At 41.4% G+C, this 59,254-nt stretch overlaps 1 pseudogene; it reads left to right on the top strand.

The window, feature by feature from the left end:
• Nucleotides 1–11,327: 11,327 nt before the first annotated feature.
• On the top strand, nt 11,328–51,599 carry LOC103266622 (annotated as a pseudogene).
• The last annotated feature ends 7,655 nt before the right edge of the window (nt 51,600–59,254 follow it).

Below are 59,254 nucleotides of genomic sequence, written 5' to 3'. Positions count from 1 at the left end.
CCAGGCGGGTCTCGAACCTGTGGGCTCAGGCAATCCACTCACCTCAGCCTCCCAGAGGCGTGAGATTACAGGCTGAGCCACTGAGCCCGGCTACTGGATCTCTTATCTACAACCCTGGCCCTTTCATCTGAGTGCCACTGCCATCTCTCCAGCTGCTTATAGGCCACCTTGTTTAGGATGCTATACCAGAATCTCAAATTTAGCACTCAAAAATGAAATTAATTATCCTCCACTCCCTGCCAATGCTTAATTTGTGACCAGTATCAGCATTCTATATTTATAAGACTAAAAAAGTTACAATCACCTGTAACTCTATTTCCTTTATCCCCTGTGTCTGAAGTTCCTCAGCTTCTACTCTACCATTCTTCTGTGTTCCCCAACTGAGAAGGTCTGAGGAATGATTGATCTAGAGCAATGATTTTCAAATTCTACTCCACAGAAACAGGAGTTTCAAAGAGGTAAGTCAGGAGACTTAATAAGGTTGGAGAAGGAGAGGGGGTGGAAGGAAGGGCTATGGAGTGAGACACTGGGAACCTCTGTTATTCAAGCTACTGGCCAACTTCTGTTGCCTTTCAACCTTTGCCTCTTCCCTCTTCCTTCACAACAGATTCTGCAAGCTCAGCCTTCATGAAAACAAAAGCCAGAAAGGGAATTGTCTGCAAGAGCCTTCTGCTTTCAGACCTGACACATATACTTTTCCTGGGTAAGGGTGCATAAGGAGCCTGACTGTCATCACAGAACCAGGAAGGAGAAAAATGCTATGGGGAAAACAAAATTTTCCTAAAAATTGTTCTGTCATACAAAGGAAGAATGGTATCAGACAATAAGGATTTAAGAAATATTTTCATGGGGAAACAAGAGATTGATATTAATAAGCCTGGTTAATCTCAGTTTTTCTTCCAAATTTAGAACAGACTGCCATTATTCAACATCAGCAGTGAAACAGCAGGTTTCTCTGAGAGTACAGTTTGAGACTCATTAAATAACTTTTTCTTATGAAAATGTGGGTGGGGCTTTCACCTATACAGATTAAAAAGCATTAAATCTCCACTGTGGAAGTTAGTCTCCAAGGATGGGCCTCCAATGAACCATGTGTCCCTGGATTCACATCTTTGTACACCTTCTCTCTTTGGATCTTGGTTGGCTCAATGGCTCACTTGTAACCAGTATAATATGGCAGAAATGTGACACTGCATGCTATCTGAGACTAGATCAGACGAAGCCTTGCAACTTCAGCCTTGGTCTCTTGGAGAACTCTTTCTGAGAGTTCTGAACTGGCATATAAGATGACCAACAACCCTGAGAGCACCATACTAGAGAGGTCACATGTAAGCACTAGGCAATAGTCCCTAGTGATCAAGCTGTCCCCACTCAGGGACCAGACTTGTGAATGAAGGCACCTGAACCATCCAGACAAACACACCCACCAGGTGAATACCAGGGAGTAATCTCAACACTCTTGGAATAGAATACTGATCTGGCTGAGGTCTGCCCAAATTCCTGTCTCATAAAATCATGAGCTGTAATAAAATGGTTATTGTTTTAAGCTGCTCAGTTTTGAATAATATATTACATAGCAGTAGATCGCTGGAGCAGTAATCTAAAACTTCGTCTTAAAGTTTATCTCCTGGAAATTGTCTTGTAAAATGTCACTTATATATAATGAACATAAATTGGACTATATTTAAATACTTGGAGGAGGTCTAAGAATATAATCACCATTTGTAACATTATTACTATAAGAAAATTTTGTTTAGCCTGGCTCGGTGGCTCAGCCTGTAATCCCGCGCCTTTGGGAGGCTGAGGTGAGTGGATTGCCTGAGCCCGTGGGTTCGAGACCCGCCTGGGCAACTTGGCAAGACCTCATCTCTACAATAAATCAAAATGAGCCGGGTGTGGTAGTGCATGCCTGTAGTTCTGGTTATTTGGAAGGCTGAGGCGGAAGGGTCGCCAGAGCCCAGCAGGTCGAGGTTGCGGTGGCTGGGAGCGGCCACAGCACTCCAGTATGGGCGGCAGAGTGAGACTCTAACTCAAAAAAAAAAAAAAAAAAAGAAAAAGAAAATTTTGTTTTATGTTTATTTCATGTGAAATTGCTTTTTAAAAATGAACTTTTAGAATAGGAAATTATAGCATTTCTCTTTTTCAAATATGTATAAGACACACCTGTTCCTTTCCATCTCTACTATCCCCTCCTAGTTCAGAGCTTCACTACTTCAGACCTAGGTTATTACAATGGGTCTTAGCCTCTTTCCATTTGATCCTTCAGTAAATATGGGTTGAGTTCCCACTATGTGCCAGGTACTGAGTGCTGGGATACAATGGTGAAAAGACTAAACAATTCCTTCCATGTCCACTATTCTACTTGCAATTTTCAGACTATCTTTCCTGGAACATTGCTTTTATTACATCATTTAATTGCTCAAGAACCCACAACAACTTCCCTTTTTTCTACTCTAACAAGTTAAAATCCCTTTGCTTGGATTCAAAGGCCTTCTATCCCTGACTGAGTAAGGTTTTCCCACTTTTCCACAAGTTTCTTAACTCTTGGAGACTGGCCTTTTCACTATTTCCCCCTTATAATTTGCTCATCTCCAAGTCATGCTACTCTCACCGCATGTGACTCTCTCGTATGCTGGTTCAAATCCTATCCATTTTTCCTCAGGCCCCACCTTCTGCAAGTGTTTTCTTCAACATAGACTTATTTCTCGGGTCAGAAAGAACACCCCTACACTCTATTTAATACCATAGTTTAATTCTTTAGAACATTTTTAAAAATTGTCAAAGAAACACATGTAGATAGTTTAAAAAGTAAAAGTTACACTACAACACTGAAAAATTGGAGTTCTTACACCACACAATCCAATCTCCATTTTTACTCTCTGGGGCAACCACTTTAACTCTTATAGCAGTTTCTTTGAGTATTTATCTTCATGGTTCTAAATAATATTCTTTTACTGCTGATCCTTGATTTATTCATTATTATTAAATGAAGTGATAACTCCTTTACACTATCCCCCATCTGAATAAACACATTTTATTCTCTTTATCTTTCCAACGCATATTTCTATTGCCATTTTTAGCTAAATCAACATACGATGTTTGCATGCTAAGAAATTATTATTCCCAGCTTAGCCATACAATGCACTATGGCTACATGGCCTATCTTGTACAACTTTTCTTTTTCTGGAATTAAAAATTGCCTTTTTTTCCCACTTGTTTACTCCTAATGTTTTCGTCTAGTTTAACAAACTGGCTGCTATTCCATGTAATCTGTTAAAGATGAGAGGCAGAAACTGGGAAAGGGGGTCAAATTTCTGCAGCCAGGAGACAGGTCAGCATTATTACCAAAAACCCATTTAAAGCAACACAAATTTATGCAAGTATTTATAGCCAAAATTCATAGCCCTTTACCCACCCCAAGTTAAGATTAAGAAGCCTATGTGCAGTTTCAGCGTGACATGATTTATGTTAACATTTTCAGGTACTCATCAACACTGTCATAACTCAAAGTCTCCTGGTCATGCTGACAATTTTAGATAACGTTCTGGAATTTGCAACATGTTCTTTTACAGTTTTCCAGAGGACGGGACAGACAATTGCAACATTTGGAAGGAAGAGAAAGTCACAACATTTAAAGTAGTCTCCTGTTTCCAGAGCCCTGGCCTATAACAGTCCAATGCCATAACTCACAGATAGAGAGGAGATGGGCAATGCCCACACCAGGCTTTTAGACACACTTCTGCTGACCTTGGACTGTTTTCCATGTCTCCTAACTATCAGGTGGTCTGGTGTGACCAGCTGTTTCTTCTCCAGCATCAGCAATGGCTTACTAATAAGATTGGCCTTCCAGACGGGTCAGGCAAGGCTGGATCAAGAGAGAAGTGGGAGCAGTCACATTTTGAGGGCAGTGTGAGAGAAGGAAAAAATGTGCAAAACTTTTAAATTCAAGTGGCTTCTACGCTTAGCCCAACCCAGCTAAAAAAAAAAGAGTTTCTTAACATAAATCTCTAAGTCTTTTCAAAAGTACCGTTCTAATATATGTTCAGCCTATAACACTAACACACCCCAAATAACTGCCAGAAATATAAAGCTTCTCTTGATATTTTGAAAGTATTTCTCAACTGTCTTCTAGCTCCTTTTGTTATTGATGAGAAGTCCGATTTCTTCTAAGTTCAAATCATTTGTATTTGATCTATATTTTTTTTCCAGGCAGCTTTTAGTATCTTTATAACTATACTTTCCTATTTTTCATCTTTGTTTTCTTGTTTTCTTTTTTGGGAGATTCTCTCAACTTTATTTTCAACTCTTTTTTGTTGGATATATATACCTACATACGAGGGAAACCCCCAAAACATGGAATTTATTTATTAAAAATTGTGAATTTATTCTTACATGTTTAAACTTCAGTCACCTTCCAAGTACTCTCCGTATGATGTAATACATCTATCAAGATGCTTTTTCCACTGCTCAGGTCAATTTTGTGTGTGTGTGTGTGTGTGTGTGTGTGTGTGTGTGTGTGTGTGTGTTTGTGTGTTGGAGTCTCACTCTGTCGCCCAGACTGGAGTGCAGTGGTCGCTCCCGGCCACCGCAGACTCAACCTGCTGGGCTCTGAGGCTGATCCTTCCACCTCAGCCTTCCAAGTAGCCGGAATTACAGGCATGCGTTACCACACCCGGCTGATTTTTTGATTTATTGTAGAGATGAGGTCTCGCTGCCCAGGCGGGTCTCGAACCCGCAGGCTCAGGCAATCCACTCACCTCAGCCTCCCTTCAGGATTACAGGCTGAGCCACCAAGCCCGGCTCAGGACAATTTTTGAACTCATCAGTTTGGATACCTTTTAGTGTTTCTGCTGTTTTTTCTTTACCTCTTCCATGTTGACAAAACGTTCCTGTTTGAGAACTTTTTTCATCTAGGAAAACAAACAAACAAAAAAACTGCTCAGGCAAGATCAGGTGACTAGGGAGGGTGGGGCATGGGGTTCAAGCTGTTTTGGTCAAAAACTGAACAAACACAGCATGGGCAGGTGCATTGTCATGGTGGAAGAATCAGTCACCTGTTTTGTCACAACTTGGGATATTTCTTCCACAAATCATAATGCAACCTTTTCAACACTTCCAGATAAAAACTTTGGTTGACTGACTGATCTGGAGGAACAAATTCCAAGTGTACTACAAGGGGCTCACCCTCCAAAAAAGATAATTCCAATGTTTTTTGGGTCCCTTCTCATATTTTTTAGGAGAATTTAATTTCCTGGATTTGCTGACCTTGCCCTACCCCAGGTTTGTGTGTGTATGTATAAAATTATCTGAATGGATTTTGTTTTCAATCAGCTTTCTTAGGTTGAAGGAATGGATTTTGTTTGTTTTTATTTTTTGTAAAGACAGGGTCTTGCTATGTTTCCCAGGCTGTTCTCAAACTCCTGGCCTTAAGTAATCCTCCCACTTCAGTTTTCGAAAGTGTTGGGATTACAGACGTGAGCCACCATGCCTGGTCAGAGAATAAATGATTTTAATGAAATGTTTTTGTTTCACAGAGTGATAGATTCCTTACTCTAAGACTACATTTTGTTGTTTTTTCTTTTGTTTTACACATTTTCTCTGTGGTTTGTTTTGGAATCAATCATTCATGTTAGGGATTTCCTCAAATGTGTGATAGGTCTTGGTGTTCTAACATATTTGAGTGAGAAACTAAAACACTTATTGGAAACTCTATGACATTAGTAAGGTTTAGAGATGGATGGGTTTCACCACTGTGTGACTGAGCAAAGCCTAGTCATTTCATAAGGGAAGCTGCAACGTCATTTGCAAAAGATTAAAATTAGCATTTTAAATTGAGAGATACAATTATATGTATTTGTCATGTACAACATGATGTCTTGATGTATATACACATTACAAAGCAACTAAATCTAAAAGATAATGAGAACACTTTACAGTCACTCTTAGCATTTTTCAAGAATATAATATATAGTTAACTATAGTCATCAAGTTGTAATATTTTTGAACATTACTCCTATCTAAATGAAATTTTCTATTCTTTGACCAATATCTCTCCAACCCACACTCCATCCCACAACCACCCCAGCCCCTGGTAATCATCATTCTACTCTTTACTTTTATGAGATCAATTTTTTTTGGATTCCACATGAGTGAGATGATGCAGTATTTGTCTTTCTGTGCCTGGCTTATTTCCCTTAAGATAATGTCCTTCAGGTTCAACCATGTTGTCGCAAATGACAGGGTTTCCTCTTTATGGCTGAATAGTATTCCATTGTGGATATGTACCATATTTTCTTTATTGCGTATATATACCATATTTTCTGTATTATACATATAAGCATTTCTTTATTGCATGTGTGTGTGTGAGTGTGTGTGTGTATATATATATATACACACACATACACACACGTATATATATATATACACACACATACATATATTAACATATGTATATATATATACACACACATACATATATTTTCTTTATCCATTCATTCTTTGACAGACACTTAGGTTGATTCCATATCTTGGCTATTGCGAATAATGCTGCAATAAACATGGGGTGCAAATATTTCTTTGACATACTGATTTTGTTTTTGCATACATACCCAGTAGTGGAATTGCTAGATCATATGGTAGTTCTACTTTTACTTTTTGAGGAAACATCATACTGTTTTTAATATAGCTATACTAATTTACATTCCCACCAACAGTATGCAAGCGTTCCCTTTTCTCCACATCCTCACCAATGCTTGTTATTGTTTGTCTTTTTTATAATAGCCATTCTAACAGATATGAGGTGATATCTCATTGTGGTTTTAATTTGCATTTCCCTGATGATTAGTGATGCTGAGCATTTTTTCATACCTGTTGTAGGTTTTCTTTTGAGAAATGTCTATTCAAGTCCTTTGCTCATTTTTGCTTTCTTGATGTTGTTTCAGTTCTTTATATATTTTCAATATCAACCCCTTCTCATATGTATAGCTTACAAATATTTTCTCCCATTCTATACGTTGTTTCTTTACTCTGTTGTTTTCTTTGTTGTACAGAATATTTTTCGTTTGCTGTAATTCCATTTGTCTATTTTTGCTTTTATTAGCAGTGCTTTTGAGGTCATATAAAAAAAAAATTGACCTGACCAATGTCATGGAGCTTTCCCCTTACATTTTCTTCCAGTAGTTTTTAGTTTCAGATCTCACATTTAAGTCTTTAATACATTTTGTGTTGATTTTTGTATATGGTGTGAGATAAAGGTCTGATTTCATTCTTTGGCATGTGGGTATCTGATTTTCCCAACATGATTTATTAAAGAAATTGTCCTTTTCTCATGGTGTATTCCTGGCACTTTTGTCAAAAATCAGTCAGTTATAAATGTTTGGATTTATTTCTAGGTTCTCTACTTCATTTCATTGGTCTCTATGTTTATTTTTAATCTAGTACCATGCTGTTTTGGTTACTATAGCTTTGTAGTATATTTTGAAGTCAGGTAGCATGGTGTCTTTTTTCTTTTTGTCCAAGATTGCGTTGGTTATTCAGAGTCCTTTGGGGTTCCACATAAATTTTGTTTCTTTTTTTCTGTTTCTGTGAAGAATGTCATTCTTATTTTGATAGGGATTGCATTAAATCTGTAGATTACTTTGGATAGTATAGATCTAAATGGCATTTTATGGCATTTGTTTTGGTTTGGTTAGTTTCTCCAGAAAGGAATTTTCTAATATCTTGTCACATCAACATAATTCTGGCTACCAGTTTTCTATGAGGTGAGTGGGGTTGGGCAATTTGAGCATGTAGTTTGTAGACTTTATTCCTCTGTTTTCTTTTCTTTTCTTTTTTATTTTTTTTTGAGCTGGAGTATCACTTTCTCGCCCAAGCTGGAGTGCAGTGACACACTCACAGTCACCGCAGCCTCAACCTGCTGGGCTCAGGCGATCCTTCCACCTCAGCCTTTCAGGTAGCTGGAACTGCAAGTGTGCATTACCACTCTCAGCTAATTTTTTTATTTACTGTAGAGACAAGATCTCACCAAGTTGCCCAGGCTGGTCTCGAACCCTTGAGCTCAGGCAGTCCTCTTGCCTTGGCCTCCCAAAGTGCTGGGATTACGGGTTTGAGCCACCGTGCCTGGCTCACCCCTCTTCAGCTGTGTCTGGTGTCCCTGAATCCACAACTTCTCTAGTTCAACTTCTCTGGAGAGTGAGCTTCCTTCCTTCTGTTGTGCTACTGGAGGTGACAATCTTCCAGCACTTTTGGTGGGGAAAGGGGGGATCGCATTTCAATAGCTCTTCATATAAACTTTAAACCTTCCTATTTTCAGCTCTAAATTCACCTCCTGGTGTCTACATTTCCTGAGTTTTCTGGAATTCTATATAGAGAATTGACTTACTTCTCGATTTTCTGTCCTGCAAGCTTAGGTTTTAACATTCTCTAGACTATTTAGGCAGCTACACATTTCCAATATTTTGCTGAAATCCTGTTTGCTGATGTTTTTTTTTTCAAGGTTCCTTTACATTTGTGGCTTTAGGACTTGTGTATTTCTTTTTTTTTTTTTTTGAGTTGGAGTCTCACTTGGTTGCCCAGACTGGAGTGCAGTGGCCGCTCCTGGCCACCGCAGCCTCGCCTGCTGGGCTCCGGCAATCCTTCCACCTCAGCCTTCTGAGTAGCCGGAATTACAGGCATGCGCTACCATGCCCAGCTGATTTTTTGATTTATTGTAGAGATGAGGTCTTGCTGCCCAGGCGGGTCTCGAACCCGCGGGCTCAGGCAATCCACTCACTTTGGCCTATGTATTTCTTTACTGTTATTTTAGTGGTGTTTCAGTGGAGGAGCAAAGATAATTGTGAATACTATATATATGTGTGTGTGCGCACACACACACACACACATACTTTTTTTTTTTTTTGCATTGGAGTCTCACTCTATCATCCAGGTTGGAGTGCAATGGCACAATCACAGATCACTGTAGCCTCTAACTCCCAGGCTCAAGTGATTCTCCCACCTCAGCCTCCTGAGTAACTGGGGCTAAAGGTGCACACCACCACACCCGGCTAACTTTTTTATTTTTTGTAGCAATGAGATTTTGCTATGTTACATAGACTCAAACTCCTAGGCTTAAGCAATGCTCCCACCTTGGCCTCCCAAAGTGCTAGGTTTACAGGCGTGAGCCACTGTGCCTGGCTGACCTACCAAACTTAATTGGCCATAGTTTATGTCTTGATGTCTACCTAAGTACATCGTTACTTCAAGAGTATAAGTTCCTTGAGGGTAGTGACAGTGACTCATTTTCTCCAACAATGTTTACTCAGGATCTCATAAGTGCTAATAAATCCTCTATACTGATTGAAATTGGAATTCATTGAGTGCCTATTAGTTACCAGGCTCTACTTGAAAGCTGATAGGAAACAAATATGAACAGCTTCCCATTGAAGAAGACCAAAACTCTAATGATGAAGTTAGAACAAATATAAATCTTAGAGATGGGTTCTATAAAAGCAGTGCCATGATAGTGCAAAGAATGGATATTTTGGAAAAGCTTCCTAACAATTTGAAATTGATATCAGTGATAACTGTCAAGAACTTTTACAAAATCTGCTTCTCATATGCAGAATATTGGGCTGGATATACCATGGTTTGACAGGGTATAGCGTCTTCCTTCAATGACCAGGATTTCATTCTTATGCAGCTAATCACCCAAGATTAATAATTATATTATAAGGAGAATGGATATAATTGGAAAAGTAGAAACTGAAGAGTCTCTTCTATTTATTCAAATATTGACTGTGATTTGGCAAGCTTATTTCAATAAACAAAACTTACCGGCCTAGGCAACATAGTGAGACCTTGTCTCTACAGAAAAAATAAAAAAAATTAGCTGGGTGTGGTGGCATGCTCCTGTAGTCTCAGGTACTCAGGAGGCTAATGGAGAAAGATCCCCTGAGTCCAGGTGGTCAAGCCTGCAGTGATCCATGATGGTGCCACTGCACTCCAGCCTAGACAACAGAGTGAAACTCCACCTCAAAAACAAACAAACAAACAAAAAAACAAGCAACAATGACATAAAAATGGTTATCTTTAATTGTACCAAAGAATTTTGCCATGTGTCTTAGGCTGAATCTGATGGGGAAAAGTCTCTGAGGCAGAAATTTGCTTACAGGCAGTTAGCTTGGGGAAAGCTGTCAATTCACCTACAAGGGAACAAGGGAAGCATGATTAAACAGAGACATTGGACTGTGATGCAGTTGGAACAGAGGCCTCAGCTGACTTTATGGGAAAGTTGTGCAGCAAGGATGGCTCTCTAATTGAGACAAAGGACTAATTATAGGAGGCTGGCTGCTCCAGAGGAAGCAGGCAATTTTAGGTGAAGCAGCTCCCTTTTGTGGAAGGTCCAGAGAGGCTGTGAGCTACCATCAGCCTCAGTCAAGAGTGGGGGATTTGGGAGTCTGGGTGGCACATCACAGTACCCACTACACCAATGTTTCAGGACTGTTGGGAAGACTTTATAACGCCTATTTCTGTGAAATCTTGCTTTCTAATATAGTAAGAACTGTCAGTCTGTGTCCTTTTAACAACTGCTTTTCTTTATCAAAAACAAAACGAGGCTGGGCGCTGTGGCTCCCTCCTGTAATCCCAGCACTTTGGGAGGCTGAATTGGGAGGACTGCTTGAGCCCAGGAGTTCGAAACCTGACTGGGCAATATAGCAAGATCTTAACTCTACCAAAAAAAAAAAAAAAAAAAAAAAAAGCCAGGAATGGTGGCAACGCCTGTAGTCCCAGTTACTTAGGAGGCTGAGGTGGAAGGACTGCCTGAGCCCAGGAAGTCGAGGCTATGGTGAACCATGATCATGTCATTGCACTCTAGCCTGTGTGACAGAGTGACACTCTGACTCAAAAAGAGAAAACAACAACAAATGAAAGAAAACCAAAATCAAGCAGCTGAATAGCTTCAGTGAAAGGCAAACAACTTGAAGTTCATTTTCAGTTAACATCTTCCCAGAGTTCAGGTACTTCCAATATTTTAAACTGGTAGGCACAGTAAACTTTCTAGATGTGTTTCTTAATGTTGAACCTTTGGAATCTTGAACCTTGATGTATGATCACTGACCACCTCCCTTTCAGTTCTGTTCACTACTGTCACTCCACAAGATTAGAAGATTAGAAAGCCTGTTTAGAAACGTAATGACATTTTCTCTCTTATTTTGGAGGCCCTGGAGTGTGATGTAAAAGCATAGTCTGATATTTTGTCATAGACATCTTAGTTGTAGACTGGACTAAAATAGACCCTTTGCATCAGGATGGTGAAGTTTCTCTGCTCCTAATTGTGATCATGTTGTAGCATGTCTATTCCAGGTAAGCCTTTTGAAGAAGTGTACTACTACCTTAATCAAAACAGCTGCAGCCTCACCCTTGGTTTTCAGCTGTACAGATGCTCAAGGTAATTATTAAGTTATTTACTATACAAAGATATATATACACAATCTTTATAAGAGCTCTGGTTTTTGTTTCCGAGATCCGGAACTTTATATCATCTGTGGGTTATAATTGAATAGAGCTGACAGTAAAATTGTGTTATAATAGCTCGCTTGCTAGATGAAACCTATTAGGCGTCAGACCTTTTATTCACAACATTAAAATGGATGTGATTGTTCGATGTTTCTGAAAGTGATTTGTACTCAGTACATTTGCAGTTAGTAGTGCTGTTGCTCATGAATTAAAGAGTTGACTTTACTATTAGTGAATGAGGAAACCACTAAAAGAAAGACATGGTACACTTCATTCAGATCAACAACAACAACAACAACAAAAAGCGTTTAGGTGGGAATAATCTTTATTAGTAAGTATTTCTTGTTGGGTCACACTTCATCTTCTTTGACTTACTCTAAAAGGTATTTAAATTGATGTATCATAAAATAAAGAAATTGCTTTAAAAACTGCATATAAAAATAAAACAAATAAAATAAAGGGAACAGTTACTGTGTTACACATATGGTTTATCAAAGTAAAGACAAAGTAGGTTCCTCGTCTTTCGGTGGAAAGTATATTTTTTTTATATTAATTGTCTGTGTAATCCACAGTCTGTATAATACACAGTATACCTAGGATATTTGCAAAGTTTCCACTTTACCTTATATTATACTAGAGGAAAACTAACAATCTAGAGAGTACTTTTATTTAGTTTATCCCTTTGACTTTTAAGACTTAGTAGACAAAAAAAAATTCAACTATACTAAAATGCATATACCAATGTTTATGATAAAATGGAACAAAACACATTTTGATTGATTTAGCTGTCAAAATGGAAACTCTAAGTACGGTATGTATAATTCAAATGCAGCGTTTTCATTTTATGATCGGTGTGCTGAGAATAAACACATGACTTACCAGAATCAAAGTACAATGTGTGTCCTGACTACAAAAATCTTCAAATCAATATGTGAAAGTAGTTCAAAGTATCTCTTGCCAAATCTTACTTGCTCTCTTTTTTCAGAGCTATGGAGAAAATGTATGTAAGACCTGGTTAAGCTTACAATAGAATTTTTTATCTCTTTTTGCACATACACATACGGCAGCAGCACAGATTGCAGGGATCCTACAACTCCACAGAGTGTCTTCCAGTACCAAAGTCTTCATTCATATACAATACTCTTCATTTGTCAATTATTTATTGACCACCCCAGGTCATGGGGTTACAATAGGAAAAATATAGACCTAGACTCTAATCTCATGGAACTTTCAATTCAGTGGAAAAGACTAGACTTAAGGCTGGTTGAGGCAAAAATCTAAATTTTTAGAGAGAGACTCTTCCCAGCACCATTTATTAAATCATTCATCATTTCCCACTACTTTAAAATGCTGTTGTCATACACCAAGATCCCATATATTCATAAAAATGTTCCTGGGCTCTCTAAGATTCTATTGATCTAGTTGTATATTCCTTCACCCTATAAATGTAAAAACTTACAGCAAAGTCAAAAGGATTTTATGTGATCACCTGTAAACCCACCACCTAGATCCTACAATTAATATCTCACTGTCCTTTCTTTGTCATGTAGCCAGCCAGCTCTCCATCATGTGATCCATCCACTAATCTACTTTCTTTTTGATGCGCTTCCAATTACATTGTAGACATGTGTAAACTTTTCCCTAAATAAAACACTATCCTTTAAAAATTACTATAATTTCATAGTAAGCATATCATTTTACTGTTATCACAATGGAAATTTTCAGTTGTATATCACTTTTTTTTCAGCTGGGGTTTTATGCATTTTAATTTTTTACTTTAAAAATGTGGAGTACAATTCAGGGTTAGGTATACTAATGTTCATTATGCAGGTACCCTTGTTGATGAGGTGTGCCTCCTTGCCACCCCGGGCAGTTTCCCACAACTGCTGATCCCTTTCTTATAGTATTATGATAATTGTTCAAGGTCCGCTTATGAGTGAGAACATGTGGTACTTAGTCTTTTGTTTCTGTGATAGATCACTCAGTATTATAAACTCTAAGCCCATCCAAGTTGCTGTGAAGTTCATAATTTTGTCCTTCTTTATGGCTGTGTAACATTCCATTGTGTATATGTACCACATTTTAAAAATCCAGTCCTCTTTCAATGGGCAGCATAGTTGGTTCCATGTTTTTGCTATTGTGAATAATGTGCAATAAACATGCGTGTGCAGATATCTTTTTCATAGAGTAACTTGAGCTCCTCTGGGTACGTTCCCAGCAGGGGGATTGCGGGATCATATGGAAGGTCGATTTTTAGATCTTTTGGGAATTGCCACATTGTTTTCCACAGAGGCTGTACTAGTTTACAATCCCACCAACAGTGCAGAAGAGTTCCCTTTTCTCCGCATCCTCTCCAGCATCTGTTGTTTTTTGCGTTATTGATGAGGGCCATCTTGACTGGAGTTAGGTGATATCTCAGTGTGTTTTTTTGGTTTGTTTTTTTTTTGAGTTGGAGTCTCACTCGGTCGCCCAGACTGGAGTGCAGTGGCCGCTCCCGGTCACCGCAGCCTCGACCTGCTGGGCTCCGGCGATCCTTCTGCCTCAGCCTGCTGAGTAGCTGGAACTACAGGTGCGCTCTACCACGCCCAGCTAATTTTTGATTTATTGTAGAGATGAGGTCTCGCCAAGTTGCCCAGGTGGGTCTCAAACCCGCGGACTCAAGCAATTCACTCACCTCAGCCTCCCAAGGCGCGGGATTACAGGCTGAGCCACCAAGCCCGCCTCACTGTGGTTTTAATTTGCATTTCTTTGACAATTAGTGAAATTGAGCATTTTTCATGTATCTGTTGGATGCTCGTATGTCTTCTTTTGAGAAGTGTCTATTCATATTTTTTGCCCACTTTGTGATGGGGCTATTTGTTTTTTCCTTTTTTTAGCACATTTGAGTTCCTTTAGATTCTAGATGTTAGGCCTTTGTCAGATATACAGTTGGCAAATATTTTTTCCCAGTCTGTGGGCTGTCTCCCCTCTCTCTTGATGGTTTTTTTGGCTTTGCTGAAGCTTTTCAGTTTGATGAGCTCCCACTTGTCTATCTTAACTCTTATGGCATGGGCACTTGGGGTTTTGATCAGGAATTGGTTGCCAGTTTCAATTTCCATAAAGGTGTCTCCTACATTTTCTAAGGTTCCTATAGTTTGAGGTTATACGTTTAGGTCTGTGATCCATTTGGAGTTGATTTTTGTGTATGGTGATAGGTAGGGGTCTTGTTTTAACCTTCTGCATGTGGTCAGCCAGTTTTCCCAGCACCATTTACTAAGTTCTCCTTTCCCCAGTGGTTGTTAGTGGAGGCTTTGTCAGAGATGTTTGGTTGAGAAATTGAGGTTTTGCTTCCACAATCTCTCTCCTGTTCCATTGGTCTAAATGCCTGTTCTTATACCAATACCAAGTTGTTTTGATTATTATAGCCTTATAATAAAGTTTAACGTCTGGGAGTGTGATACCTCCCACTTTGCTTTTTTTTTTTCTTTCTGAGAATTGTTTTGGCTATTAGTGGTCATTTATGTTTCCGTATGAATTCCTGTATTGTTCTTTCCAGATCTGAGAAGAATGATGCTGGTAATTTTAATGGGTATTGTGTTAAATCTGTAGATTGCCTTGGGCAGGATGGACATCTTAACAATGTTGATTCTTCCAGTCCATGAGCATGGAATATTCTTCCATTTGTTTGTGTCATCTTTGATTTCTTTGACCAGTGTTTTGTAGTTTTTGTTGTAAAGGTCTTTCACTTCTTTGGTTAGGAAGATACCAGGGTATTCCTTTCTTTCTCTTTTTTTTTTTTTCTTTTTTTTTTTTTGTGGCTGTTGTGAATGGGATTGTGCTTTTTATTTGGGTTTTTGATCAATTATTGTTGGTGTATAGGAATGTGACTGTCTTTTGCACATTTATCTTCTACCCTGAGACTTTACCAAATTCCTTTATCAAAGCAAAGTGCAAGGAGGTTTTTGACAGATTCTCTTGGGTTTTCGAGGTATAGCATCATGTAGTCTGCAAAGAGGGATAACTTGACTTCCTCTTTTCCTATTTGGATACCCCTGATTTCCTTCCTTTGTCCAAATAAATTTTTATATTTAAAGTAATTTCCTATTAAAAAAATGAAGAATGAAATAAACTAGAACTACAAAGCCCTTCTTGGTAGGGGGTAAATTCAGCTAACGTTCTAGCCCAACTGGAGGGAAGGAGGCTCAGATAATTTTCTCCTGATTGTCTGGGTCCTGAGAGCCTTAAAACTGTGAGAAAATTATAATTTCAAACACTTAGCTTCATGTTGCCAGAAGAGGAGGTTTAAATTTATCTCTGAGGGCAGACTGTTCCCTTGTTTTCCGGCTTTTGGAAAAACATGTTCCTGAACTTTTTGGTAGAGAAAGATCCTATTTTGTAACAAAAAGATCCAAGATAATGAAAAGCTATACTGTTCTGCATAATATATCAAATACTTGTCTTCACTGTGGGAGTGACAGCCCTGAAAATTATGATTTATTTAGGATAATGTTTCTTTCTTAAATACAGTTAGTTCTTTGCTGTCCTTGAAGATTATTAATTTATTCTTGCAGATGTATATGTGTATTCTGTGTGTTCTTGTTTAAACTAAGATCAAAGTACCTGACACATAATAAGTATTCAATAAAAGTTAATCATTATTCATAACAATACTGGACTTTATCAGTTATGTAGGATAGAGTTTCAGACTATTCATATTTCAACATAAAGGGAAGTGAAATCTTACAAGGTAAAGACATCAGGCATATCTGATTTACATATCATTATAGAACATTCTTGGCTAGGCACCATGGTTCATGCCTGTAATCCCAACATTTTGGGAGGCCAAAGTGGGAGGATTGCTTGAGCCCAGGAGTTTGAGAGCAGCCTGGGCAACATAGAAAGACCTCATTTCTATAAACAATAAAAAAAAATAGCCAGGCTTGGTGGCCTGTGCCTGTAGTCCCAGCTACTCGGGAGGCTGAGGCAGAAGTATCGTCTGAACCCAGGAAGTCAAGGCTGCAATGAACCATGATTGTGCCACTGCACTCCAGCCTGTGTGACAGAGGGAGACCCCGACTCAAAAAAAGAAAGACATCCTCCTGCTTCAACCTCTCAAAATGCTGGGATTGTAGACATGAGCCACTGCACCTGACTGGATTCATTTTTTAAGGAGAGGGAAGAGTAGGATAGCAGAGCGTTTGGTATGTGTGTGGTTCTTGCATGGTTCTCTGCTCTAATCAATGAGAAGAACCCAGGCTTCCAGGGCTATGTAGCTCTGATTTCAGATTCCTGTTTGGTGTAGCCTGCTGTGGATCTTGAGCAAGTCACTAAAGCTCTCAGGTTTACTCATCTGTCTAGCAGGAATGATTCTTATCCATTGGGCTATTAAGAAGGTTCAGTGAGATAAAATGCCTGCCTCAATACCCAGCACCAAGTGCACTCAATTAACAGCTGTCTATTGATTCCTAAGCATGCAACTATGGTAAATAACACACATACTCTCGTGAGGCATGCAGGCTTGAAAACAAATATTTAGATAAATACGCATCCAGAAAATGTGGGATCCATTCCACATTCATCCAAGAAGTGGCCCCCTCAGTCATGTGTGTGCACAGGTGCATTTTATTTGTCAACAAATGTGAATGGGAGTAATAGGTTCCATTTCCCTTGAGATATTTCGTTCTTACAGTTCTCTCTCTCTCTCTCTCTCTCTCTAAAAAGTAAGTTTATTAAAGAAACAATCCATAGGCAAAGCAGCCTACATACTTTGCTGGGGTTTCAGTTGGAAAATAAAAGTAAATTTATTGAAACAAGAGAGTTGTCTGCTCTATAGGCAAAGCAGCCCAGGTTGATCTATAGAAAGAACAGCCCAGTGGCATCTCTTAAAAAATAACTTCTGTGGTTATTGTTAAAGTCTGCTCTACTTTGAGAAACATCTCTTTTTTTCCTACATTGAACAAATAATACTCTTGTCTAGAATAGTAAATCAAGAAGTAATTATTGTACTTCATGTAAGGAGGATGAACAGTGCTAGACACTCTGGGAGGTCCAGAGAAGCATGAAATCTGAGATCTTAAATGATCAGATGTGGCTGGGCTTGGTGGCTCAGCCTGTAATCCCAGCACTTTGGGAGGCTGAAGTGAGTGGATTCCCTGAGCCCGCGGGTTCGAGACCAGTCCTGGAAACTTGGCAAGCCCTCGTCTCTACAATAAATCACAAATTAGCCGGGTGTGATAGCGAGTGCCTGTAGTTCCGGCTACTTGGAATGCTGAGGAGAATTGCTGGGGCCCAGCAGGTCAACGCTGGGATGGCCGTGAGCGTGCCACTGCACTCCAGCCTGGGCAACAGAGTGGGACTCTAATTAAAAAAAAAACAAAAAAAAACCCAGGTGTTTTTTAAAACAAACTATTACTAGTGTCTGACTTGGTCATTTTTTTGTTTCTTTTCCCTGAATGTGGATGTGAGATGTGGTACAGGTCTTAAGGACGATGAACACTTTGCTAATTAATCTCTGAGATTTATGGTTTATCAGCACTAAAATGGAAGACTCCTTGTAACTAATCCAGAAATATTTTATGTAACTAACACATACTACAATATAAGCAAATATGCCCAAGGAAGAGTTTAAGACCTGAAAATCCACGAGGTGAATTCTAACAGGAAAAGAAGGATCCTGAGACCTGGCAGCAGTCTACATGTGACCAGGTGTGATGTCCCTCCTGGCTACTCCCTCAGCATTAGGAAGACTGCACTTCTCTGAGTCAATTCTTCCTTGTGATGCAGGGATTATTCCCTCTCCTTCTCAGAAATTAGGAGAATTAAGTGGGACGTGGATCTGGGCACTCAGGGAGTGACAGCTATGGTAACCCTCCTAACCTCTCTCCAGTGTAGTTTGAAGTCCTGTTTGCCTCCACTTCATCTACCAGCTCTTTGCCAGACTCTGGCCTATTCTTGTCTGGATTTCTGCAAACTCCTCCTTGCTGACCTCATCCCATTCTCTATACTGCTGCTAAAACAATTTTCCACAAATGCTTACAAACCATTTTAAAGACTTGCAACATTTTCTCATTACTCTTTCCTCCTTTACTAAGATATATATAAACACAGTAAATTTCACACATTTTACGGTGTTTGATGAATTCTGGTAATTGTATACAATCACATCACCACCACCACAATCAAGATATAGAACAACAGCCCCATCCCTGCGCCCACCAACAGTCCCTTTGCAGTTGGTCTCCTCTCCCTACCTCCTCCCCCAGTCAATTACTGATTGGCTTTCTGTTGCTATGGTGTCCTAGAATTTTATACAAATGCTTCCCATTACTTAAAAAATATATATTTTTAGTTTTAGATTTACAGATGAATTGTGAAGCTAGTTGTGATATTGTGAAATATGTATTTGACCTTCATCTATTTCCTGGCACACAACACCTAAAACTCTTGGAATCTCAGAAGTGATGTGTCTGTTATATGCTGATAAGAGATGACTGGAGCTTCAGTGTCTCTAGAAAGAACACAAGATTAGAGGCCTAGAACTTGCAGCCTCATCCCTCAACCTTCCAGGAAGAAATAGGGGCTGAAGGTTAGGTTGATCACTGATGGCCAATGATTTAATTAATCATGACTACATGATGAAGCCACCCTAAAACCCCAAAAGGACAGGGTTGGGGAGCTCCCCAATAGCTGAACACACGGGAGTGCCTAGAGGGAAACTCTGCACCCCTTCTCACATGTCTTGCCCTGTGCATCTCGTCCACTGGTTGGTCATCTATATCCTTTGTGACATCCTTTATCACAAATGGGTAAATATAAGTAAAGTGTTTACCTGAGTTCTGTGAACTGTCTTAGCAAATGAATGGCACTCCCTCAAGGTTTGTGGCTACCCCGGTTAGTTGGAAGTACAGATGACAACCCACTACTTGCAGTTGGCATCTGAAGTGGGAGGCAGTCTTATGGCATCTGATGCTGTTTCCAGGTAGTGTCAGAATTGAGTTGAATTAGAGGACACCCAACTGGTGTCTGCTACAGAATTGCTTGGTGTGTGGTGGGAGGGGAGGAAACTCATACACCTGGTGTCAGAAGGGTTGTGTTGAGCAGTGAGTGAGAGCAGGAAAAATACTTTGGTATTTCCTATCCTTAGTATAAGTTCCAGAGAGTCCCTAGGTACCCAATACCCGGTTTCCCTTTTACTAACCTCTTACATTAATATGGTTAATTTGTCACAGTTAATAAATGTATAATGATAAATTATTACTAACATCCATGCTTTATTTATATGCCCTTAGTTTTTACCTAATGTCCTTTTTCTGTTCCAGGATCCTATTCGGGATACATCACAAGTAGTCATCATATATCCTTAGGCTCCTCTTGACTATGAAGTTTCTCAGACTTTCCTTGTTTTTGCTGACCTTGAGAGTTCTTCCCACTCCTTATTTTCAGGAACATTTTCCATTTAACTGTGGTCTACAAAGCCCTCTGATAGCCCATCTACCGGTATTAGTTTACTAGGGCTGCTATGATAAAATACCACAGACTGGGAGGCTTAAACAACAGAAATTTACTTTCTCATAGTCCTGGAGGCTGCAGTTGGCAGGTGTTGGCAGTTTGGTTTTTTCTAAGACCTCCCTCCTTTCCTCACAGATGGTCTTTTTTCTGTGTGCATATTCCTGGTGTCTTTGTCCAAATTTTCTCTTCTTATAAGGACACCAATCAGATTGGATTAGAGTCTCATTGTAATCTAACTCCATCATCTTAATTTAGCTTAATCACCTCATCAAAGTCCCTCTCTCCAAGTGCGGTCATATCCTGAGGTTCGGGGGTTAGGCCTTTAATATGTGAACTTAAGGGGACATAGTTTTGTCCATCGCATTACCTGATGGTCTTGTTTTTCACGCCACCACAGTCCCATGTCCCTCACTCATTTTTCCAGCATTCACCTTTAAGCTGTCCCATGTTTAGCAACTCTTCTACCCTCTTAGAAACCAGTAAAGCTGGTCCAGAGGAAAACACATCTCTGCCCCACAGCTGCCACACCAGTCAGCTGTGCAGTGTCACTTAGGATTCCCTTAGAGATGGTTGTATTTGTCTCTTGATAAGAAGAGGGACTTCTGTATATATGGAATTGTCATTCACCTTGTTTGCCAAGCTGTGAAAATGTAACCACCCATTTCTGTGAAAACATAACTTCCAATTCCTCCCACAACAGACAGAGTGAGGTAGTGTGGAAAGTGGGAAGAGAGTTCAGCCCAGGCCACTTTCCAGGAGTGAGTGATGCCCACATTGGGAGACCAGAGCAGTGATATAGTCACGATTACACATTTTCATGGCCACACATACCCTGGCGATCTGGGGTTCCCCATACCCTTGTGGAGTGTCATCAAATTTTCATACCATAGTGGCGAGGCTAAAAGAAGCAGATCCCCAGTCACAGTAAATAGAAAGCAAATCCCCATTTGTCACAGTAAATAGAAAGATCTTCTCTTTAATTAACTCTTCCTTTAAACCATGAGAACAATCCACAATCCACTTCTCATATATTCATTTACATAAGTAGGTATATCTGTACACACATGTAAATATGACTGCCTGCAAAACTTTAGTGCCATTTAATTAATTGTCCTGTTTAATTAATTAGTTTACATTAATCCACCAATCAATATTTTGTTTGTTTGTTTTTATTTTTGTTTTTTAAGCTGCGATCGTACTCTGTCACCCAGGCTGGAGTGCAGTTGCACGGTCACAGCTCATCGCCACCACCACACTTGTCTAATTTTTTTATTTTTTTGTAGAGATGAGGTCTCACTATACTGCCCAGGCTGGTCTTGAACTCCTAGGCTCAAGCAATCTTTCTGCCTTGGTCTCCCAAAGTGCTAGGATTACAGGCATGAGCTACTGGGCCTGGCCAAACAAATATTCTTAAAGGTATATTATGGCGGGTGTGGTGGCTAATCCTATAATCCCAATACTTTGGGAAACCGAGGTGAGAGGATTGCCTGAGCCCAGCCTGGTTCGAGACCAGCCTAGGCAACTTGGCGAGACCTCATCTCTACACTAAATCAAAAAATTAGCTGAGTGTGATGGCGCACACCTGTAGTCCCAGCTACTTGGAAGGCTGAGGTGGAAGGATCGCCTGAGCCCAGCAGGTGGAGGCTGCGGTGGTCATGAGCGTGTCACTGCACTATAGCCTGGGCGATAGAGTGAGACTCCAACTCAAAAAAAAAAAGGTATATTATGCACAAGGAAGAGAGAGGAGTTTTTAACTCTAAGTTTTGGAATTCAAGTAGACAAAACTTTTGAAAATCTATAATTCAAGGAAATAAGTAAGTTGGGAGTGGAGTTTTAAGAATAAAGATATGGATTTTAGACATGTAGAGAATGAAGTGTCATGGGCCCATCCAAGCTGGTATAGCAATATTGGCTTGGTGAGCAGCCAAACCTGAAGATGAAATTTAGGGAGTCAGGTTCCACGGGAGGCACAGTAGAGGACGAAGAACACATGGCGAGAAGACCAAATCGTTGACGATTGCAACTTCCCAATTTAAGGTAAGGAAAATCCTTCCCTATTGCATTAGATTTTGGTGACTGTACATACATATTAAACTTTATTAGGAAAAGGAGAATTGGAAATTTGATATAAAGCAACAACTCTCAAATGTTGTGTGCAGTAAAATATATTCAGGGGCAATTTTTCTGATGTTGAATAAATAGTTGTGTTTTTCTGTCAAACATCTGGGCTTTGTAATGGTTTCTGCTCCCAACAACATTTAATAACAGTTGTTTCCTTGAATAGAAAACTTCAAAGCTGAGTGTTTATAATATGGTAGACAAAGCAGTGTGTTTTAGTTAACTAGAAGAGACTACCAGTAGGATATGAGTTTCTATGATTTTGTTGCCAGGCATTTTTACCCTTTTCACTCACCCCCCCTTTTTTTCTTCTTTGAGTAGGATCTAGCTCTGTTGCCCAGGTTGGAGTGCAGTGGTGTGAACATACTTCACTGCAGCCTTGATCTCTGGGCTCAAGCCATCCTCCCAAACAGCTAGGACTACAGGCGCATACCACCATGCCAGGCCAATTTATTTTTATTTTATTCTTTTTATAAAGATAGAGTCTTGCTATATTAATCAGGTTGGTCTTAAACTCCTGGCTTCGAGCGAACCTCCTGCCTTGGCCTCACAAAGTACTGGGCTAACAGGCGTGAGCTATCATGTCAGGCCCAATTTGACATTTTAAAATGTGTATAGACAGTCCTTGCTTTGCATAGTAGTGCAGCACTGTGAAAATGACTGTGTAAGGTAAACTCAGAGAGAGAGATCTTTTTTTTTTTTTTTTTTTTTTGAGTTGGAGTCTCACTCTGTCACCCAGACTGGAGTGCAGTGGCCGCTCCTGGCCATCACAGCCTCGACCTGCTGGGCTCCGGCGATCCTTCTGCCTCAGCCTTCCAAACAGCTGGAACTACAAGTGCGTGCTACCACACCCGGCTAATTTTTTGATTTATTGTAGAGATGAGGTCTCACCAAGTTGCCCAGGTGGGTCTTGAACTCGCGGACTCAGGCAATCCACTCACCTCAGCCTCCCAAAGTGCGGGATTACAGGCTGAGCCACCGAGCCCGGCTGAGAGATCTTAATAATGGGAAAAAATAGGATTGTCTCATGACCTTTAAACATTTTTCTTTTTCTTTTTTTTTTTTTTTTGAGTTGGGGTCTTACTGTGTCGCCCAGGCTGGAGTGCAATGGCACACTCCCGGCCACTGCAGCCTCAACCTGCTGGGCTCCGGCGATCCTTCTGCCTCTGCCTTCAAAGTAGCCAGAACTACAGGTGCACTCTACCATGCCCAGCTAATTTTTGATTTATTGTAGAGACGAGGTTTCGCCAAGTTGCCCAGGTGGGTCTCCAACCCGCAGGCTCAGACAATCCACTCGCCTCGGCCTCCCAAAGTGCTGGGATTACAGGCTGAGCCACTGAGCCTGGCCTAAAATTTTTCAAAATATTAAAAACTGTTATGTATAAAGGTATAGAGAAATGAAAATATAGTAAAATAATATTAAGTACATTATAATTTAAAACTTTGGAAACATTGCACATTAGCATGTTATATTTCTTTGTAAAAAGTTTATGAAGAACAGTTGTATAGTGCTTGTCTCTTTCTTGTCATGCAACTTACAACATGGAGTGAGCATCATTTTCGTTGTTATATGCCTTTCTAAGTTAGGATCAGGTTTTGACAGTTCTTTGTGCTTTCAAGTATCATTCAGTGTCTCCACGAGTTCCCTTTAGTGTGAAGCTTTTTGCCTCTAGGGTATCTTCATCCTTTTTGTCACATCCTCTTTCCTTATTGAAAGGACATCATAACATGGGTTCAATTTACCCAATGAGCGGCCATGTTAATATTGCTTAAATATGTTTTTCTAGCAGTTCACTTAACTTATCCTTTAATCACTAGTCAAGAACAGAACCTGTTTCTCAGAGGTAGCTTTTGATGATTGTTTTACAACCCTTATCCCTAGCTTGTTTTGTTCTAATTAGCCTTTCTAGTTCAAGTATTTGCCTCCACCCCTAAGACCCAAGTTAACCTAATCAGTCCTTCATGACCTACTTGACAGACAGATCCCACACCATGGCAGCAATCATGTGACTAAGCCACCCATCTGCCTGCTGTCCATCTCCTGATGTCAATACCTATGCTTTCCTACACCTTTGTGATGACATGGAGCAGATCTTACCTTATCAAGGGGAAAGTTTAGAAGCATTCAACTAGGAGTGGCCAATCGCCATTGCTTTGCTAAACTCTGGGATATCCGCAAAACTCTGGTGTGTCTGAGCTACCGCCGCCATGTTTCTTAGCTTTGGCCTCTTTCCCTGTCTAGAGGAGGTGAATCTCTCCTCTCTCTCTCTAATTTACTTGCTAAATAAACTGTAATTTCTAATCTAACTTCTGTGCAATTCTTTGCTTTTTTCACGCAGCACTGGATCACACCAGACATCCATACCCTCAGCTGGCCTGATCTAACACTTCTTTTAGTTGCCTTAACCAAATTCTTCTGGCTCTAACTAGCAGCAGAGTCACCATTCCCAGGGCCAGCTCTGTCCTCTATAACTCATGTATTCTATTTCACTTTCAAATTTCACTTTCAGAATTATCACTTTTGTACCTTTGTTCTGCTTTCATCTTTGCTGGCCACTTCTCTCTTTCTCTTACTCATTTTGTAAAGCATCGTATGGGCTTATCTCAGGAAGACAAGAAGGCAACACAACTCCACATCTTGCTGTCTGTAGATGAACTGATAAAGGATGTGCTCTAACTAATAATGCATAGACTTGGAAAGAAGTGATGTGATTGGTCACTGCTCACAGTGCTCTTCTGTTATCTATGTAGTGATTTGTGGACTGAAGATCTAGCAGCAAAGTTTGAAACATATGCAATCCTTTACTCCATATTGTAAGGCATAAAATTGTAATTTGGCTGGGCGCCGTGGCTCACACCTGCAATCCCAGCACTCCCAGTCCCAGCACTTTGAGAGATAGAGGTAGGAGGATTGCTTGAGCTCAGGAGTTCAAAACTAGCCTAGGTAACATAGCAAGACCTATCTCAAAAAAAAAAAAAAATTAGCCTGGTGTGGTGGTGCCCCTTGAAGTCCCAGCTACTTAGGGGACTGAGGCAGAAGGATCACCTGAGCCCAAGAGGTGGAGCCTGAAGTAGCCATGATCATGCCACTCCACTCCAGCCTGGGCAACACAGTGAGACTCAAAGGAAGAAAAAAATTGAAATCTGAACCATGTTGTTGAGGAACTGTTATAATTTTATTTTCTTTTTTCCTTTATTTCAATAGCTTTTGGGGGTTCAAATAGTTTTTGGTTACATGGGTGCACTGTATAGTGACAAAGTCTGGGATTTTAAGTGTACCCACCACTCCCAACTGTATATGTTTTACCTGTAAGGTGATTTTTTTGTTCCCCCACCCCTTGCCACCTCCCTTTCTGAGTCTCCAGTGTCCATTATATCATTCTCTATGCCTCTGCAGATGACTGTCGCTCTTTGACAAAACTGTGGTAACTGAAATTCATGTATATAGGAATGGTGCAAAGTGAGGGCGAACTGTCTAGACTTCTACTGGGAAACCCTGGGACATAAGTTATGTTTAGCCACTTTGTAAAGTGTTTTGGAAATTTCATACTGAAATGATAAGCACTGTCATTGGAGGGTGTGGTGTTATGGTGTAGATATGGGTTTTGGTCCATGGTTCCTGGCTCATAACTCCAATACCCCTTGTTACAGTATTTTGTTAGAATGTTGTAGTGCTTTAGGCCTCAGAAGCAGGCCTCGGGAAACAGACTCTCTCTCTCTGACCTTCTCCTGCCCTTCTTTCACCTGTCGAAGGCGGGACTGCATCTGATTGTGGGTCAAAAGACCCTCATTTCAGAGAGGGTCCAGCTCCATGCCCTAGAGAAAGGAAAGTCTGGGCAGGCCTTGCTGGGTTTAGATCATGTGCTTTTCGTCCAATCACATTTATACATGGTTGTCAATCATGCTTATTTAATGAAGTCTCCATTAAAAATTCAAAGGATGCCGGGCTCGGTGGCTCAGCCTGTAATCCCACGCCTTTGGGAGGCTGAGGTGAGTGGATTGCCTGAGCCCGCAGGTTCGAGACCCACCTGGGCAACTTGGCGAGACCTCATCTCTACAATAAATCAAAAAATTAGCCGGACGTGGTAGCGCGCGCCTGTAGTTCCAGCTACTCGGAAGGCTGAGGCGGAAGGATCGCCGGAGCCCAGCAGGTCGAGGCTGCGGTGGCCGGGAGCGGCCACTGCACTCCAGTCTGGGCGACAGAGTGAGACTCGGACTCAAAAAAAAAAAAAAAACAACTCAAAGGACAGGCTTCGAAGGGCTTCTGGATAGCTGACCATGAATTTCCTGAAGGGTGGCATGCCCCTTTCCTCACACTACACCCAATGTATCTCTTCATCTATATTCTTTGTAATATACTTTATATTAATAAACTAGTAAACATAATGCTTCCTTGAGTTCTGTGAACCACTCTAGCAAAATAATTTTGAACCCCAAGAGGGGTCATGAGACCCCCAACTTGAAACAAGTGGGTCAAAAGTTCTGCAGGTCAAGAGTTGTGACTGGTGTCTGGAGGTGGGGTGGAGAAGGGTTGAGGGGAGTCTTGTGGGACTGAGCTCTCACCCTGTGGGATCTAACACTGTCTCCATGTAGACAGTGACAGAATTGAATTAGAGGATCCCCAGTGGGTGTCCACTGCTTGGTATGATCTTTGGCGACCTTTGGTTACAGAAGTCTTCTGTGTTGAGATGGCATGAGAACAGAAGAAAAACATGGTTTGAGAGTTCTTTTTCCTAAAGCAGAGGGTAAATAGACACCAGGTGGAATGGAAGCTCTAGGTAAGGATTAGATATATCCTAGTAAGGTGCTGGATGCTGAGGAAACAACAGAAACAGCAATAAAGATCTGTCCAGCCAGTACGGAGGCGTTGGCTTGATGGAGGGTCATTCCAGATTGGCAGAGTCAGCAGAAACCCAGACACAGAGAAAGCAATGTGGATGGTGTGCTCAGTGGACTGAGAAGAGGCTGGATTGATGGTGGGGAATATCCGAGAATAAAAGTTGACAGGGAATGTGGAGCTAAACTGAATAAACAAATGTATACTAGGCACTTCTCCAAATCCTAACATGAGAGTTGAGGGGTGAGGAGGAGGAAGAGGGGAAGGAGAGGAGAAAGATTAAGGAAACACTAGAATGATTTTCTTTAATTAAAAAAAAATGTTTACTACTCACCATGTTGGGAATTGTCTTATTACTGATGAAAGTAATTGGCATATAATATTTATCATATACTCTCCATTTCTCTTTTCTCAATCTATTGACCAGAGCTGAACTCTTCTGTGGAGACCATGAGAATGTGTCTCACAGACTTCCAAATGTAGGGAGTGCCATGGAACAAGAGTCCAGCTGTGGCATCCTTTGCTCTGAGGTCACAGTTCCCTCAGGCTGCTCCCAGCCTATGACTGCGCAGAAGGAATTCTAAGGCAGACCTGTTCCTAGGAGGCAAGAGACTCCTGTGGCGGCCAGTTTTGGCTTGAGGACTTCTTGCTGGCTTTGCTGAACCTTCTTTAGACCTCATGGAGGTCTAAGATATCTTCACTCAAGATTCTCTCTCTCTATTCAGAGTCAGACTGGCATGTGACTTGAGTGCTTCCCCCGATTCTCTTGGCCCTCTCCACTTCATTCTCCTTAATAAAATTCTTGCACGTTTAATCCTATCTTGGCATCCACTTCTTGGTGCATCTGGGTTAACACATCTTCCAAAAGCACATTTGTTTCTATTCTCTTAGTTTTCCATAGACCTATGTCAGAGCATTAGAAGAGATGGGAAGAATGTGAAGATAATGGAACTTCAGACATCTGGAAGAATTTTACTCTAATCATGACAGATTCAACACAAGCATTTCCATGAGAAAATACTATGCAAACATCAAAACTAAAAGAAGACCGTTGAGTGATTGGGATTTGGGAGATATAGAATTGAGTAATCCTCTTTTTAGTGGTTCTCAGATTTTGCTGGTATCCAAATTGCCTGGTTAATGCAGATACCTGGTTTTTCTTCTTGTCCACACCCCTACCTCTAAGACCTACAGAAATTATTTCTAGAGATGGAACACAGACATATGTACCTTTTACACAATTTCTTTATGATCCTAATTTGTACCAAAGTTTGTGATTCACTGGACACCATCACCCTGATGCTCCAGAAATTATTTTCTTAGGAGTAATAATGACTCAAAACCTTCTGACCAGTTTTCCCTCTTCCCCTTACAAGCCATGTCTTTGTGATACTTATACCCCGAGTCTTTGTAACCTGAGATTTTTAGGATAGTTGAGGTACAGGAGAACTTGGCTTTTTATGATGCATTTGTTCCAGAAAGGTTATGTATACACTTCACAATCTTTTTTTTGTTTTGTTTCATTTTCTTTTGAGTTGAAGTCTCACTCTGTCGCCCAGACTGGAGTGCAGTGTCACACTCACGGCCACCCCAGTATCGACCTGCTGGGCTCCAACAATCCTTCTACCTCAGCCTTCCAAGTAGCCAGAACTACAGGCGTGCGCTACCACACCCAGCTAATTTTGATTTATTGTGAGAAATGAGGTCTCACCAGGTTGCCCAGGTTGGTTCAAACCCGCAGGCTCAGGCAATCCACTCACCTCGGCCTCCCAAAGTGCTGAGATTACAGGCGTGAGCCACTGTGCCTGGCCAGAAAGACAATCTTTTAAAGCCAGTCTGGACTCAAACAAGAACTTTTGAGGTTTCTAAAAGTGTGGAATCAGCGAATACAGAGTTGATTCACCACAACGATGACCATGGTTGCAGCACACACACATTAAGCATGGTTACTTGAAATCAGTACAATTGAAATGCATGAAGACAAGGACACGTTAACACTCAGGTTCTTCATTTCAGAATTCCTAAGGTGCTACCCTGCCACCAGATTGCAGGTCATATCTATGGAAAACAAATAATCTTTCCTTTAGCTTGGTCAGTTCCAGAGATTTGTGAGCTCTTGATTTAGACACGAGTCCTGTCAATGCCTTCTAAACTGAGCTTCCCTCTGGATGCTATTACACAAGAACCCATTTTTAGTGGCTCTGAGTACAGAATTCCTAGTGTTGAAATGGCCCAGCATAGGACCTAGGCTGATTACAATTCTCAGCCTGTATAATGACAGATTTAGCCACAGCAAGTTCTGTATAAGGTACAGAATATCACTAGATGTGCCTCTTTTCACATTTCTCTTCTCTTTGTGGTATGAACCTACTATATTACACTAAAGGATTATATATTTATTTTTGTGAGTTAGTTGTATTTTTGTTTTCCATGATGGTGACTGCTTCCCAAAGTTAATATAAACAGCGTTTACTACTGGCAACGTGCTTGGTTAACCCAACAGATGAAACATTGTCAGCGCAGTATATGTTTTTCTGCACACACATATAGTTTTTAAAGGCACAACACAAGTCAAAAGTCCGTGGAGGCAATGTGATTTGTCTGCCTGAGAAAATGTTTTTAAAAGTTTCGTGAACATCCAAGAAATGTAATAGATTAACATATATTTAATGGTTAATGCTATTAAGATTAAACGTTACAGCTTATTGCAATATAGTTATCTAACTTCACTAGCTGTTAAAGTGGTTTTCAACTTATAAAATTCGACCTTTGGAGGTAAAAGGACAAAAGTCTGTCTGTCTCTCTCTCTCTCTCTCCTTCCCTCCCTCCCTCCCTCCCTTCCTTTCTTTTTTTCTCTTTCTTTTTAAAGATGAATCATAAACTCTTTTTATTCAGGGAATAGAAGAGTTTGATGGAAAAACATTTGTTTATAAGCAAATATTGAGAATACATTATTAGTACATGTTTCTGCAGTGATTCATATTACACGGGCTTACATGTGCAGCTATAAAAGGCAAGTGTAAGCATGCTTTCTTAAAGAGTCATCATAAGCTGTCTCCTTTCAGTGAATGGACATGTGGTTTACAAAGAAATAATGTTCTAAATTAACTCTAGAATTTGTTTTTAAAACACAATTCTTAGCTGGGTGCGGTGGCTCATGCCTGGAATCCCAACACTTTGGGAGGTGGAGGTGAGAGGATTGCCTAACCTTAGGGGTCTGAGACAAGCCTGGGCAACTTGGCGAGACCTCATCTCTACAATAAATTAAAAAAACTAGCCAGTTGTGGTGTTGCACACCTGTAGTTCTAGCTACTTGGAAAACTGAGGCGGAAGTATCACCTGAGTCCAGCAGGTTGTGGCTGTGGTGGCCGTGAGTGTGCCACTGCACTCCAGCCTAGGTGACAGAGTGAGACTCTGACTCAAAACAAACAAACAAACAAAAAAACCCCAAAACCATGACCGGGCATGGTGGCTCAATCCTGTAATCCCAGCATTTTGGAAAACCGAGGAAGGAAGATTGCTTGAGCCCAGGAGTCCAAGACCAGCCTGGGCAACACAGTGAGATCTTGTCTTTACAAAAAAAAAAATCTGTCCAGGCATGGTAGTGTGTGCTGTAGTCCCAGCTGCTTGGGAGACTGAGGCGGAAGGATTGCCTGAGCCCAGAAGACTGCAGTGAGCCATGATCATGCCACTGTACTCCAACCTGGGTGACAGAGTGAGACTCTGCCTCAAAAAAAAAAAAAAAAAATAATAATAATAATAATAATAATAAATATGTAAATAAGAGAAAAAGTAAACCATTTAAAATACCTGTAGTCCCAGCTACTCAGGGAGCTGAGGTAGAAAGATTGCTCAAGGCCAAGAGTTCAAGACTGTAGTGAGCTATAATTATACCTGTGAATAGCCATTGCAACTGCAGGCTGGGCAATGTCGCAAGATCCCATCTGTAAAAAAATAAAAATTAAAAATTAAAAAAACAATTAAACCATTTTGAAGAAAGACACTAAGTTGCAAAAACTAAAGCATAGGCTAAAAATGATCTTGAAAAGTTTTACTGAGCTAGTAAGTGAAGACTTATTATAAACGAAAAACTCAGTGCCCATTTTCCAGGGCTCAGGTTTGACTCACCTAAGAAGCCCTCAAGGCTGGGAGCAGTGGCTCATGCAAGTAATTCCTGCACTTTGGGTAGCTGAGGTCGAAGGATTGCTTGAGGCCAGGAGTTCAAGATAAGCCTGGCCAACATAATGAGACCCGTCTTGACAAAAAAAAAAAAAAAAGACCAGGCATGTTGTCACATCTGCAGTCCCAGCTACTCAGGAGGTTGATGTGGGAGGATCACTTGAGCCCCGGAGGTCGAGGCTGCAGTAAGCGATGATTGTGCTACTGCACCCTAGCCTGGCTGACTAAAAAGAAGCCTTCAGGTCCTGTGTTCTGATAGAAGTTTAGTGGATAACTCACATCTCGTAATCTTGGCCTGTCTGGGGAGTGTTTTTTTCTTTTGGATCAGGTGATATATTAACTTGGACTGTTACTAAGTGTATTATTAAAAATCATATTTACTTTTTCTTAGTCTTTCACTATGACTAGTAAGACCATCAAGAAATTGAAATACTATGGAGATACATAATTAGTTTTCCTCTTTAGGACATTCTGCTCGTCTGTCTCTACTGAGCCTTTTTTTTTTTGCATCTTCTGTGTGACCACCTGAAGGGACTATTAAACCCCATTTTCTCTGTTGTTATATGTGATCATTGGGGAAAGTAATGCTTCTTGTCTTTTTCAGTAGTCTCTACAAGTTTCTGGAACTTTTTCATAGTATTGTATTAAATGGTTTTACTCACACAGATAGAAAGTATAGTCCATACAAGATAAATAGGCGTAGACTTAATGAAAGAAAACACACACATGCATGCTTTCTCATTTATTAAAATCAGTACATAAAAATATACATCTTATGACCATTCTTCTTTTGTATGACATCACCTTTTGTAAAATTTATGTTATTATTTTTCAGGGTGTCATAAGCTCATGGGCTTTCATAAATTCAAATTGTTCTAATTAGGCTCAATTTCACATGGGGAGACCGTTTAAGCAGTCTCTTTGATGCTGCTCTGGCATCAGAAAGACACTCGTGCTTTTGGAGAGACATGAGGCTCCAAACCCACCCTGATTTTTCTTGCCCCAAGACATGGAATCAGATGCTCTCCAGAAGTCCTTCACCTTTTGGTGGAGAAAAGTACTAGAGACCAAAAGTTGTGGTGTATTGCTGTTGCCATGGGACCAAATTTAAGAGCAACAGAGCTAGAAAATACATCTTTTTATTTTTTATTTTTATTTTTTGAGTTGGAGTCTCACTCCGTCGCCCAGACTGGAATGCAGTGGGCACGCTCACAGCCACCCCAGCGTTGACCAGCTGGGCTGTGGTGATCCTTCTGCTTCAGCCTTCCAAGTAGCCGGAACTACAGGCACAGGCTACCACACCCAGCTAATTTTTTGATTTACTGTAGAGATGAGGTCTCACCAAGTTGCCCAGGCTGGTCTTGAACCCGTGGGCTCAGGCAATCCCCTCATCTCAGCCTCTCAAAGTGCTGGGATTACAGGCTTGAGCCACCACACCCGGCCAAATACATCTTTTTAAAAGCCAAAGTTTATACTGATTTTTCCATTTAACATATTATATTACTATACTTTTCTAGTACTAGGCAATTTCATCGTCTAGCTGAGAAAAGCCATTCCCTACAAGAAGGAAAATCTTATTCCTACCATTGAACATTTAATTCATCAAAACCACTCTCAAGAAACATTAGCTGCCCCCAGATGGCACATTTTGACCTTTTATTCTGTTGAATTAAACAAGTACATAACTGGAGCATTCCTAATAGAGAAGCAGGAGGACTCAGCACAGAGACTGAAGATCACCTCTGTCTTAGTCTGTTTTGTTGCTATAACAGAATGTCTGAGGCAGGGTAATTTATAAAGAAAAGAGGTTTATTTAGCTGTTTCTGCAGGTTGGGAAGTATGAAAAGCACGGCACCAGTGTGCTCAGTTTCTGGTGCTAGATTGGAATGTGATGGAGAAGGTCAAAGGGAAAGTAGACTCGTGTGAAGACAGAGAAAACCCAAGGGATGTCCTGGCTTTATAACAATCCACTCACAGACTGGGCGTGATGGTTCACGCCTGTAATCCCAGAGCTTGGGATGCTGAAGTGGGAGGATTGCTTGATATCAGGAGTTCGAGACCAGCCTAGGCAACATAGTGAGACCTCATCTCTACAAAAAAAAAAAAATCAAAAAATCACCCAGGCTTGGTGGTGTGTATTCCTGTAGTCTCAGCTATTTGGGAGGCTGAGGCAAAAGTCTCCTGAGCCCTGGAGTTCGAGGCTGCAGTGAGTCGTAATTGTGCCACCGCATTCTAGCCTCAGGACACTCCAACTCAAAAACAAACAACAACAAAAAAATCCATTCCCATGAGACCTCATCTATTCCATGATAATTAATCTAGTCTCACAAGAGTGAGAACTCACTACTGTGAGAACAGCACCAAGCCATTCTCATGAGGGATCCACCCCATGACACAAACACCGCCCATTATACCCCACCTCCCAACATCACCACATTGGGAATCAAATTTCAATGTGGATTTTGGTGGGACAAACTCAAACCATATCCAAACCACAGCAATCTCCAAAATCAAGAAGGCTGTCAGAATTACAATAACCATCCTTTAATTATTTTCACTCTATTGTCCTGGGAGCACAAGGGATGACAATTTTAACTTGCTCAAAGATTTTGCAGAGGATTCTTAATTCTCACTTAAAGGCTTAATGTCGTCATAATTTGGGGTTTCTTGATCATCCCAGAGACTGAAGGCTGCGAATCATTTACTTGTTTCTTTCATGTCCTTAAAAATGGAACACTTCCATTTCTGGAGCAAGCGATGCACTTTTGTTGGAATTTCTTGGGTCGTCTTCAACTATGCAGGCAAAGCACCTTATCTGGGGAATCACAGTCACATTCTGAACTTGTGACTTCTTCATTTCTGTGAGGTGACCAGTGTGAGAGCTCCACTTGGCTTGTCAACACACATTTAGTGAAACTTTATTACACACCTGGCCCAAATACATGTAAGAAATAGAAGCTTAGAAATAAAACCATTTACTTCTTTCTTTTAGACCACCTCCAAAAGCTAGCCTAGCCTTTTGGAACCAAGGACACAAGTTCATGCTTTATTACTAAAAGAACTCAACTCTTTTTTTTTTTTTTTTTTTGAGTTGAAGTCTTACTCTGTCACCCAGGTTGGAGGGCAATGGCACACTCTCGGCCATTGCAGCCTCGACCTGCTGGGCTCAGGTGATCCTTCTGCCTCAGCCTTCCAAGTAGCTAGAACTGCAGCCTTCCAAGTAGCTAGAACTACATGCGCCACCATGTCTGGCTAATTTTTTGATTTATTGTAGAGATGAGGTCTCACCAAGTTGCCCAGGCTAGTCTCGAACCCATGGACTCAGGCAATCCTCTCACCTTGACCTCCCAAAGTCCTGGGATTATAGGTGTGAGCCACTGAGCCCAGCTAGGACGCAACTCCTAAGAGTTCCATGGAATGGGGTCAGTCCTACAAATGACTCATGGTTTGAATTTGGTGTAGGATGGATCAACCATGGCTCTGACGGTGTTTGTTACAAGGAGGGATCCAAAAAGCCCCAGAATTTATTAAAAATTATGTATTTATTCTTACATGCTTAAACTCCAGTCTCCTTCAAAGTACTCTCCATTTGATGCAAGACACTTTTTTTTTTTGCAACTTTTTCCACTGCTCAAAACAGTTTTTGAACTCATCAGTTTTGATGCCTTTTAGTGTTTCTGCCATTTTTTGTTTCACTTCTTCCACATTGGCAAAATGTTTCCCTTTGAAGACTTTTCATCCAGGGAAACAATAACAAAAAAGTCACTCAGGGCAAGATCAGGTAAATACAGAGGGTGGGACATGGGAGTCATGTCATTTTTGGTCAAAAAGTGCTGAACGCTCAGCACAGTGTGAACAGGTGCACTCATAAATCACCCATTGTGAAATGGGCAAATGCCTTGAAAGAATTCAAAAAAGAAAAATCACTGAAACCTAAAGCAGTTTCTCCAACAACGCAAGCTGGTACACTGATGCCGATGAATTCCTAGAACACTTACCTAGCATGGAAGTCTGTATTACAAGAGGCCTGTCCTCCAAAAGATAATTCCAGTTTGTGGGGGGTTCCCTCTCACATATAGTGAAAGGAAGAAAAGGGGGAAATGTAAAAAGGAAAATCAAGAAGTGAAAAGATCACAGACGGCCAGACTGGCTCTTCCTAGAGTGATCTTATACCAGCCAGTGGCCTTGAAAGGATCCCTTTACACATTGAAGAACCCCAAGGTTGGAGCAGTATTCCCATCCAGGGAATGGTAATGCGTGCAGGCCAGTAAAAGGCTCTGCTTTCTCCATCCTATCTACTCCATATCAGTCAGGCAGCTGCTCACACTAGGACTGCATCTCTCCTGGAATGGAGTGCTATGACTGCCAGGGATGTGTTTGTATATTTGAAGTCTTTATGTGGCAACTAGGAGAACTACTCTGACATCAAAGAAACCATGTTTGCCAATCATACGCCAGTTTTAGTGTTTAATCCTTTGGTATCACCAGACTCTGATCCTCTCTTTCTTTCATTTATTCATTCACTAATCCATTTATTTAGCAAATATTTATCAAGATCTTTTTGTGCACATAGCAGTAGTTAAGAATCTGCGGAATTAGCAAGAGTGAAATGTATTCTGTAGATAGAGGACTGCAAGAATTATACCATGACAGACTGACAATTTAGGGACAAGTTTTAAAAGTGATACTCTCAAATTGAAGTTAATTGGGACAAAACATAAAGTGCTTAAGATTAGCTATCCATAGAAGTTACTCAACCTGGATGATATAATGAGTGCCCCCTGAAATAGCAACTGTACCTGTATTTTGTGATTGGGGAAATATGAGATTATGTTGTCATGCCGCAGTAACAGAAGCATTATGTCTGAGAGAAAACAAAATTGGAAAAGAATGTGTCTCCAGTACAGTCCAAGGGAAAGGAAATGATAGACCAGTATTTGCTATCTAGATGGAAATATCCCCAGCGAGAAGGCTAATATTTGCATAGTACTTTAGTACTTTAGTCTATAAAAGTCTTTCTTGTACATTATCTCTTTCAACATTCACAATTGCCCCATAAACCTGGTATCATTAACATTCCTATTTTATTGAGGAGCTAAGTGACTTTCCAAGCTCACTTTGCCAGTGAGGGGCAGAACTAGGAGTGACTTGAAGGCAAGTGTACTTGCCACATCCCATAGCTGTGTAACATGCATTGTAGAAAACCCACCACGCTAAGTTAAGGAGCCACAAATACCTTCTTGGCAACTTCAAATTTATTTCATCTGACTTCAGGCTCACCAAGTTAGCTTTTGATCGGTCTTCTGGGAGAGACAAACATCTAGAAGATAAGAATTGCATGCTAGGTTGGATTCAGGGTTTTGCAACCTTTGTAATTGCACGGGGACCTGGGCTAGGAAGGGCCTCACTCTTGTTAATATTTACTGTCATCCTGAAGTTCTTAATCATTTCTAATTAAGGGGTTTTGTATTTTAATTTTGCACCAGACCCTACGAATGGTGCAGCCAGTCCTGACTGTGCAAGTGATGGCTACCACGTGGGCATGGGAGTCTTGGGTATTTGTCCTGGTGTCTTGAGAGTGTAAAGAACATGTGGGATCTGGAAATGAGGACAGGAGAGGAAGTGGAGAATAGTTCCTTGCTTGGGGAGAAACACTGGGATAGGCAGGGTGGGAAGACATACCAGGCATGCTCTCAGTAGGTAATATCACCTTGCAAACTCACTTTCTTTGGTTCTTTCCAGAATGTTGATGATGAAAGAGTTAACACAGCAGGTCTGTGCACTTACTCCTTCCATGTCTCCATCAAAACCATGATTGGCCTTTAGCCAACAACTCAAAGTATGGCTCTTGAAATCTTCGTGTTTGTGATTGAGAGTTTTATTGTATATACTTGGAACAAGGCACCATGCTGTACTGGCTTGTCAGGTTGTTTTGCATAAATATCAAGAGTGATGATGGGCACCTGGGTTCATTGTCGGGGTCTTGAGTTTTGGTTGTCATGACTGCTTCTGTAGTAGGTAACTTTGTGACCTATCTCCTATAAAAGGTCTGAGATCCTGAGATTCAAACTGAGAATTCCCTGGGCAAAGACGTTCTACATATATCCCAGGTAGACCTACCAAGAGAAAGTGCTCCTAGAATGGCTTTGGATGGAGAAGGAAATCAGAAGCCTGTGCTGAACCTCCTAGAACTCCTCTCAGGACTCCTCTGTGCACACATTTCCTGCTGCTTTTGCTTAGTATTCTTTGCTGTAATGTATCTTAGCCATGAGTATAACCTGTCATTGAGCTTTGCGAGTCCATCTGGGAATCACTGAACAAGACAAATGAACTAATCCAAAAATAGTCTGTTTGCCATTTTCCACTTTCTTAGTGGTCAGAATCCATGTATTTTTATGAACATTCATCAGTTTGTTTGTTTGTTTATTTATTTATTTCTGAGTTGGGATCTCACTCTGTCCCCCACGTTGGAGTGCAGTGGCACAAGCACAGCTCACCACAGCTTCAAACTCCTGGGTTGAAGAATCCACCCTCAGCCTCCTGAGCAGCTGGGACTACAGGCATGAGCCACCATGCCCAGTTAATTTTCTGATTTTTTTTTTTTTTTTAAGAGACGAGGTCTCGCTATGTTGCTTAGGCTGATCTCGAACCCTTGAGCTTGAGCAATACTCTTGTCTCGGCCTCCCAAAGTTGCTGGGATTACAGACTGTAACCACCATGCCTGGCTTCATCAGTTTTATTTAATAATACTGAAGGTTGATAATGACAATATTTATAAGCATGAACTCCAATCCTATTACAGTCTTTTCCCTAAACTTCTTTCTAAAATTTGCAAATTACGATTTTCTTCTAAAGATTTTGGAGGATCTATCTGGTTGAATTCAAAGGATTTAAATGACTTTAAGACAAACAGTATATGATCCAGATGCCTTTCAACCATTTGGAGAGCATCTTTCATTTTGGAGACATGTGCACTTGCTAAAATAGACTTGGAACAGCCCACAGAGGACATGCCTTTGGGTCCTCTTGGAGTGATTACTGCCATTCTTTCTTCTCCAACATTCCAGAGGTACTGACTCATAGATTACAAGTGTTTCAAATTTCTACCACATATGTTTCCGCCAGCTTTAGTTCAATTTTTATATCTTTGCAAAAACTTGACCTCTAATGAGGTCTTAGTTTCATTTTAAAATACACTTAGTTAAAAATAACTAGTTTCATTTCCTTTATATAGTATTTGTCTGGGTACTTAGCTCTTATGCTATTGACTAAGACTTAAACAATCAAAAAATGCAAATGAATTTTTAGAAAATGTTATTTAAACTCTTATTTTCTAAGTCTTCAAAGCTAATTTATTTCATATTGTCTCCCTTGACCACCAAAAATGCTCTTGGATTATACTATGCATATGGCTATTTTAGCATTTAAAACCTTTAATTAAAATCTCTGATTGAGTATTGAATTGTATTTAGCACTTAAAACCTTTAATTAAAACCTCTTATTGAGTATTGAATTGTAATTATATATCCCTTACTTTGCAGACTGTCTGTATTATAATTCGTTGACTATGAATGCAGAGTTCTGTAACTAGATATAATCATTATACCCTCATCATCACAACCGAGGTTTGTATAGAACTCTCATTACCTCACTGGATATATCAGCTATTCAAGGGGCCAGGCATTATTAGAGTTGAAGGGAATCGCCACTGTCATGTAGTCATTCACTAGAGAAGCTGATGTTCATCTTGCCACCCCAAAGCTAAAAAAGATTTGAACGTTCTCCATTGCCTGCCAAATCAAGTTTAAACTCCTCTGCTGTGTTTCTAAGTGTCCTCCATAGTTGGGCACCTCCTACCCACTTGATCCTCTTACTTTCTTGCCACTCCTTTCTCAGCATGGACACTTAGCTCCTCATTGTGTTTAGAACAATGCTGAGTACATAGTAAGTGCTCAATATATGCACACCTATTAACGGTTTTTTAAGAGACGAGGTCTTGTTTGTTGGTTTTTTTTTGAGTTGGGCTCTCACTTCCTCACCTAGCCTGGAATGGAATGACACGAACACAGCTCACTGCAGTCTCGACTTCCTAGGCTCAGACAATTCTTCTACCTCAGTCTCCTGAGTAGCTGGGACTTCAGGCAAGCACCACCACTCCCTGCTATTTATTTTTTTATTTTTTCTAGAAACGAGGTCTTACTATGTTGCCTAGGCTGGTCTCAAGCTCCTGGGCTTAAGCAATCCTTCTGCATTGGCCTCTCAAAGTGCTGGAATTCCAGGCATGAGCCACCACACCTGTCTAGGGTCTTGTTATTTTGCCCAGGCTGGAGTTCAGTGGCTATTCACAGGTATGATTAATCATAGCACACTACAGCCTAGAACTCTTGGGCTCAAGCAATCGTCCCATCTCAGCCTTCTGAGTAGCTTGGACTACAGGCATGCACCACAAAACCCACCTTATTGATGGATTTTTAAAGATAAAAACAAGATATTTCCACATGCAACCAATAGATAAAACCTTGAGGCTATTATAAAAAAAATTTAGGGCTTGGTGCGGTGGCTCAAGTCTGTAATCCCAGCACTTTGGGAGGCCAAGGCAAGAGAGGATTGACTGAGCCCGCGAGTTTGAGACCAGCCTGGGCAACATGGCGAGACCTCATCTCTACAATAAATTAAAAAATTAACTGGTCGTGGTAGCGCACACCTATAGTTCCAGCTACTTAAGACTGAGGCAGAAGGATCACTGGACCCCAGCAGGTCAAAGCTGGGGTGGCTGTGAGTATGCCACTGCACTCCAGCCTGGGCAATGGAGTGAGACTCCAACTCAAAAATAAATAAATAAGACAATTTGAAAAAGTTGAACTATGACTAAATCCTTGATATTAAGAGATAATTGTTAATTTTTTAGGTGACAGTGGTATTATGTTTATGTTAAATAAGAGTATTTGTTTTTAAGGTACACACACATATATGGGATTTGTTTTAAAATAATTGTTGAAGTGGATGGGGGTACAGATGGAACCTCAATGATAATTATTGAAGCTGAATGAGAGGTACATGGGAGCTAATCATACCGTTTTTTCTACTTCTGTTTATATTTGGTGGTTTTTATTTCTAAAGGTTTTAAATTTTAGCAAAAGCAAAAGGGTAAAAAAAAACCCAAAAACTTGTAACTGATAAGAGGCTGCAGCTGTTACCAAGCCAATGGAACAGAGTTGTGCTAAAAAGACTTCTGGGATTTGGGTCCTTGAACTTTCAGAACTTTCTTGACCAAAGGAGTTCCTTTTTCTCGGTAATTCTCCTTGTCCCTTCCCATATATTTTTGTAGGCCTTTCTTGTGATTCTGCCCTACCAATTAAGAGATGAGCTGGAGATGACCCAACCTATCAGTGAAATAGTTGGATACCTAAGAGATGAGTCAGAAGGGCCATTTCACCCAGAAACGTCTTTCATTTGCTCCGTCATCCCCAACGAAAGCAATCAGCACAGTTAATGTGCTGCTCTCAATAAAAATTACACACACATATGCAGGCACAATTACACATGACAGAACTTGCTTTGCCACTTTAGGGCACACACATAATCTTGTCTCATTTAGAGAACAGACTGCTTGAACACCACATGCTCCATTTCTGGACAGACTCAAACCATCTTCTTAAGGACTCTTCCCACCTGCAAGTGTTCAAATCCTGCAGCTTATTAAGTACCAAGCATCCTATACACACACACACACACACACACACACACACACACACACACACACCTGCTTCCACACAAGGCAGAGAGGAAATTAGAGACTCAATAGTCCTTTCCCCAGATCCCTCTCCCTCTCACTGCTTCTTGTAGTCTCATAGTCTCATTGCTAAAGGCTGCCCACCACAGTTTGGAAGAAAATGATTGTACATCATTGTTGGGATGACCCCATTAGTACGGATTTCTGCCCAAGCCTCAGATGTACTCCATATTAGATGCTAACAACTCTTCTTTTTTTCTTTTTTGAGACAACATCTCACTCTGTCACTAAGCCTGGAGTGCCATGGTATGATTGTAGCTAACTGCAGCCTTGAACTCCTGGGCTCAAGCAATCTTCCTGCTTCAACCTCCTCAATAACTGGGACTACAGGCATAAGCCACCATATCTGGTTAATTTTAAAAATAAAATTTTTAGTCGGGTTCGGTGGCTCAGTCTGTAATCCCGCGCCTTTGGGAGGCTGAGGTGAGTGGATTGCCTGAGCCCGCGGGTTTGAGACCCGCCTGGGCAACTTGGCGAGACCTCATCTCTAAAATAAATAAAAAATTAGCTGGGCGTGGTAGCACACGCCTGTAGTTCCAGCTACTTGGAAGGCTGAAGCGGAAGGATCGCTGGAGCCCAGCAGGTCGAGGCTGCGGTGGCCAGGAGTGGCCACTGCACTCCAGTCTGGGTGACAGAGTGAGACTCCAACTCAAAATAAATAAATAAATAAAATAAAATAAAATAAAATTTTTTAGAGGCAGAATCTTGCTATGTTGCCCAGGCTGGTCTCAAAGTCTTGGCCTCAAAGGGTCTTCTCACCTTGGCCTCCCACAGCACTGAGATTACAGGTGTAAGCCACCACACCTGGCTCAAACTCTTCTTAATGAAACCCTTCTACTCAGCTATTGCTTCCAAAAGCACACTCATTGCTGAGCTGAGTAGGTCTGGAGTTGCTTCAAATAGTAACCACATGCTGAATAACATATGGTTTTCCCCAAATCCCCATACTCTTCTTGCCACTATCAGTGGGAAGGAGCTTAGAAAGGAAGGCCAGCTTTGTGAACTCAAAGAAGAGATCAGTTAACCTCTGAATTCAGGACCAAGAGTTCCTACTGAAACTTATTAGTGCAAAACCAAAGGGTGACTGAAATGACAAATAGGAAAAAGAGGATCTGCACTGGGTGAGTTTTTGTCTCTCCCTGTACAGAGGTTGTCTGACACCTTCATTCTAGAAAGCAAGCCAATGAAACTCATTCTATTTATAGATATGAAAGATATGCCCCATTATCCTACCTGAGGAGAAGGGTTATGGGTGGTTTTTGTTTTGCTTCTCTAAATGAACACAAAAGTTGCAGGCTCTGGTGGCAATGAGCAGGCCCAATGAGATGCCCAGGTGGGTGTTCTGTGGCAGAATTGGGCAGCTAAGGGCTGGGGTTTATTAAAAATGGCAGAAAGCTTGGACCTGATGGCTCACACCTATAATCCCAGCGCTTTGGGAGGCTGAGGTGAGAGGATTGCCTGAGCCCACAGGTTCCAAACCAGCCTGGACAACTTGGCAAGAGCACATCTCTACAATAAATCAAGAAAAATTAGCCAGATATGGTGGCACATGCCTGTAGTTCCAGCTACTTGGAAGGCTGAGGTAGAAGGATCACCTGAGTGCAGCAGGTAGAGGCTGCAGCAGCTGTGAGCATGCCACTGCCCTCCGGCCTGAGTGACAGAGTGAGACATCGACTCAAAAAAAAAAAAAGGCAGAAAGACGACAAAGCCAAACGTCTTGTGTTACCATGTCTCTCCTAAAACTTTTTCCTTTCTGCAGTTAAATTCAACAAGTAGTGGGAGGGGCATACCTCATCAACAAGGGTACTTGCATGATCAATGTTTATATACCTAACCCTAAAATGTACCCACATCTTTATAATAAAAAATTTTTTTAAAAAGATCTAGTCTTTCACTTCACAGCAACTTGGATGGCCTTAGAGGCTATAATACTGAGTGATCTATCACAGAAACAAACAACTGAGTATCACATGTTCTCACTCATAACTGGACCTTGAACAACTACAGTAATCCTATAAAAAAGGGATTGGCAATAGTGGGAAACTGCCGGAGGGGGCGCACACCTCATCAACAAGAGTACCTGCATAATGAACACTGTATACATAATCCCAAATTGTACACCACATATTTAAAATAAAAATTGTTTTAAAAAAAGAAAAAAAAATACAACAAGCATTTCATTTCTTTTTCCATGAACTTCCTGTTTTTTGTTTTTAGAGATGGGGTGTCACTCTATTGTCTAGGCTAGAGTGCAGTGGAATGATCATAGCTCACTGCAACCTAGAACTCCTGGGTTCAGGCGATCCTCCCTCCTTGGTCTCTTGAGTAGCTGGGATCATAGGCACGTGCCACCATGCCCAGTTAATTTATTTTTTACTGCACCAGTCACAGTGGTAGGTATAGTGGAAGATGCAAAATGGAAGAGTAAGACATAGTCCTGGCCCTCAAAGAACAAATAGTCTACTAGGTGGTTTGGGAGTACACAAAAGATCATAATACGAGGTAGACTGGAATCAACAATTCAGAGGGAGGTTGTAGTGCTGGGGGAGGAGTCGCAACTGTGTGTGTATGGGGAAGTGACCGGGGCAAAGAAGCATCAGGAAGGACATAATAGAGGAGCATTTTAACTGGTTCTTCAGAAATTTCAAAAGTGAATTTGTAGAGCCAGGTACAGACAAATGAGTTCACTGCCAGCTATAGACCAGGTTGATGAGGGTTTACAAAGAAAACTTCGTGTCCATGTGATATTTGACTGTAATTTCCTTTTAAATATTTAAGATTAATTTGGACATAAAACTCTGTGAAGTGACCAATCCAACAGAAAATCCTTTTTTTTTTCCTTTAAAGTCCATGATGATCTTTTTTCTCATTACAGGAATGAACCATATGAAGAAGCTTAAGTCTTTTGCACATCCATCATTGTAGCTTCCTTAGGTAGGACTTTTAAATTATTTTAAGGAAGAAAAGAGAATTCCAGAAATGCAGTGTACTCTTGAGCTATGCTCCACAAAATATCTTCTCTTTACATATATATAAAACCTAATTGCTTGTTGATGGTGAAAGAGAATGCAAAGTCCAGGTAATACTGGTGTCAAAACTAATATTCTGAAGAGAAACCTGGATTGTTCTTACCCAAAACAAAAATGAAAGAAAGAACAAAAATGTAATAAGCTTCTTCAGGGAACTTTACACCTACAATCTCTTTCAAGTTAAGTTTTCATTTTTAAAAATAGTTTTACTTTGCGTTTTTAAAAATGTACTATTTTCTATGTAAACCTAGTATTTTGTGCTCCTTAAATTCAATCCCATGGAAGAGGAGGAAGAGTGGAGGCCCAGAATTTGTTATCAAATGGATCAGGAAACTACTCCCTTTTTGTTCTTTTCTAAATAGCCAGATTGTGATTCAACCAAAAGCCAAAAAAACAACACACCCATCAAATTAAAACATAAATACTAACTGTACCTTCTCTACAGTTTTGCTTATGTGGTGCTTACTTAATATCTACAAAGTTTCATAATATTGGAAGTACTGTCTCAGACAAAAGCAATTTCACTTGGGTTGTGAGACACAAAGACAAAACAGAACACTCCGGGTCAAACTTTCCAGGAGCAAATAGGTGACATTTGCTCCCACCCTGGATACTACTTCCCTAGGTGAAGCATTCGGTGCCAGGCACATTCGGTGCCAGGGAACCTACTGTACCTAGGCCTCGGGCTTGCAGCATTGAGGGAAAGGAGGTCCTTTGAACACAATGGCTTTGGGTGAGTGGGGGGTGGGGCACTAATTCCCTGTCTTCAGTATGGTCCTCAGGTGCAGGGAACAATAGTAAGTAAAGCTCAGAGTGGAAGGTAGCAGACCCCCTAGAGAGTCCTGGTCAGGGAAAAGTACCTCCAACCCCACCTCCCATCAAGGGGAGAAAGTGTCTGGCTGTCTTTGAGGTTCCCTGGGGGCAATTTCTGACCCTGTTTGCAGCTGGTGCCAGGGTAGGAATGTATGGAAAGAAGAGGGCAGAACACAGCACTGACCCATTTGGGTGAAGCGAAGGGAATCGTGAAGGTGGAGACTGGAGCTAGACTGTCTTAGTTCCCTTTGTTTCTCGCTAGAAACTCTCAGACAGTGCAGAAAAACAAATTTCAAAGGAAGAGCTTTGGCAAAAAATAAAAAGAAAGATGCTTTTTCCTACATCCTATTCTTTTAAGTTTGACAAAGAGGGAGGTGGCTCCTGATCAAGTTGGGATCAAACGGTGCCTTGAAGTTGGCAATCTGGGCGCCCATGCAGGACTTTGAAAGACAAAAGGTGGCCCTTAGATCTCTCTTTCTCTCCCTCTCTCTTTCTTCTTTTTTGAGTCAAGGTCTCATTCTGTCACCCAGGATGGAGCACAGTGGCACAATCATAGCATCTCACAGCCTCGACCTCCTAGGCTCAGGAGAACCTCCTACCTCAGCCTCTTGAGTAGCTGAGACTACAGGAATGTACCACCATGCTTGGCTAATTTTTTTTATTTTTTTGTAGCGATAAGGTCTCACTATGCTGCCCAGACTGGCCTCAAACTCAAGTGATCCCCCTACCTCAGCCTCCCAAAGTGGTGAGATTGCAGGCATGAGCTACCATGCCTGAAGTTTGCTTAGATATTTAACATAAATGAGAAAACTGGAGCAAGGCAAAACACTCCTATGTCGTGTCTTTTTTTTTTTGTAGAGACAGAGTCTTGCTATTTCACCCAGGCTGCTCTTGAACTCCTGGACCCAAGTGATTTCCCTGCATCCCAAAGAACTGGTATTACAGGTGTGAACCACCATGACCAACAAATTTCAATGTTAATTTGGGTCATTATTTTACCTCTTTTTCTATCTAGAAGAATGGATTTGCTTGTTGTAATGGCTGCCTCCTTGATGATTTAAAATAATAGTGTGGATACAAGTATTGTGGGGCAATCACTAGATCTGTCAATGCTGCCATAATTTGTATGAGGTGTCCTGAGGGGCCTGGCAGTCTATTAGTTTGGTTTGATTTGGTACATACTTATGTGCTATGGCTGGCTGTTTCCAGTTTTTGGTTGTTTTTTTTTTTTGGTTTTTTTTTTTTAATTGGAATCTCACTCTGTGGCCCAGGCTAGAGTGTAGTGGCACACTCATGGCCACAACAGCCTTGACCTGCTGAGCTGAGGCAATCCTTCCACCTCAGCCTTCCAAGTAGCTGGAACTACAGGCACATGCTACCACACTCAGTTTATTTTTAAATTTATTGTAGAGACGAGGTCTCACCAAGTTGCCCAGGCTGGGCACTGAGCTCAGGCAACCACTGAGCTCAGGCAATCCTCTCGCCTTAGCCTCCCAAAGTGCTGGGATTACATACAGGCTTGAGCCACCGCCCCTGGTAAGAGAGGAGTTTAAAAGATGAATAGCATACTTTGCAGTGTAGACAAAGTGCTGGGGATGGAAGAAGATGTTAATTTGAGGTGGAAGAGTTTCACAGATTTGGGCTGGACCCTGCAGCATAAGTAAGGTTTCAGCAAGCAGAGAAAACGAAAACACAGAGATTCCTTCAGAAGCCTTGCAGGGTATTGTCAGAAGGCTTGCAGTTTCCAGGGTCTCCAGGAGGAGAGGGAAAAGTAGCCATCCAGGAGCATCAGGGATTTCAGAATCAGCACGTACCCTCCTTCCTTGCTGGTATGTCAAGGCTTTGGGGGAAATCAAGAGTTGTTAGGCCTTTGTTGGGGATTTTTGTGCTTGGAGCAGTAACAAGGTCGCAGTTAAGGTAGCATTCAGGGCCTGCTGAACTGAGGAAGGGAAGAAAGGAAGCAGATGTCCAGTTAGCCGAGCAGCAGGAGGATTTGAGATGCAGAATCTGTTCCTTTCTGAGACTCAGCTTCATTTCTCTCCTTGGACTCCATAAGACACACCAGTATCATTGACTAATTTTTTGTTTATGCTTTAGCTAGTTTGTGTTGGGGATCTATCACTTCGGCCAAAAGAATCTTGACTAATCCAGTGCCATTATTTCCTCTTGTTGGTCAGCAAGTAAATCTAACTTGTGATGTTTTCTTTATTTTTTTTCACTTTGATCCCATTTCAGATATAAAAAGTTGGCTAGAGAATTGCAGTACTCTCCTAATATTAGGGGCAGTAGGAACACATAGTGTCAAATAGCCCCAATATGGAAAGAGAGGGCAGTACACAGGAGAGCTCTTAGCTCTGAGTTTTGCACAGGCTGGGTGCTTTCTCAAAAATGTACTTGGGTTGGGCTCCATGATTTGGGATATGTCTGGGGACAGAAACATATTTAGTTGAGGCCAGACATAGTGGCTCACACCTGTAAGCCCAGCACCTTGGGAGGCCAAAGCAAGAGGTTTGCTTGAGGCCAGGAGTTTAAGACCTGCCTGGGCAACATAGTGAGACACTATTCTCTATTCATATACAAAAGTTTTGAAAAATATTTAATTGGTTTGAGAATTATGCTGTCTTCTATATACTACTTTATGTTACTCTCCCCCTCCCCTAATTCTTCCTCCCTACTTCTCAGGGATCTCAACAAAGGCTGTGGGTCAAGAACACTTGGGACAAATGTCTATTCACTAATTTAGTGGAAAAGGCAGCAATACAGGCAATTGCATGAGTAAAGAAAATAATTGTTTGTAGGAGTTTTCAACATTTCAAAGCTGTATTGCCATGTGGACAGTCTCACTGGTGTCCCTTAGTTCTCAAACATAAAGGATTTGAGAATCAACATGTTTTTATATTTTCATCTCTCTGCTATTGTATATTTCAACATCTGTCATTTTCAGATAAGCATAATATTTTTCTTTTGTTTATTCTCTAAGGTTTTATTATTCATCAAGGCCACTCTCTTGTTTCATAGTCCTCAGTTCCTGCATTTCCTAAGACCTTGGCTACTTTCTTTCCTTTTTTTCCCTAGAGACAGGGTCTTGCTCTGTGGAGTGCGGTGGTGCGATCATAGCTCACTGTAGCCTCAAACTCCTGGACTCAAGTGATCCTCTCACCTCAACATCCCAAGTAGTTTGGGACCACACGTGCATAAAACCATGCCCAGCCATATTTATCTGCTTTCACCTCCTGCCTTCTCTTACCTCAAGAACATGACTTTGTGAATATACTGTATTAAGAATGCAACTCACAATGCAAAGATACGACCCCAAAAGTTGCTACATAAAACTCCATTAGGAGTAGCCCGACCTTTTTATCCAGGTTGAGGGTCAGAGCAGGATCCCTACTAAGACATGATCAAACATGGCCCAGTACATTCTCTGAAAGGCAGTTAATAAAATAAAATAACTTGCAGCTTCAAATGGCCCAGAAGTATTTGGCTGAGAATTCCATGGCCCCGCACTGCTTAATTCAGGTCCAATCACCAGATCCCTGTGTTGCTTCTGAGGTTGTGTAGCTCTTTGTTTCCTCTTAGCAGATGATATCCAGCTGAGGGTGTTGTCACTTGTGGGCATAGGTTCCACTGAAGAGCTGGAGCTAACCTATCCAGCCCCAGAGATGTCCAGCTTTTGTTGAGAGCTTTTTGTCAGGATCTGTCACCTTTGCAGCCTTGTGTCCCAGACTCTCTTTGCCTAAATGAGGTATTATTGCAAAATAGACAACCTTAGAGGTTTAGGGCAGCCTCTTCCAGTCACTCACTATATATTGGCCTGGTTTTCTGTAGTTACTTCCCAGCCATCAGTCTTACATCATGAATCTTCAGTGAGATTATTTTTTCCTTCTGAGGGTCAAGACGCCCTGGCTTTTCAGTGTGGTTGGTGAGTAGTTTTCAATCCCTTATGGTCCTTCATAGATGCAGGGTTATCTCTCCAGATGCAATCTAAATTACTTATGGGAAGGAAAGTTGCATGTATTCTTTATTTTATTTTTATTTTTTTATTTTTTTGAGTTGGAGTCTCACTCTGTCACCCAGACTGGAGCGCAGTGGCCGCTCCCGGCCACCGCAGCCTTGCCTGCTGGGGTCCAGCAATCCTTCCGCCTCAACCTTCCGAGTAGCCGGAATTACAGGCAAGCGCTACCATGCCCGGCTGATTTTTTTATTTATTGTAGAGATGAGGTCTCCCTGTCCAGGCGGGTCTCGAACCCGCGGGCTCAGGCAATCTACTCACCTCAGCCTCCCAAAGGCGCGGGATTACAGGCTGAGCCACCGAGCCTGGCTTGCATGTATTCTTTATATCTTTATGTTGCATTTTGCTCAGTGCTGTGTACATTTGATATCCAGTTAAGGAGATACTTGTAATACTTTTAATAAAAGAGATAAGGATATAGAAATAGTAGCTGTTGATGCTGCCATTGCTGAACTTAAGAAGCAGTCCAGCCGGGCACAGTGGCTCAATCCTATAAACCCAGCAATTTGGAAGGTCAACGTGAGAGGATTGCCTGAGCCCAGGGGTTTGCGACCAGCCTGGGCAACTTGGCGAGACCTCATCTCTAAAGGAAAAAAAAAACAGTCCAAACTTGTGACAACCCCTGAAGAAATTGCTCAAGCTGTTATGACTTTGGCAAATGAAGACAAAGAAATTGGCAACACCATTTCCGATACATTGAAAAAGGTCAGAAGAAAGGGTGGCATCATAGCAAAGGATGGAAAAACACTGAATGATGAGTCAGAAATTATCGAAGGCTTGAAGTTTGATCAAGGCTATATTTTTCCATACTTTATTAATACATCAAAAGGTAAAAAATTCCAGGATGCCTATGTTCTATGGAGTGAAAAAAAATTTCTAGCATGCAGTCCATTGTACCTGCTCTTGAAATTACCAATGCACACCATAAGCCCTTGGCCATTATTGCTGAAGATGATGATGGAGACGCTCTAAGTGCACTCATTCTGAATTGGCTAAAAGTTGGTCTTCAGGTTGCAGCAGTCAAAGTTTCAGACTTTGGTGACAATAGAAAGAATCAGTTTATGGTGGAAATGCAAACTAGTGCAACCTCTTTGGAAAACATTGTGGTGATTTCTGAAAGAACTAGAAATTGACCTTCCATATGGCCCAGCAATCCCCTTATTGGGAATAAATCCAGAGGAACTCAAAAAATCATTCTGCCAAAAAGATACCTGCACACACATGTTAGTGGAATCTCTATTCACAATAGCAAATACATGGAACCAACCATGCTGCTCATTGAAGATGAACTGTATTTAAAAAATGTGGTACATACACACAATGAAATATTATGCAGCCATAAAGAAGGACAAACATATGGACTTCGCAACAACTTGGATGGATTTAGAGTCTATCATACTTAGTGATCTATCACAGAAACAAAGAACAGAGTACCATGTTTTCTCATTCATAAGTGGACCTTGAACAATTATCATGACACTGTAACAAAGGGATTGGCAGTAGTGCAAAACTGCCAGGGGAGGGGGTTGGGATTGGCAGTTGAGGGAAACTGCCAGGGGAGAGAGGACACAAGATTACTTGCATAATGAACATTTGTATCCACAAGATTACTTGCATAATGAACATTTGTATACCTGAATTGTACCTCTAAGTGCACTCACGTCTTTAAAACTAAAAAATTTTAAAAATAAAAAAAGAAGAAAGAATCTGCTTAAAAATATGGTTATTGCAACTAGTGGTGCAGTGTTGGAAAAGAGGGGCTGACCCTAAACCTTGAGGATGTTCAGCTTCATGGCTTAGGAAAAGTTGGAAAGGTCATTGTGAACAAAGAGGATGATATGCTCTTATAAGGAAAAGATGGCAAGGCTTACATTGAGAAACATATTCAAGAAATCATTGAGCAGTGAGATGTCACAGATAGTGAATAAGGGAAGGAGAAACCGAATGAACATCTGGTGAAGCTCTCAGATGGAGTAGCTGTGCTAAAGGTTGGTGGGACAAGTGATGTCAAAGTGAATGAGAAGAAAGTCAGGGTTTTAGACGCCCTTAGTGCTATAAGAGCAGCAGAAGAAGAAGGCATTGTTCTGGGTGAGGGCTGTGCTCTGCTTCAGTGCATTCCAGCCTTGGACTCAATAGCTCCAGCTAATGAAGATCAAGAAATTGGCATGGAAATTATTAAAAGAACACTCAAAATTACTGCAATGACTATTGCCAAGAGTAAGATGTTCAAAGATCTTTGCTAGTTGAGAGAATTATGCAAAATTCCTCAGAAGTTGGTTATGATGCTATGATCGGAGATTTTATCAATATGGTATTAAAAAGAATCATTGATACTTACCTGGCAGGGGAGATACCATGATCATGAAGGTGGTTTTCCCGGGGCGAGGCTTATCCATTGCACTCCGAATATGCTGACCCCTGTGATTTCCCCAGATGTGGAAAACTTGACTGCATGATTTGTGGTAGTGGGGGGCTATGTTTGCACTATCCCCTGATTATCTGCTGTTTAGAAATAGAAATTCTGGACCATTGCGTTTTTAACCTCTCCTGCTCCAAGTGGCTCTTTGAGCTATGGCTACCATGTTTCCTGAGCTTTGGCCCCGTCGCCTACCCTTGGGGAGGTGAATCTCCCCCACTTTCTCTCTCTCACATTTATTTTCTAAATAATTGTTGCTTGAAAATTTAAAAAACAATAATAAATAAATAAAAGGAATCATTGACCTATTGAAGTTTGTAAGAATGGCTTTCTTGGATGTTGCTGGAGTGGCCTCTGTGTTAACTATGGCAGAAGTTATGGTCACAGAAATTCCCAAAGATGAGAAGAACACTGGTGTTTAGGATGGGAGATGGGAGGGATGGTGGCATGTCCTAAATCCTAGAATCGTCTTTACCATCATTATTGAACTGCGACAGGAAACTCAAGGCAGTATCCTCCTCAATAACTTCAAAGACGTCAATTGAAGAAATGATTGAAGAAAAAGCTGACTGATTAACAAGGTCAGTATAACCATCAATTACTGGTTTCAGTTGACAATATATAATGACTTACTGCTGTCATTGTCCATGCCTACGGATAATTTATTTTGCAGTTTTACAAAAATACATGTGTACCTTCCTGATATTAGGTGCAAGAACCATGTACTAATTAATGTACTGCGTTCAACTTAAATCACTGAGGCATTTTTATTACTATTCTGTCAAATTAGGATTTTAGTGCTTGTCACCACCAGATGAAAAGTTTAGAGGCAGCTCTCTGTGGAGAGTTAGAAGAACTATGTACAAAGTAGAGAGACATCCAATTATATGACAACCTTTGTGTAATAAAACTTTACCCAAAGTTTTAAAAAGTACTTTCTATTATGATGATATTGCAGGTAAGCACTAAAGTCCTAACTGCTATTAAATTCAATTTGATAGTATTTGCTGTAGTAGGGATTTCTCATAACTAATATAGTAGCTCTTTCCCTTGTCCTTATATATAAAATGTTATATTTTATGGTTCCAATGCAGAGTGTTCAAGAAATGCTGTCATTTATAAAATTAGTACACTAACTTGAAGACGATTGAAATTAATCTCTTACATGTTTTACTAAAAGCAAGTAGAAGTACAGATACATTTCTCAGCAAGACATAGTGAAAAACAGGGCTGACTTCTTCTTTGTATGAATTCTGAAGCACCAGGTCCTGGCATTTATTCAGAATCCAGCTCCACAATCTAGATCAGAGTCAGTTATATGTCACTGATATGGGTGTAAGGCTCATCACCACTTCTCCAGGATGTTTGACATGTCCACCACATCCAAGAAAGCACTAACAGAAATCAACCTGGAAGAAAGCTAAAGTCTGGGACATAATTTTCAACCTGAGAAAACTTCCTGTTTGTCAAACATTCCAAGTTCTTATATTGTTATTTCACAGTATAGTTAGATAAAGATCTTTTAACTTACTTAAGCTCATTCAACTTTTCATTTCTTAAGTTCAAGGAATGCCTATTTCTTTTTATTTTTTTCTTTGCAAATGCTACTTTATTCTTTTATTTTATTTATTTTTTTACCATTTTTTTTAAATTTTAAAGATGTAGGGTACAATTCAGGGTTAGGGATACAAATGTTCATTGTGCAGGAACTGCAGGTACCCTTGTTGATGAAGTGTGCCCCACCCGTGGCAGTTTCCCACTACTGCCAATCCCCACTTCCCCTCCGCTGGCAGTTTCCCAGTACTGCCAATCCCTTTCTTATAGTATTATGATAACTGTTTAAGGTCCACTTATGAGTGAGAACATGTGGTACTCAGTTCTTTGTTTCTGTGACAGATCACTCAGTATTATAGACTCTAAGTCCATCCAAGTTGCTGCGAAGTTCATAATTTTGTTCTTCTTTATAGCTGCATAATAGAGAAAGCCTATTTCTATGCTGTGTATGGTTACCAAACGCATGCACTGAAGATATGCAAGGGAAACACTTGAGAAGTGACAATCATGGAATGGAAGATATCTCAGAAATAATGTTAAACAATTCTTAAATTTTTTTTTTTTTTTTTACCAACACAGACTATGAACAGTGGTTCTAGCCCAGATCCAGAAGTGAGGGAAAGAACTCAGATAGCTCTATCAAGAAGTTTATCAGCAAATAAAGTCATTTTGCTACATTTGCAGATACCATAGCACATATGGGTAGAGCTGTACACACTTTTTTGCTCAGTCCTCATTGTTACCTAAGATATAATATGTGGTCCTGAACAGTTTTATCTGTGACTCTACAAGGATCCAAATTATGATCTTGACCTCCTGGGCATAAAAGTCTAGAGTTGTGCTGTCCTATAAGATAGCCATCTACCATATGTGATTATCTTCACTTTATCTAAATACAATTAAAACTTCCATTTTCAAAATTTACATTTTTCCCCCTTTTTTTTCGGGACAGAATCTCACTCTACCACCCCGGCTGGAGTGCAATGATGCAATCCTAGTTGATTACAACCTCAAACTCCTGGGCTCAAGTGATCCTTCCTCCTCAGCCTCCCAAGTAGCTGGGACTACAGGTATATGCCACACACCCATCTTCCAATAGCCACATTTCAAGTGTTCTATGGTCACATATGATTAGACTCAGAAACAGATTTCCATCATCACTGGCTGCTCTGTGGGCACTTGGGTCTAATGTTAGTGAACCAGCACTGATGGCATCAAGTAGGAGCTTGTAAGAAATGCGGAATCTCAGCTTCCCTCCAGACTTACTGAGTCAGAATCTACTTTCTACAAACATCCCCAGGTGATGTATGTACTATTCCCATTTAAGAAGCACTGGAATAGACAATCGAGGAACCATACCCCAAGAGTTAGAAGAAGGAAAGAACTGCATGCAGTTTGGGTTCGACAAGTGCAGAGTCGCATCCTACAGGAAGTGTAAGGATGTGTTTACTGTGGCTTCTTAAAAAAATGAAAAGCATAGGTTGCCTCCAGCTATGATTTTTGTTTGTTTTTTTGAGGCAGGCTGGAGTGAAGTAGCATGATCACCGCGCACCACAGCCTCAACTTCCTGGATTCAGGCGATCAATCCTGCCACCTCAGCCTCCTGAGTAGCTGGGACTACAGGCGCATGCCACCACGCCCAGCTAAGTTTTTGATATATTTTTTTTTTTTAGAGAGGAGGTCTTGCTTTGTTGACCAGGCTGGTCTTGAACTCCTGGACTCAAGAGTCCTCCTGCCTTGGCCTCCCAAAGTGATGGAATTACAGTCATGAGCCACCATATCCAGCCTCCAGCTATAATTTAACAGTCAGCATCTGTACCATTGTTGGTGTTGACCCATGCCTTCCTCTTGACCCCCTCATAAAAATAGCTAAACGTGTCCTAAGCCTTTACGCTGAGTCAGACGTTGCTCAAAGTGCTTCATATATTTTGAGTCATGAACCCTCACAAACAGCACTATAGGTGGCTTCTGTAGTTTTATTTTATTTTTATTTGTTTTGAGTCGGAGTCTCACTCTGTCGCCCAGGCTGGAGTGCAGTGGCATGCTCACAGCCACCGCAGCCTCGACCTACTGGGCTCAGGCGATCCTTCCCCCTCAGCCTTCCAAGTAGCTGGAATTACAGGCATGCGCTACCACGCCCGGCTGATTTTTTGATTTATTGTAGAGATGAGGTCTCGCTGCCCAAGTGGGTCTCGAACCCGCGGGCTCAGGCAATTCACTCACCTCAGCCTCCCAAAGGTGCGGGATTACAGGCTGAGCCACCGAGCCCGGCTTTTTTAAAAATTTTTTTTATTTCTTGTAGAGACAAGGTCTCGCCCTGTTGCTCAGGTTGGTCTCAAACCCCGAGCTCAGGTAATCCTCTCACCTCCGCCTTCCAAAATGCTGGGATTACAGGCTTGAGCCACTGCGCCCGGATTAACCTTAGTTTACAAATAAGGATTCTGAGACACAAAGAATGGAAGTAAACGAGGGTCACGACGGCGAAGCCAAGACTCCAGCTCAGCGATGCCTGGGCTCTGAGAGGCAGCCCGAGAGGTTTTCCCCGGGCTGCTGGCAGTTCCTGGAAGACGACAGCTTTGGGGGTTTCTCGCCCCGGAAAGGCCTCCCGGTCCCACTTAGCTCTCTAAGGGAAACCAAATCCACAGTTCGGATTTGCTGGCCTCATTTCCTTCTCTTTTGGCTCATCCTGTTGCTCAGCTCTCTTGCCCCAAATCCCCGGGAAGAACCCGAGGAAGGGCAGAAAGCGCTGCCAGTGAAACTCATGCCCAAATCCGAACGCAGCCTCTCCACCAGGGGAATGCAGCCCCGCCCGGCAGGCCCGCCTAGAACAGCAACGGAGCATCCGCCGCTTCCTGCCCAACCTCAGCAGCTCCGGGTGAGTCACCACTTTCCCTGCCCTGGCTGAGGCGTGGCTCCTCCGATCCCTCAAAGTGCTTCCGTCCCAAAACGCTCTGACCGACCTGTTAGGGCTGGAAAGGCACTCATTCAGTGTCTTCTTTGGGTCTCATGAATTAAAAATGACGGCACTTAAAGGCCCAAAGTGCCCACTGACAGGCCCGAAATTAACTCTGTTGGCCTCTGGCAGACACCAAACTACCCACATGCATTAAATCCTCATGGGGGCTGGGGACTGGGAAAGACCTCACCTCTCAGATGACTAATGAGACATGTGAGAGAAGCCAGCTGTGATCAGCACCAGCCTAGCTCGTTTATTCAAAGCATAGTTATGGGGTAGCTGTGACACATCGCTCAAAGCCAACATGACACACCACCAAGGATACCTTTTTTTTTTTTTTAGAGACAGAGTCTTGCCTAGGCTGCTCATGAACTCCCCTCTGTGCCCAATTAAAAAAAAAAATTTTTGTAGAAGTGACACTATGTTGCCACTATGTTGCCCAAGCTAATCTTTAGGCTGCCCTCAAGAAACCCTCCTACCTCAGGCTCCCAAGTAGCTGGAACTACAAGAGTAAGCCAAGGGCACCTTTCAGTTCTTCCTCTCTAGCACTTTGCTTGTTTTTGGCGGTAGATGCTAAATTCCAGAAGGGCAGAGATGGTGTCTCTGTAGCCCCATGGATGTCTAGCTGAGGGCTCTACATGCAATAGGTGCTCAATTAATGTTATTAAGAGAAGAGGTATAAATGAATGGGGAATCCAATGATTACTATTACTACTCAATAGGTAAACAGAGCTTTATAATCCTTTGTAGCTCTCCAGGCTCCTTCAATAATAACCTTGATTTCAGATAATAACTGCTTATGCTAGTCCTGTTTGATAAATGGGAAGGCTGAAGCTGAATGATGTCATGATTTGGCTACCACCCAATCTGGCAAATTAAAACTCAGTCTTCCTTGTTTGTACCTTGAAGCTTTATTGTTTAGGAAGAACATAGATGTAAGAGGAAAAAAAAGTATCATAGCCAGTCGCTTGGACCGTCTGATTTAAGTTCATGGGAAGTGACCTGAGACAGGAAAACTGCATTTGCTCTGTGGTGGCAGAACTTTTCAGGGGGCAGATATGAAGCCAAGGGGCAGGGCCTCTGAGTTCCACATGAACTGCTTATTTTTTCATAGGCACCTGGAAAGAAGGTATGGGAAGTTGCGATGGAATCAACAAACAAAAAATAAGAGGCCGCCTTCGGATGGGCACATCCAGGGCCAGCCTCCATGCACTTGTCTCTGTTAGGACACAACTCTGGAACCCCAGATGAGAGCACTTATCTTTTTTATTTCACAGATGAGGTCTTGCTCGGTTGTCCAGATCACTGCAGTCTTGAGCTCCTGGGCTCAGGTGATCCTCCCACCTCAGCCTCCTGATTAGCTGGGGTTACAGACCTGTGCCACCACACCTGGCTTATTTATTTATTTACTTAGAGATGGGGTCTTGCTTTGTTGTTCAGACAAATCTTAAACTCCTGGCCTCAAGCAATCCTCCTGGCCTCCATCTCCCAGTGTGCTAGGATTACAGGCATGAGCCACCACGCCTGGCCTGAGAGCACTTATCTTAAATATTTGCCAATACGTTCACACTCATGGAGACTGAGAGGAAGTGTTTCAGGGAGGAGACGATGATATCATGCTCACTTTTGCTCTACTTCTAGCTCTAAGTGGTGCGGTGCCCTTTCTTGTTCCCTAGTACTCTGCAAACACCCACGCTTAGTTTTCCCTTCAAGTCAGTGAGATGGAGTAAGTGGATTCCTTTATGTCCAGATAGGACTCTGATTCTTAAATGGCTTCATTAAAGAACCAGTGGGGTTTTTGTTTTGTTTTGTTTTGTTTTTGAGGCAATATCTCACTGTGTCGCCCAAGCTGGAGAGCAGTGGCACATTCATACCTCACCACAGCCTCACCTGTTGGGTTCAGGTCATCCTTCCACCTCAGCTTCTCAAGTAGCTGGGACTATAGGCATGTGCCACCACGCCTGGCTAACTTTTCAATTTTCTGTAGAGATGAAGTTTTACTATGTTACCTAGGCTGGTCTTGAACTCCTGGACTCAAGCAATCAATCCTCTTGCCTCAGCCTCCCAAAATGTTGGATTTATAGGCATGAGCCACAGCACTCAGCTCCTACAGTACCCAGTATTCCCAGGTGATCTCTTATCTAAGTACTATTCAGGCCTAACCCTGCTTAACTCCCAAGATCGGAGGAGATCGGGAGCGTTCATGGTGGTATGGCTATAGACAAGAGCCATGGTTTTTAAGAGTCATTGTGTTTAGCGGGTCATTATGCACAGACAGACCTTCCAAAAACCCTCCTGGGAAAGGCATTTGCACCACAGCTTTGAGCGTTGGTGTTGTCAGCACACAGCCCAGAGGAATGGCCTGTGAGTGAAGCCCATGACAGGGACACGAGGGGCTTTCCATCCCAAAGAGAGGTCAGGGGGCTTTGCATGACAGCTTACTGTTGACTCAGAACTTTAATCTTTATTAAAACTACTGAGAGTTTAAATGATGACAATAATAATAGTAACCATTGCACATAGCACACTACTTTTTCAAAGTCCTGAGATATTACAGTATTCCCCTCTTATAACCCCAGGAAGATTTAGTCCTTTCCTCTGTGTCCTTATCTAGATCTGATCTCTAGCTGGAATGAAAGAGATAGGACACTGAATTTATTTTTTTTAATTTACTTTTGTTTTTTTCAAGATGTGGTCTTGCTCTGTCACCCAGGCTGAAGTGCAGTGGCATGATCATAGGTTAACTGCAGCCTCAAGTTCCTGGGTCAAGCAATCCTCCTCCTGCCTCAGCCTCCTGAGTAGTTGAGACTACAAGCACATGCCAACACACCCAGCTGATTTAAAAAATTTTTTTGTATAGAAGGGGTCTCACTATGTTGCCCATGCTGGAGTACAGTGGCATGATCACAGCTCACTACAGCTTCAAACTCCTGGTCTCAAGGGATCCTCCCGCCTCAGCCTCCCGAATAGCTAGGACTACAGGTGCAAGTCACCATGCCTGAGAACACTGAATTTAAAACAGACATCTAAGTTTGAATTCGGATCTATCATTTACTAGTTGGGAGGGACATAAAATATTCACTCAAAAATATTTTATTCATCCAGGCGCGGTGGCTCAGCCTATAATCCCAGCACTTTGGGAGGCCAAGGCGAGTGGATTGCCTGAGCCCACGGGTTCGAGACCTGCCCGGGCAACTTGGTGAGACCATGTCTCTACAATAAATAAAAAAAAAATTAGCCGGGCACGGTAGTGCTCACCTGTAGTTCTTACTACTTGGAAGGCAGAGGCGGAAGGATCGCCGGGGCCGAGAAGATGGACGCTGGGGTGGCCATGAGTGTGCCACTGCACTCCAACCTGGGCGACAGAGTAAGATTCCAACTCAAAAAAAAAAAAAATTATTCTTTGAGCCTTGGTTTACTCATTTGCAGAAAAGAGAAAATCATAAAATTTATCTCAAAGGATCATTGGGAGGATTCTATGAGATCTCAAGCAAGAAGTTAGGCTTCGACGGGGTTCGGTGGCTCAGCCTGTAATCCCGCACCTTTGGGAGGCTGAGGTGAGTGGAT

This window comes from Carlito syrichta, unplaced genomic scaffold, assembly GCF_000164805.1.
Source record: "Carlito syrichta isolate Samal-C Ts95f unplaced genomic scaffold, Tarsius_syrichta-2.0.1 Scaffold307249, whole genome shotgun sequence".
Classification (NCBI taxonomy): Eukaryota; Metazoa; Chordata; class Mammalia; order Primates; family Tarsiidae; genus Carlito; species Carlito syrichta.
Note: the sequence above shows the minus strand (reverse complement) of the source record. Positions and strands in the feature narration are given on the sequence as shown.